Below are 71,126 nucleotides of genomic sequence, written 5' to 3'. Positions count from 1 at the left end.
AATGACCCTTTTTGCTCATCTAACTAAGAGCCACTCTTCACTTTCTTTTGAATCATGTTTGTGGACGTAAAGTATCTTCTCCATTGTTTTGCTGGGAGAAATTAGTGTTTTTTTAGGCATCATTGTCTTTCTATCTAGTCAGTCATTATGTTCTTTTTCCATCGTTGGTTATTAGTGAAGTATTTGTGTATTAGCATTAGGATGATGAAGAAACTGCTTGTTTATGAGCTTAAAATAAGTTCTCTGATATTTTGCTTCAAGAATCTAGTGATTTTCTAGTTTATTAATTAGCATTAGGTTGATTGTTTTTTCTATTTTTTTAAACCTTAATCAACCAATTTGCAAATTAGTTTACGATATGTGTCGCATGACTATCTGTTGGTGATTTCCATATAGATCGATGGAAGGGAAATCGAGTGCGGTTCAAGCGGCCCGGATGCTTTCCAGAGTGTGAATGAGAAGTTGCTGGCATATGTTTCGCATGACTATCTGTTGGTGATTTCCATATAAATGGAAGGGAAACCGTGTGAGGTTCGAGCGGCCTGAATGTTTTCCAGAGTTTGAATGAGAAGTTGAGAAATACAACAATAAATAAGAGTTCCTTATAGAAGCAAATTGAGAAAGACAAGTATCACAATAGTCCCAACGATCTTAAGAAATTATACATGCTTCTCAGCAAAATTCGCTTTGTAACTTTGTTATGGATTTTGTCAAAATGGAAAGATTCAATGAAGAAAACTTTCAGGATTATAACAATAATAACAATCCAGCATTTTCTTTTTAGTTGGGGTCAGTTGTATGAATCATTTTATGTTATTAAGCTTTATCTCTTATTATATCATCATCTATATTTAAATAAATTTTATTTTATTTTATTTTATTGTTGCTAATTAAGTCTTTTTTTGAAAAATTACAATAAACAAGAGTTTCTTACCTAATCGAAGAAGACAAGTACCAGAATAGTCCCAACACTATCAACTTCCCAAGTAGTTAATACAGGAGATAAGATTTCAATAGGTTTTAAGGTATTTAAGCAAATTATTGAGGATAACATGAAATTGTCTCTACTTTTAACTTGGAGAATTTTTTAAGTGCTAGGAGACTTACTAGGGGGTTGTAGGAAATTTATGCTTATTTTTATTCGATGCAGCTCCATGGGGGAGAGCTCAGGGCAGGTCAAATAATGGTAGAATCAAAGTTTTTTTTTTTTTTAATAATTTAAGTGTCTAAATTTTGTCAAATTAATTTGGAAGACAGATGATTTTTTTAATTCATCTATCTAATAAATTCAAAGTATAATTTATACATACTTAAAATCAATCTCGAGAATATTTATTACATTTGAGATTTAAATATTTATTTATTTTATTATTTCTGCAAGGATTGAAAATAAATAGGATGGAGATAAAAATAAAAATGAAGTGGTCTTGATAACTTAATACTTTGTATTGAGATAAGGGTCGGTCGATATTTTCTTTTATTCCAAAAGGAAGCATGTATATAGTGAGTGCGGTTAAATATTTATATTTTAATAATATAAAAATGGAAAATAATAATAATAAATATTTATCAATTATTTAATAGAACTCCATTTATATCGAAGTTATTTTTCTGCTGGACAAAAGCAGAAATATAGAACAGAAGCGTTGCGATGTGGCAGGCAAGCATTTGGTGTGGGGCCTGTTCTTGTGCTTCACTGATCCCTTTAATGGCGCATTCATCGTGTGCCTCAGCCTCTCATCTTCTTCTTGAGCTTGCAGGCGCCGCTTATTCTCTTTCTCCTCTCGCTGTGCTCCATATCTGCTCACTCTGAATCGAGTTCTTCAGAGGAAAGAAGTAGGCGCCGCAAAATGGAGAAAGCGCTCATGAAAGTCGCGAGCTTTTCCATTGCGAAGAAAGCTAAAGCGGAGATCTCCTCCATCGGCGACGATCTCTCTGTAAGACGAACCTTTTTATGTTTCTGATTTCTCCTATTTTTCATTCTATGTAGTTGGGTTCCCCCGATATTCCAATGGTCGAATCCTACAAGATTTGTTCGGCCTTATCCAAGAAGCGGTAAAAGAAGGCAATGTCGATCTTGTGCGGAAGAAGAGCAGTGTGCGTGTTGGAATCCAGGATAATCTGGAGCCGCATTTGGGGAAACAAAATTCCCCAAGGATCAAAACTTGTTATCCTTGCTCAGGGTTTCGATGCAAAGATGGATTTTTAGGTCATCTCGAGGACGCAGGCTAAATCTAAAAAACTTGTGTCTTTTACATTTTGGGTTTTGCCCATTTCTTCTTCATACGAGGGAAGAGGCGCATGCATGCCTGCATTTGAATTTTTATTGATGTTTTGTTGATTAATGCCTTATGATGATCATCATGCCATCAGCGTTTTTCAAGCACGGTGGAGGACAAGGCTAAGTGGCTCTTTGAGAAGCTGAAAGGTGAGGGATTCTGTATCATTGTTTTGCCGTCAATTTTCAACTTCCCTTCTTGCTTCTAGGTAACATGATCTTTCTTATCTTTCGTAATTCTGGTTCATTTCAAGATATGTTATATGGATGCTCAATCCTTCACCTCTGACGTAACTTTCTTTGTCATTTTTTTTTAATAATTGAACCTTCAATGGAAGGTAGAGTGTGGCTTTCTTTGGTTGAGATATTCTTGTACATTAAGATCCCACTTACTGATTGCTTGTTCTTGAGGCTAGTCTTCTTTTTTCTGCAAAAGTTTTTTCCTATTCCACTATTTTTTTTTTCTTTCTTTTTTATCTATCATAACCCTCTCATATGATTCTGAAGTATATCTAGTTCATATAACCGGAGTTTCTTCATACTTCTGCAATATTACCGTGTTCTAGGAGAGTACTTATTAGCGGGATTAGATCACTCAGACCAAATTAGCCTTTTTTTGCTTAGCTCAACAACATCTTTGGGAATAAACTAGACATAAAAAAAGAGATGATTTGGTAGTTTATGTTTAATATAAACGATTAACCAGAAAGCAGTCCTTCGTCTAAAAATTACAGGTTATCTGAAGAGAAATGTTATTTGATGGATTAATAAAGAGAAGTTAAACTTTATCGACTTTGATGCAAGATTTTGTTATGCAAACTGTGAAGAGCTGTCAAATGATAGAAATTAGTAAATCTCAGCTAGATTCATACAAGGAGAGTGATGAGGAATGTGATGATCTGAAAGCACGATGATGATTATGCCTCTCGAAGAGGAATACCAATTAAGCATACCATACTTGGATGCTTTTTGAAGTTTCCTAAGAATCTATTAAGTTATTGGGTGAATTATTTTTCTTATAGATTCTCAATATTCTTTTAAATTACACTTTATGGATGTATAGGTTATTCATTCAAAAGAAAACTATTCAAAAACTAGAATTTTCTTTTGTGATGTTATTGTTAATAAGTTAACAAGTTGCTTGTGAGTAGACATGCCTTTTTTATTTGATTTTGCAAACCAGTAAAATTTAAGATGATTAATTTGTCTGTGATGATTATAGTCAACCTCCATTGTATCGACTTTAACATTTTTAAGTTGGATTCTATAAAACCACAGAAAAAGGATGTATCTATTGGTAGTCATTGTGCTCTTATTTTCTTCAGGGAAACCACCAAAATCTCTACCAGATCTCCTTCGTGAGTATGGCCTCCCACAGGGCCTCTTTCCAAGGAACATCATATGCTATGAGTTTGATGAATCGACATTAAAGTTGACTGTTCACCTTCCTTCCGCCTGTGAGATCAGCTTCAAAGATTCCTCGGTGCTACGATATGCCAAGCGCATCAAGTGTACATTGTTGAGAGGGAAGTTGTCTGGAATTGAAGGCATGAAGACGAAGGTGCTGGTTTGGGTCAAAGTTACCCAAGTGAGTGTGGAAAGCTACAAGTCAGACAAAATCTGCTTCATGGCTGGCATGAAGAAACTGAGACCGAAGGATGCGTACGAGATGCCCCGTGATTCTATCAAGGTCGATGAGTTTTGAGGTTGGTACCGAATCATGTTGCCTTTCATGATTCTTTCAGTTGGAAATCATGTTTGGAATTGCAAAAGCTGCAAGATCTACATAATTGTTTTAGCTTGGTTAAACCTTAGGTGAATTATGTTCTGGGTTTTTTTTGCTAATTTAAAGCAAATGCTGCATCAGAAAATGGTTCATTTTCATTGTTCTATGTCTGCTGAATAAAACTGAAGCCAGGTCTTCATGGATTGGATGTGTAATAGAGGCCTATGGTCCTGTTCCTTCTCCTCCATGGTCCTCTGGTAACCTGCTTCCAGGTGCCCACTCTTTTCACTTCTAGCAGCGATACCCTTATGCTTCTTCACTAACAAGGGTTCGGGGTGAGAGTGATTCAGACGAGCGGAACAATGAGTGGAGGTCATGAGGTCAAGTACATTTGGTAAAAGTCAAAATCGCTCGCTTCCAACGTTCCCGCTGCACTTGATATCAGGTCATCACGAGCGAGGTAAAACACGACACTCAACTCCACAAGTCATCCGAGATGATAAATGATGATATACTTACCATATAAGATCGCGGAATCAAACCACAAGACTCTTAGGTCAAGTACATGCAACAATGGACAATGGAGGTCATAACTAATTGCTAATATTTGTATGCACTCGTCATTATTTTCAGAATTTTAATGGATGCAATTTTTATATGATTTTTTATTCATTCGATAAAAAATTAATTTGCTCTGTTTTTTTTATTAAAAAATATTTTAGGTATTCAAGAGGATAATTTTTAAAATGATCCTGAGGTTAGATTTTTTTAGAATATCTTTTAAGATTTTATTAATATCAAAATACCTTTATTTTTATTTTATCAAAATGCCATTCTTCTTTAACCAATGAATACTATAAGTGGTAATTTATATGGACAGAGACATTTTAGTAGCAAAATAAAAATTTAAAAGAGCATTTGAATACTAATAAAATCTTAGTGGACACTTCAGAAAATTAAACATTAGAAATATTTTAAAAAATTGCCCTACATAAAAACTCCACCAATAAAATAAAATAAAATAAAATAAATGAATAAAATTTCCATTTAAACTCAAGAATTTGTTAACAAAAGAGATCACTAGAATAAAAAAATGTTATTATTTTCTCTTTAGTCATGGAAAAGGATAATACTATAAAGAAAGAACAATACTGAATATGATATACATTTAAGTTGTTTTGTCTCATGAAAAATATTTGTAAACTTTTATTATATGATGTGATAAAAATTATGATTTATAAATTTTTATCAATGGAAATATATAGATTATTTGAGAAAAAATAGTTTATATAAATTAAAATAAACTAATCTTACTATTCATCTGGCTCATCAAACTAACGGCTTGTGATCAATTCAAGCAAATCCCTTCCAATTTATGATTAGATGAGGAATGGTTGCGATCACTTCTCCACACGAGAGTCTCTATCGGCAGGGGACTCACGTGCTATCCGCTATTATTTTTATTTTTTTTATTATTATTATTTTATTTTTATTATTATTATTTTTGATGAAAGCTATCCGCTGGAGAGAGAACAAAGAGAGAGAGGGGGAGAGGATAGGGATGGAGTTCTTGTGTTCGTTTCGCCTGCTTTTCTCCGAAGTCTCGAAGTCAGCTCTCCTTTTGCTGCGACAGCCCCGACGGTCGTTTTATGGGCAATTGATCCAGGTAAACTTCTTATCTGTAATCTGGAGTAGAAGGGGGTTTCTTCTTAGATCTCTTTTGGCACGATCAGGTGCTTTGGAACCCCATTCCCTTCGATAGGAAGAAGTAGCTCTTGTGCCCAAAGTTGTGATCTTTGTCGGACTTTGATTTTCTCGTGCGATGAATCATGTATGATTGTTCAAAGGATGCGATTGTTGCTGCTGGAAGTTTTGATTTCCCGAGTGCTCGCCGTGTCTTTGGTTGGTTGGCTGTTTGATTAGGGTTTCTTTTTTGCGGAGGAAATGAGATGCTGTCAGATGCTAAAGATGATACCTTGGTCACTACTAAATCGCTTTCGCACGTTGTTTTGGGTGTGAAATCTGGATTCTTGTGCTATTGTATCAATCGAACTAGGTTGTCTTTAGAAGGTCAGCATTGTAGAGCTTTTTCTTTTATTAGCAGTGCAAGGGTACTGATACGCTACAGTACTTTGAGTTGATGATTGGAAATATTTGTATCTCTAGGTTATATTTTGCTAAATGGAACTTAAGCTCAAAGAGCTATTCTATTCTGGTCATGGTATGGATGGAACATAGGAGAAAGTTCTTAAGACTAAAAAAAATGATTACAGTGGAGTGGTTGGGAAGAATGACTATATTAATTATGCAACCTGCTACCAGATAAGAGAATGTTATATATATCTTAAGACTCTAACCTATTCACAGATCATACTTCTTATTATTATTTTTCTTTATTAACACAGAAACAGCAGTATTTACCATTAATTGCAGCCGCAGCAGTATAGTTATTGATCCTTTTTTGTTTTACTCACATTACGTTGATTGCAATGTTCCTATAAGTGAAATCGGCTAGAGATAAAAGAAGCATTCCTGTGGCTTTCTGCTAAAAACACTTTTATTTTGTTACATTTTTTTTATTAATATATGTTTCTGTTTAGTTCAGAATCTGATTCTTATTGAAAGTGTACATCCCTTAGTTGCTCTGCTAAAAACCTTATATTGTTTGCATTACTGACTCTTATACACCATGGTATTTTCTCAAAAACAAAATACTTAATTTAGTTTAATTAGTCATAATTTTCTTATTCCCTTTAGTTGTTGATTCCAATGTTTATACGGGTTAGTTTGGCAATACTGTGATTTTCTATTATGATTGTTGATTTGTTAATATGACTTGTGATTCAGCTAATATGGTTTAATCTGTCTATAGGCAATTCACTGTCCACAGCATCATAGGGATGCTGGCATAATTTAATGTTGTTTAAGTTGTGTGATAAGTATTTACATTTGTTCTACACTATGTTCATTGTAAAAAAGGTTCTATTTTATATTGGAAATGCATCAAAAATACCAATAGACAACTGAGTTTGTCACTTTATAGAACATCCCCACTCTGACACAACACTGGTTTTTTTGACTAATTTGTTCCAATATTCTAATTATCTAAGGAGCTTATATTTTCCTTTTTTTAACATTAAAAAAAGGCAACCTAGTGCACGAAGCTCCCACCATGCAAGGTCCCGGAGAAGGATCCATTGTACACAACCTTACGGCTATTTTCAGAATTCGAACCCGTGAGCTTTAGGTCACAAAACAACAACTTTACCCAAGGCTTCCCTTCTTTCCTGTTTTTTAACGTATTATCTTTTAATGTTTAAGTGTGACATTGCTGCTATGATGAGTATATCATACAGATTGTTGCAAGTATTTCTTGACTAATGTACTGCTATCTAGACTTCATACTATGCACTAGTGCACTTTATAGATTCTTTGACAATTGTTCCCTGCTTTTAGTTCTTTGTCCATCTCATTTTCTATTAATATCCATATCTAGGAAGCTTAAATGGCTTATGAAGATAAAACAATGGCCAATCGCTCCTCTTCTCCGAAAATTATGGCACCAGATATCTCAAATCCAAACAATGTGGTTTACATAAATTCAGAACTAGACCCAGCTAACACACATAATCTGCAAACAGGGTCCTTGCATGAACCTGTGTCAATCCTTTGGGATATTGAGAACTGTCCAGTCCCTAATGATGTTTGCCCTGAAGATGTTGCTGGGAACATTCGAATGGCATTACGGCTGCACCCTGTCATTAGAGGAGCTGTCACAATGTTTTCTGCTTATGGGGATTTCAATGCCTTCCCTCGAAGGCTAAGAGAAGGTTGCCAAAGAACTGGGGTTAAACTAGTAGATGTTCCAAGTGGGCGAAAAGATGCTGCTGACAAAGCTATCTTAGTTGACATGTTTCTTTTTGCACTTGACAATCGGCCGCCATCTTCGATCATGCTAATCTCTGGGGATGTAGATTTTTCTCCAGCTTTGCATATACTTGGTCAGCGTGGTTACACTGTAATCCTTGTAATTCCTTCTGGAGTTGGTGTTTCGTCAGCTCTCATCAATGCTGGGCAATTTGTTTGGAACTGGCCTAGCATAGCACGAGGTGAAGGTTTTGTTCCTGCGAACTCTTTTATGGCTGGTGTTTCTGATCTCGCTCCATGTCTTAGTAGTTGTGGCATAGAAGTGACACAAAATATTCAGAATGATGAGGAGGCCATTGTCTACAAAGGAATTTCTCAACATGAATATGTCACTGAATCAAACATTGGCCGTGACCTTTGCCACAACTCTGCCTATACATCTGGAGGAGTTGGTAAAACTTCATATTCATTCAATGAATACAGCAGCAGCAACTTCACAGGGCCTTATTTTTCATCAAAATCTCAAGGATTCCCATCATGCCTAAATAAAGGTGCAGGAGTAGATAACAATGTAACTGAACAAGCATGGTGGGTTCAGCCAGGAGACCTTCAGGGTCTGAAAGGTCAAATAGTCAAGCTGCTTGAGATGTCTGGCGGGAGTATGCCTCTTCCTCGTGTTCCTTCAGAGTATCTAAAGTTCTTTGGCCGGCCACTTTATATGGCAGAGTATGGAGTATGCAAGTTGGTGCCCCTCATTAAGAAAATGGGCGATGATACATTATTTGTGGTTGGAAAGGGACATAAGAAGCTGGTGTGCCTACGCAACAGTGATACGAGTTTTCCTGGTAGACCAACAACCGTGAAGATTGATAAGGGAAAGCAAGTTCTGGAGGAAAACACGGAGATAATTGCCTCTGCTCATTCAGGATACTCATCTGATGGGTTCTCGGATGATGAGAAGAATGATGATCCTCTCTTAGGTTCTGGTGAGTTTGGGGATCAACTTCAATGTATTAGACAAGAAGTACAAGAGCTTCTCATTTGTTACTCTTGCCCTGTTCCCCTTAGTTCATTTCAAGCTTTATACAAGCAGCGATACAAGAAAGACATCAACCTGAGAAACTTTGGAGTGGATAGTCTGGAAGAACTGATGGAGAAGATAAAAGATGTTGTGGCATTGGTTATGGATCAGGCAAGCAATAAGTTGTTTCTCGTATTGAGCTTTGCAAGCAGATGAACTCAGATGCCATTATGAAGGATTATCATATCATCAGTCATTAGGCTTTGTTTGGCTCTCTGTCAGCTGGTTGTCTTTTTCTTTCTTTTTCCAACAAACACTCAGGTTAGGCACTTGTGCTTCCTCACCTATATGGCACCTTTTCTTTTGGTGTCTGTAAAGTCTATGTGAAGGTGTGGAAGCTACATTTGGTGCATGTATTAGTTGAAGAAGCTCTATATTTTTCATGAGCTCTAGTCCTTTTATTGGTACTGTCTCATTTGTTGTGCTCTAAGCAATGTGAAGGGGAATGAGCCAATTAGATTTGTTATGGTCCAGCTCTTTAACTCTCAAGTTGTATATCGTTGTCCCTTGCTTTTCAAGCAATATGAATCAGTATTGTCGATACTTTTCCAAATGCACTTGAAAAACTAGGTCAAACTCTGCATCATGGGTATTTTCTTCACCATAATTGGTTGATATGATGTTCATCTCAAGATTATGAGCTGTGTCTATAAAAATGTACTTGTTTCCTACCTTCTGTTTGTGTATATGCTATGCATTTATTTGTCAATTCTTGTTTGATCGATCCGTCATAATGACATCAATTTGGGGTGGTATCCTTTATAACATTTGTTGTTTGTGTTCTTGTTTATAGACTCAAGTCACACACAAGCTGCAAATGGTGGACAAGGCCCTTTCTGTATCCTTTCTCCGCCTCATTTGACTTTTAAGCTCCGCTCATTTATCTCATAAATACTCCATTAATTCATCCAGTGCCATTGCCACACTACTTACAGTGCATTCTTCTCGAGCATATTTTTTTGGAAGCAGAGGGCGATCTGTTTTGTCCACCATTTTGCTGCAAAACGTTGCGGCTTTAATTGCAGATCTAGCATAAAATTTAAGGCAGAGGGAAGCATATAATGCAGCCGAGCCAGGCTGCGGCAGGTGTTCTGGAACTACCGAGGCAGGGGATGGAGACGGCGGCAGGGTTCCAGAACCAGCAGCTGTCGCTGGCACGGATCAAGAAGATCATGAAGGCGGACGAGGACGTGCGGACAGGGGCAGAGCTAATGTAGGCCCAGTGTGGCAGTTGCCCACACTTGCCAGAAAAAAAATGATTATTCTATGGGGCTTTGCTTGAGCCTACCACATTGAACAATCTTGCTCTGTTGTTTGAGCCCTTAAATGATGTCCCTTATAATGTTGGGAGCTCATCATCTGCTAGTCACTAGATTGTCCCGTCCTCGAAGAAGATACCAAACACCAACTAGTCCACAACACTTCCATTTACCTGGCTTTCGCCTTTGATGATTTCAGGGGCTAAATACTCATGAGTGTCAACAAAGGACATCAATCATTAGTTGGCTCGACCACAAATTCCGGCAGTGTGACAACCTGCTGCTCCGGTGTCTCTGCCCAAGATTTTCTTGTTATTTTCTTGTTCTTGTGGGGAAAGAGTCTTGGTATAAAGCAGCTGAAGTAGGCTCAATGCATGCTGATTGGACAAAAATGCACCATTATATGTTTGGAAAGATTTGAGTCAAGTGATGATTTTATCAGAGTAGGGGAAACAATACATCTCAAAGAGAGATCAAAATCAGATAGCATTATGTGCCCATCGTCATGAACAGGTACATTTTCCGGTTTCAAATCTCTGTATACGATTCAGGAGCATAAAATCTATTCGAATTTTATTTGAAGTTTGAAAATATAAATAATTTTGACGAGGTCTGTTGAATATAATTATCTTTATTAGGTGGATTTATTTATAAGTTGTATATGTGAATATGATCTGAACCTTTCAAAATGGTTTCAGATAATTAGATGTGGGTTGAATATGTAAAATCCTTTAGTTCGATCCGTTATCATTTATGAGATGATAATAGATTGATTACTTATATTGTTGGAGTGTATACTGAAAGCCTAAACTTTTGTAAACATTTATGTTAAATAAAGAATCACATTTGGTCAATTTATCTACATTTGTTTGTAGTTGTTCAATTAATTTATATTGTAGATAACATAGTATGTGGTGTCACATATAGAAGATGATGTTATCAGTACCTTATCAATTATAAATAGTAGTTCACGACCAAAATGGAAAGGAACAAACCATTGGAAGGTCGTAGTGTAATTAGGAATTAGTTTACCTTGACTATATAATTACACTAGTACACTTAGAGTGTATTGAGTAGGACCATTTGAGGTCGTTTCTTTTATACTGACTTTATAAAGAAACAAAGACCTCGGTTATTATGGAAGTGTCTGCTCTTAATCCTAATATAATAACAAGCACATATATTTGATATTTATTTCTTTAATTTATCAATGGGTGAGATTTAGTTCGATGAATCAATAAGCCTGATAAGTTGGGGAATGGTATCACTTATAGTGTGTGTTGTTGATTATAGAAGGAAACTGTGTCCTAGAGATACTAGGTTAATAATGTCCTCAAGAGGAGCTCATAAGGATTGTCATGTTAAACCCTGCAGGTGGACTTAGTCCGACATGATGATAAGGTTGAGTGGTACTACTCTTGGACTAAGATATTAATTAAATGAGTTGTCAGTAACTCAATTAGTGGACATTCGATATCTTAAACACAGGGAGACTAACACACTCATAATAAGAAGGAGCCCAAAAATGTAATTTGGGATTGGTGCGGTAATTCAATAATAGTTCTCTAGTGGAATGAATTATTATTGATAAAATTAAGTTGTGTGTTCGGGGCGAACACGGGATGCTTAATTTTATCGGGAGACCAAAACCAATTCCTTCTCTCGGTCCCTATCGTAGCCTCTTATTTATAGAGTACTATACCCACCTATACCCACCTACCTATGAGAAAGGGGCCGGCCAAGCTAGCTTGTGGTTCAAGCTAGGGCCGGCCCTAACTTGAACCCAAGCTTAGGTGGCCGACCCCCATTAAATTAAAAAGAATTTTAATTTTAATTTTTATTATGTGGAAGATATAATTTATTACAGAGAATTAAAATTAAAATATCTCTCTTTAAAAAGATCTACAAAAAGATTAAAAGAAAGAGATTAGATCTCTTTCCTTATTTGTAGATTGGAAAGATATTTTATTTTTTCTCTCTGAAAAATTATTCACATGTTGAAAATTAAAATTATAGAAATTTCTTTTTATCAACCATGAAGGGATTTTAAAAGGAAATTTTATTTTTTTTAAAAATTTCCAAAGACAAAAAAGGAAGTTTTAATTGTTGATTAAAATTATCTTATTTGCTCTACATGAGGTGGCCGGCCACATACAATTAATTAGGAAAATTTATTTAATTTTTTCTTAATTAATTGTTGTCAAGGATAGTTAAGAAAATTTTATTATAAATAAATTTCCTTATTTGACAAAGCCAAGGAATATAAAAGAAGGGGTAGGGGTGCCTTCATGGTGAACAACCTCTATTATTTCTCTCTCTCTTTTGTTCCTTGGTGTGGCCGGCCATCATCATCATCCTCTCCCTCTCTTCCTCTTGTGGTGGCCGAACCTCTTTCTCCCCCTTGGAGCTCTTGTGGTGGCCGGATACTACTTGGAGAAGAAGAAGAAAAAGGAGAGAAAGCTAGCATCTCTTGGAGCTTGGTTGGTGTTTTGATTTTCTTCCTTGGTGAAGCTTCCTTATTGTGGCCGAACCTAGCTTGGAGGAGAAGAAGGTGGTTGGTGGTTTTCTCATCTCGGAAGATCGTTGCCCACACAACGTCCGAGGTTAGAAGAGGAATACGGTAGAAGATCAAGAGGTCTTTCTAGAAGGTATAACTAGTAGTTTTTCCTTTTCCGCATCATACTAGTTATTTATGGAAATAATACTAAATACAAGAGGCTTACGTTCTAGTATTTCGAATATGTTTTTCGAAGTTGTGTTCTTTTGTTTTATTTTTCCTTGTGATTTGATTGTTTTTTTCGGTTAACCTAAAGTTATTTTAGGAAATTAAATATTATATTTCTATAAAAGGTTTTGTCTAGTCGGTGGTGGTTGCTCCCATATCCAAGAAGGCCATGTGCCTCGCCACGTCAGTACTGGGAACCAATTATGGAAATTAATATTTAATGGAATTAATAACTTAAGGTGATTTGCGTCGAACGTGTTAAGTTCCGCAGGAGATCCAAGTCAAAACCTAAAAGAACAAATAGATTAAGTTTTGGATCAAACGTGTTAAGTTCCACAGGCGATCCAAAATTTAATTTAAAAGAACACATGGTAGCTAGGAAAAGGTTCAGATCTTTGTACAAAATTTTTGTACAGTGGAACCTCTAGGCTTTCCGAGTAGCAACCAACATATATAAGGGGAGGTTTCCAAGAATTTAGGGTATCATTTTGACTTAGTTTCTTGTTCTCCATTGACAAGAAACTTTTCAGCGCCATTATCCCCTAAGTCCCTTGGAAGATACTCTCTGTTTGCTTCCGCTTCTTCTTCCTCAGGATCTTATAGATGATACTAAAGGACAAAGACATGACTTTTCAATCAAATTATTTGTTACTATGTTTATGTATTTATTTTCTTATGTCATGTTTTCGATGAAAACGAAGATTCATGCTCATATGTTTTTGTACTTTCTATATATGAATTCTTATACGGTTTATAGAATTCATATGACTTAGATTTTACAAGAACTATCAATTGGTATCAGAGTCAAATTGTTTGGTTTCATCGTTTTTATTGGTAATAAAGTTTAATTTTTCATCGATTTATTGTTTGTATGCTATATCAAGTTTTTCCTAATTAATATAAATTTTTTGATCGTCAAAAATTATATAAGAGAAAACTAGGATAAACTTGTTTTTCGAATTTTTCGTGATTCTGGAATGACGAAAATTATCACTGTTTAATCTAATTTTAAGTAAAATCGTGATGATTCAATCAATTATTTTAGTTGAGTAATCGATTGTCGAGTCTTAAATTTTGAATAGAAATAATAAAAAAATTTAATCGATAAATAATTTTAAATTCGTGACTACGTTAATTATTAATCAATTAGAATTATTTTTAATCAATTGAGATTAAAACAAATAAGGGAAGGATCTATTTTGGTGAAATTGAAATGAATGAAAAACGTAAAAGAAAGAAAAAACAATAAACATATTTAGTGTTTCATGCCTAAAAAAACTTATGTATTAAATATTTTATTTTATTTTTTACATGAATAATTAAGGAATTAATAGTATTAAATAATACCTTTTAATTATAGAATTTAAAGGAAGTTTAGCTTCTTAAGGAAGGATTCTATATATGGTCATTAGTCATATATAGTAGATTTTCAAATTAACTATGATAATCGATTGGATAAAACTGATCTCATATGATATCAATCGATTGATAAATCTAATTTGGAGTTATCAAGGTTGATTAAGTAATCTGTTTGGTTAAAGTTCTTAAAATTTTATTGAGTCTATCTACCCAACGTGCTACTAAGTTGAACTAATATGTCGGCCCAAAGAAAGACACCTTAGGTAGGTTTAGTGCATTTTGTTTTGGTAGACGTATATCTATGTTAAGAGTAATCGACCCAAAGGAATGTTACTTTTATGCCAGATATATACTCAAGGTAGTCTACAACTATAGAACAGAATTTATTCTGTTCAGATCATGTACAAAATATGTTGGCCCAAAGGAAGACATATTGCATGATAGATTAAAGTTGTTGTAAGCTATAAACCATTTTATAACTCATATAAAGTGTCATATTATACGTACAATGGGTCGGCCTAAAAGAAGACACATTGTGTGACCAATTAAAATTTGAGTTATATCAGAAAGTATCGCTAACAAATAATGTGTCGACCCAAAGGAAAACATATTATGTTGTACTTGATATCTCATAAAGAGCACATTCACTACAACAAAAACTGCAAACGACAACGGATATTATCCGTTGTCGTAGGGTCAAAAAACCGTTGTAACTGAGGGTGTTGTAGAATGTATTGCCCTACGACAACGGTTTTGAATCCGTTGTCTTTGTAGACATTTGACAACGGTTTTTATCCGTTGTTATTTATATGCCCAAAATTTGGCTACGAAGGATACGACAACGTTTTAAAACCGTTGTGGTAGATAATTTCAACAACAGAAATAAACCGTTGTTGTAGACATTTTTTACAACAGATATAAACTGTTGTGGTAGATAATATTTGACACGTTTTGTTTTTTTTACAACAGTTTTAATATATTTTACAACGGATAAAACCGTTGTCTTTTATCACTTTTTACAAAAAAATTTCGTTGTGGTTTACCTAGTTTTTACAACATTTTTAACTGTTGTATTTAATGTTCATTAATACCAAACAACCAATCTTATTTTATTATAAGCAAACCACCAATACAAAACTAAATATTTACTACATTAAATCCAAAATAAACATCCATATATAATTCATCTTGTAGCCACATATACAAAAATATACAAAATGAGTTGTTACTCATCAAAATACACATGTTTTCCATTACTCTCCATATACATTAAATCACATGTTTTCCATTTGCTGTTCTCCATATGGCTTTTAATTTACAAATTAGCAAGGCAAGCTACATCCTAACAAAGCTCACTTTTTGCATCAAAAAAATTCAAGCCTCACGAATTGCCCGACCTGCAAGAGAAAATTTAACAAAACTTATCAAATTCCAGAATTCCAAAAGGAGAATGTAATTAACCAATCTGTAGTGCATAGAAGGGAAAAACAAACCAAATGAAGGAAACAAAAAGAGATGTTTATTAGAGAATAACAGTACATGGAATCTACTAGGAGCAGTGATACCTAGCTTAGCATAGTTTATTAAATAATTAGCACTGCATGCAATTAACATTATTTAAGTGAACTATCATCCAAGATCAATAGAATCCATGCAAAGCGCATTACATCCATTAACATCTTGAAACAAAATATTCATGCAATTTTCTGTGCCATTTTTCAGACTGCATTACCTTTGAGACCTGGTAGGCACAATATGCTTTTCCATTTTGCAAGTAACAAGTTATGGTAGGGTGAATTGTTTGTAGAGCTAAAAAAATTCCACAAATTCCTCAAAATAGAAATCACATATGCACAACTTTAATAATTACATAGGACACCTAAAAGAACCAAAGTGTCAATCAAATAAGTGTAGATTAAGAGCTATAACATTCACTACATTCCAGCTGGAAAAATAGATTTTTCATTCCCATTTCATCAATACAAAGAGAAAATCTAACAAATTTAGCTGCAATGCACGTGCAATTCACGGGTAATTTACATTGCTCGTCCAAGCAAAAGTATATAGAGCAAACTATTAAGAAATCAAACTGCAGTATATAGATGTCAGCTACTCACACAACCCAACCATTATTAATTTTGGACCACAAAGAGAGACAATAAATAAGGGAAATGTCAGCTAATTGTAGAAATGCAAGAATGAAGTATTGAGCAAAGGAGATAGCTAGCTGTGAACAAACAAATTATTAGCACTAAGGAATCAAAATCAATAAGTCATGGAGTCACAAACAAAGTGTTCAACCATCTTTTGAAGTCTAGTAATTTATACCTAGTAATGAATATAGTCTAGTACGCAATCTGCCCATTCGGATCGCACTTCCTCAATTTCTTCGTTGGAGTAAATTGTTTTCATGAACTGTTAACAAACCCAGATTATATTAGTAAAAAAAATCAGTAATGAAGAAGCAAAGTCAAATAAAAGAAATTATTTGAGAAAATTGAGAATATGTCAAATATTACCATTGAGCTAAGTGAATCCTTCTCACCGGTAGCATTTCCTTCAATAATTTCTCTCATAAATTTCATCACATAAAACCCACATTGTTTAGCATCAGGTTGTCAAGGACCCTATGTTAACAAAAAATTATCAACAAATAATACACAGTTAAATATTTTTAAATTAATCACAAGTAAACATATGTGTGTATATATAATATACAAACCTTTACGACTTCCCACATAGGCTTCTTTTTCTCTTTCCTTTGCTTGTTCGAATTGAACAATTTCAAGCTCCTTTGTACAACAAGAGTTGACGTATGATTAATAAATTAAATTAAATGCTTAATTAAAAAACAAATATGTACTCACATATCCACTACATATTTACAGTCCTCATAACGATTGTGATGATTAAATGAATCGAACAAATAAACCATCTCCACATAAGGGTCAATGACAGTCAAAATCCAATGACAACTATGCACAAAACAGAGTCAATGCATAAATTCAACAGAATTGTTGAAATAAATCTATTAAAAATGGAATTGTAATATTTATTTACCTAACATTATGAGGTGCCAAAACTAGTTGATTTTTTGTTGCACCACTCAGCCTATCAGTCAAAACACTTGCCTAGCTATTCAAGTATTCAGTCTTTTCATTTTTGTCAAGTTTGGATACATATGACATTACTGGAAGGGTTTGTGGATCCACAAATATGAACTTATCCCTAATGAACAGATTAGGGATAAGTTAACTAATAGAATACTAATAAGTTAATTAGTAAAACGTAAGAACAGTGCAATAAATATTAATAAGTAAGAGAATTACTCGATATAAGGATCAACGTCAACATCATTTTCCAAGACATAACGATGTGCTTGATGCAATGGACTATGCACCAGAGCAGTGTAACCGCTGATGAAGTGATACATTGTTTGCGGTAAAGTAAGTTTGCTAACTGGTGGAAGCACGCCAAAAGCATCACATGCCAAGAGGATGACATTCTTAGGGTGCGGACCAACACACAGTATCTTCGCATTAGGAATATACTCAATTGGATATGAAGCTCGAGTGTTCTCAGCAACATCAACAATTCCATTGAACTAGATTCCCTTTCACACAATACCAATTCACTCAAGAAGTTTGTTTCATCTTGTTAATCACCTGTAATAGAGTTATCAGAGTAGTCTACTTCCCTAGTGTGTTCATCGAAAACGATGTTTTCCAACACTGCAAGAAATTTGCAAACATTAGGACAAAAAAATATGAATGGTTCCAGTTCAAAGTGCATGTCGAGTTTGATAGGGCACTTGCCGGTTCCAAATTTGATGGCATTCCAAATGTCAGGTTCCTTCTCCTTTGTTAGGCTGATATATTTTGCATAGCAACCTCCTTCAATGTTTGAAATACCATTTTCACTCCAGCAATGCTCATCATCGCCAATAAGAAGCTTGTTGTGGTCTGTAGACAGAGTAGTTTTCCCTGTGCCTAAAACAACAAAGCAAAAGTCATAAGAACAAAGAAGCCATATGGCGAAAACACTGCAGTGTAACATAATTCTACACATTTACACATGGAATGCTTCTAGTTAAATTGCAAAGGGCAGTATAGTAACCATGCAATGGGCAGGTGATGCACCAGAATCTCGTCCGACCAACACTTACCTGATAGTCCAAAGAAAAGGGCAACATCACCATCTTTGCCCATATTGTTGCTAGAGTGCAGGGAGAGAATGTTTCTTTTAGGCATTAGATAGTGCATCACGTCGAACAAACCCTTCTTCATCTCCCCGGCATACTGTGTGCCAAGGATGACCATTTCTTTCCTATCAAGATGAAGATCAATGCTGGTGGAGGTAGTCATGTAGTGTGTGTATCGATTAAATGAAAACTGGCCAGCATTGTAAATTGTGAAGTCCGGAGTACTGAAATCCTCCAGTTCTTCAGGCGTAGTACGGATGCACCTGCGATCCTTCCAATTATTTCATGCAAAAGAGAGTTTTTCTTCTTCTAGTTTACATGTTTTGGATATCTGAATCCTCTAGATATGTAGAATTATGCCAAGTGCAGAAGTTGATCTACGAATTGTATTTATGTAAAATACCGGAAAATAGGCGAATATTAATAAGGGAATTTTCCAGAATTTTTGGAAATTTTTCGGGAATTTTTCGGAGCTCGTACGGACGAGTTGACGGGGATAAAAACGGGGTCCGGAAAAGCTTGTTTAGGCTACCCCATTTAAGTGAGGAAAAGTTTATATATATTAATTCTTTTTCTTTTTCCTTATTTTTATTCCCGTTTTCTTTTCCTTCCCTCGACGCCGAACCGTGCCATTTCTTTCCCCTCCCGCGCGTGCCGAAGCCGATGCCGAGCCCTAATCGTCGGCCGGCGGTTTCTTCCTCGCCGAAGTTTTAAACCCCTCGGCACTTCTTCATCCCTTCTTCTCTCCCCTCGCGTGCTTGCCGAGCCTCACCCGACGACTCCACAGCCGACGGCTGTGCCCTAATCGCCGACGCACCCCTCGGTGCCCTAGCCAGCCCCGGCCGACCGGCGATTTCTTCTTCCTTTCTCTGGTCCGACGAGTTGCCGCCGGCTGCTTGACCTCAGCAGCACAGCACCCCGAATTCTTCTGCCCTGGGTTCTGCCGAGCCTCATTTTCCTCTACCTTCTGCCCAACGTCCATTGCTGACGCCAAGGTCCAGCAACCATCTGCTGTGCTTCAGACTCCACCGGCGGGTCTTCCTTCTTCGCCACCAGTCGCCGGCAGAGAGGAAACAAGGGGGGTATTGAGTAGGTAAGGCATGTTAGGTATTTGGATTGTTGATTTGGGATCCTATGTTGGATTTGTTGGCTGATTACAGTGGTATTTGTCACTGATTTCTCACAGCAGCTTCTTCGGATCTCGGCATTAAGTTCTCTAGGATTTGAGCAGTGTTGAGGCATCGGAAAATTTGGGTAAGGTTTGTGTTAAGTTAACTACTGCATAAGGTGAGGTGTAGGTGTTGATATATTTGGTAATTTGATTTCTAAACTGTATTAGCAATAGTTGTTAACCTAGATCTCAGTGAAAGGTAAGATTTTTGGGTTTAACGTTGTGGATTTAGGTCTTGATGTGGATAAGTTAATTGATTATCAGTTAAGGTTGATCAATAATTAGGGTTTTTCCTAATTGAGTGAGTAGTTTGATTTAGTTATTTAATATATGTTGAGTAACTAAATTATATGTGTTAAATTAGGTAGGTTGATGATTATGACTCAGGGTTTTGCCCTAAATTGTGTTGAGAATTTTATTTAGCAATTCATTTGAATTTTAGCTAAATAAAATATCTGTATATCGGTATTTCAGGACTTTGACGCGAGACGAGTATCTCGGAGTCAGGATTTGGACCATTTTATCGGAGGCGGGTACTTTTGACTTTTTGTCTTTGATATGCCTAGTAATGAAATTAACATATTGCATCAATTGTGTTTCTTATCTGTTTCGGTTAATCACTACCCAAATCTTGGTACGTGCTTGATTGATTGATTGATTTGCATCTCATGTATATTTTACCTGTTTATACATGCTTATAGGGGGTAGTGATATACCATGCTTCACCATGTTCAGGACCTAGGTTTTTATACCTTCTGTGTACCTTTGATTCGATATGATTCGTTGACCTAGGGTGCACTTTTCTATATATATGGATTAAGTCAGGATGTTTATATGGTTATTGCCATGCATCATTTGCATGATTGCATGCTGTGCGATAGTCCGCTCCATTATTGTTGAGCACATCGCCAGTTACATGGATCTGCACACACCACCACTCATGGGTTAGTGGTCGATTCAGGCAGAGTGTGTTGCAGCAGGGACTCTGTTAGGCACCGTTGGTCCGCTCATGGGTAGTGTGACACAACGTGTTATCCGGCAGGGATTCCTCCCCGTCACTGTGTACCGGGAGTTGAGAGCATTGCGCTCCCCCATTTATGATTTGGAGTAGGAGGATAGGTGTACTCCGACAGCATCCCGTCCACTCGGTCACTCATCAGGAGTAGTGACGACAGAGTGCACGGTTGTCACAGCCCTACCCACTCGGCCTCACTATTGTGTGCGATATGATCGACTGGCGTCAGGGGTGACCAGGATGCATCATTGGCATCATATGCATGATGCATTTATTGCTTGTGTTTGTGGTTGCTGCATTTATATGCTGCATATTGTTTGGATACCTATGTTTGACATGCATATAGGATTCCTATACCACTCGGACTGTTTGACCTTATACTCAGGACCTGGTTAGTACGGCATTCTCCTGTTTACTTCAGATGCATTTTTATCTTTCTTATCAGGAGACTGTACGCATGATTAGTGCTAGGTGTTGTTTCTTTACTTTGCATATCAATTGTACCTGCTGAGTGTTGGACTCACCCCGCCTCCATTGTTGATATTTTCAAGTTGATGCTGTCAGGAGAGAGTTCCAGTTGCTGGTCCCTGCAGACCTCGAGGATGTGATTGGGTTTTCGTTTGATTTCCTTTTCTGTTCTAGACTGTTTGCACTTGTTATGTTCTGGATTTATTTACTTATGGACATCGTATAGATTTTATTATATCAATGGATTTGGATTTTGGATTTAATCTACTACATGCCTGCCTGGACGGCATAAGAGGTGAGTTCGTCGGTTTTGAGCTTTACGAGTGTAGTTGAGTAGGGTGGATTTCGAGTCAGAGTACTATTGTTGTTTACTATTATATACTGCGTGGTTGTGACAGCCAGAGGCTGAATATATATATAAACTGCGTGGTGATTGTTATTATTTCCTGTTATTATTCCAGCCGTCTGTGGCTGAGGTATATGAGATGTAGAAAAGTTTCAGATTGTCCACCGTACAGGGGAGATGCTGTCGAAATTTTCTCGGACAGGGTCTCCTCTGGGGGCGTGACAATTTAGTGGTATCAGAGCACAGTTTTACGATATTCTATTTTTTTTGTATTTTGGATTTTCGGGATTTATCTGATTCCAATTTATTTGGTATCAGAGCGGGTTATGATACCTGCTTTTGGTGTTCTGGAGATTTATCGGATACCGGTTGTGGGTATTCTGGATATTTGGGTTAGCCAGGTTTGCGAGTCAAACTGGGCATTATCGGATTTTCGATATGGTTATGTTTCGGATTTTCGTTTCGAATTTATTTGGATTTCCGGCGATATGTTCAAATTTGGGGACTGGACAGCGACGGAACATCTCCAGACGGCAAATAGGTATGTTGTTATTTTATGTTGGTTATATTGGTATTGATATCTGTAATTTAATTTAACAGATATGAGACGATCTACTCGTATTGCTGCGAGACGTGGTGCTGGTCGACCACGTGCGAGGACCACGGGATCTCTGGATATGCCAGAGATGCCCACTGTTAGTGAGTCTGTCAGTCAGGGACAGACTCAGGATGCAGCGGGAGCATCGGGCTCTCAAATCCCGATAGCTCCTGTAGAGATACCTACTTTGGCCACACCGATGGTATCCACGCCTACCCTGTTTACAGTACCATCAGGGGTACCATTGGTGTACCCGACATCTGCTCCAGCGCAGCCTACGTCGTATTCAGTGCTACCACCACTTGGATCTACAGTGTATCCTATACCAGTGGCACCTGTACCCCCAGTGCCTACAGTAGCAGCTGCTGCACCATATCCGGTACCATTACCTACCGTACCTCCAGTTGCCACCACCTTTGTTCCCCAGACAGTACCACCGACGGCTTATGCTCCGGTGTATACAACAGCACCGGGAGTTCCTCCTCCGGTTTATTCCGCAGTACCACCTGTAGTACCAGCTCCAGTGTTTCCGCCAGTTCCTGCAGCCATCCCGACACAGCTCACTGATATTGTCGCTACACGAGCTAGGATTCCAGCACTAGCTGAGTCGATGAAGACTCGTTTCACTCTTTTCCACGGAGATCTCGATCCAAGTATGGCTCTGTCATGGATAGAGACTATGGAGCAGACTTTCTTCTATATGGCTTGCTCCGAGTGGGAGAAAGCAGAGCTGGCTGCTTACCATTTACGGGATGAAGCTAATGCCTGGTGGGTTACTCAGCGTTCTATTATTGGTGAGCGCAACGTCACATGGACCAGGTTTAGAGAGGCTTTTGAGAGTCGTTTCTTTCCACTGTCCTATCAGATGTCTCGCCGACAGGATTTTATGAGTCTGAGGCAGAATAATCGCTCAGTGACCGAGTATAATACTGAATTCCTCCGGTTGGCTCAGTTTTGTCCAGAGTTAGTTGCGGAGGACAGAACTCGCATGATGCAGTTTATACAGGGATTGGATGGTTATCTGCATGTACAGCTTGCCGGATTAGGGATTACATCTTACTCTGATGCATTGAATCGAGCTTTGATGATAGAGTTAGCTCGGCAGACAGCATATCCGGACAGGAAAAGAAAGCATACGGGTCAGACATCAGGGCAGGTCCAGCAGACTCAGGCGACAGGACAGCCTCAGAGTAGTCGCAGACGGTCAGGTCAGGGTACTTCTGGGGCATCTCGTAGGCCTCAGAAATCAGGGCGGTCTTCTTCAGGACGTTCCCGGTTTTCTCAGCAGAACCGGCAACCACCTTCCGGTGATACTCATTGTTTCAGATGTGGATCCAGAGATCACCTCACCCCAGCTTGCTCTCTGGGACAGTCAGTTTGCTTTTATTGCAAACTGCCGGGGCACCAGAGCCGAGATTGTCAGCTGAAGGCTCAGCACACGGCTTCCGGAGGGTCAGGTCAGAGGGGACAGTCTAGTCAGTCAGGGGCATATCGAGGAGGGCAGAAAGCCCAATCTTCACAGCGTCAGCGGCATGCTTGGACAGGAGTACTCCAGTGCTTCTGTAGCACCCCAGAGTTTTGCTCCAGGACCTTATTATCCGACTCAGGGGCAGTATCAGACTCAGTCCCAGCCAGCTGCACAGTATCAGTCACCATCCTCTCAGTCTTATCTGGCACATAGTCCAGCAGCGCCTCAGTGGCAGGCTTCTGCCCAGCCGCAGCAGCCGCTGGCAGCATTACCACCTCCTCCTCCGCCAGAGACTGGTCGTGTTCATGCTATTACCAGAGAGGATGCTCAGCGGGCCGACGGATCCGTTTTCCGCGGTACGATTTCCATTTATGCATTTACTGCTGATATTTTGATTGATACTGGTAGTTCGCACTCTTTTATATCCCGTACCTTTATGCGGGAGATTGGTAGATTACCTACTGTTAGGTTGCGGCGATTGACTGTCTCCCTACCGTCCGGTGATACTTTAGACGTCACCCAGGAGATCAGAGGTTGCCCGTTAGACTTTGGCAACATGATACTTACGGTAGATCTTCTAGTATTGGAGATGGTCGAGTTTGATGTCATTCTTGGCATGGATTGGCTGTCAGTGTATCATGCTACCGTTGATTGCCAGACGAGGGTGGTCACCTTCCGGCCTCCGAACCAACCCTCGTGGAGTTTCACTGGCATCAGAGACGACGACATCTCGATTATTTCGGCGATTCAGGCGCAGAAGCTGCTGTCTCACGGCTGTCATGGTTTTCTGTTATCGTTGATCAGTACTGAGGACAGTAGTAGTTCGCAGCTCTCCGACGTTCCTGTTGTCCGGGAGTACCCAGATGTATTTCCAGAGGAGCTGCCAGGTTTGCCTCCCAGAAGTCCAGTGGAGTTCGCTATTGAGCTGATTCCGGGAACCGCGCCGACATCGAAAGCTCCGTATCGTATGGCATCAAAAGAGTTGAACGAGCTGAAGGTTCAACTCCAGGAGCTTTTAGACAGAGGATTCATTCGCCCTAGTGTTTCACCATGGGGTTCTCTAGTTCTATTTGTCAAGAAGAAAGACGGCACCATGAGGTTATGTATTGACTACAGGCAGCTGAATGCAGTGACCATCAGAAATAAATATCCATTACCACGGATTGAGGATTTGTTTGATCAGCTCAGAGGTACATCAGTGTATTCTAAGATTGATCTGCGATCCGGATATCATCAGTTGAGAGTCAGAGATTCTGATATCCAGAAGATAGCTTTCCGTACCAGATACGGTCATTATGAGTTTTTGGTAATGCCATTTGGGCTTACCAATGCTCCAGCGGTGTTTATGGACTTGATGAACCGCATCTTTCTGGAGTATCTGGATCAGTTTGTTATCGTTTTCATTGATGACATATTGGTCTACTCTCGTTCCGAGGAGGAGCATGCACAGCATCTTCGCACAGTCTTGGAGATTCTCCGGCCACACCAAGCTTTAAGCAGTTCGGCCCAAGTGTGCAAGCAGTCGTGGTTTCTAGCAGAGGTATTTCAGTTGATCCTCAGAAGATCGAGGCTGTCACCGGTTGGGAGCAGCCGAAGTCAGTTCAGGAGATCCGCAGTTTTCTGGGATTGGCCGGATATTACCGACGTTTTGTCGAGGGCTTCTCGCGTATTGCTATGCCACTGACACGTCTTACCCGGAAAGGCGTGAAGTTCATATGGTCCGAGGATTGCGAGACCAGCTTCCAGGAGCTGAAGCGGAGATTAGTGTCGGCTCCAGTTTTGGTTTTACCTTCTGGAGAGGATGGATTTGTACTTTACACCGATGCGTCTCTTCAGGGTTTGGGCGCTGTTCTGATGCAGCACGGCAGAGTAGTCTCTTATGCTTCTCGTCAGCTGAAGGAGCATGAGAAGAACTACCCAGTTCATGACTTGGAGTTAGCTGCCATCATCTTTGCTCTGAAGCTTTGGCGTCATCATTTATACGGTATCACATTTGAGATTCTCACTGATCATAAGAGTCTCAAATACATTTTCACTCAGAAGGAGCTTAATCTCCGACAGAGGAGATGGATGGAGTTCCTGAAGGACTACGATTGTACCATTAGCTACCACCCGGGAAAAGCTAATGTGGTTGCCGATGCGCTCAGCAGGAAGTCCAGAGGGACTTTGGCTTGCCACCGGACTTCAGTCACGGACTTGATTCAGAGTTTCTCGGAGTTAGATCTTGAGGAGCAGGGACCGACAGAGCAGGGTATTCTTGTTACCATGGTTGCTCAGTCGTCGATCAGGACGAGGATCCGAGAGGCACAGGCCAGTGATCAGCATTTGCAGTTTATTAGCAGTCAGATAGCTTCCGGGCAGCAGACCGAGTTTACACGAGACGAGGAGGGTATTATATTCTTCCGAGGCAGATTATGCGTACCTCAGTCTCATCCGGTCTTACAGGAGCTACTTCAGGAGGCACACCGTTCTCGATTTGCGATCCATCCAGGCGGGACCCGTATGTATCGAGACTTGAGGCGTTCCTATTGGTGGAACGGCATGAAGAAAGACATCGCGGATTTCGTAGCTAGATGTCTTGTCTGTCAGCAGGTGAAGGCTGAACACTGCAGGATTACTTCAGCGGATTCCTATTCCTGAGTGGAAGTGGGATCACATTACCATGGACTTTGTGGTAGGGTTGCCGAGGACACGACGAGGCCATGACGCGATTTGGGTAATCGTTGATCGATTAACCAAATCAGCGCACTTCTTAGCGATCCGGAGGATTGATTCCCTGGATCGATTGGCAGATCTGTATTGTCGAGAGATCATCAGACTACATGGTGTTCCGTTGAGTATCATTTCGGATAGAGATCCACGGTTTACGTCTCGGTTCTGGCAGAGGCTGCAGCAGGCCTTGGGTACACAGCTCCGTTTCAGTACAGCTTTCCATCCACAGACAGATGGACAGTCAGAGCGGACCATTCAGACTTTAGAGGACCTGCTGAGGTCATGTGTTATGGATTTCGGAGGCAGTTGGGAGGATCATCAACCGTTGGTAGAGTTTACCTACAACAATAGCTTTCATTCGGCTATCCAGATGGCACCGTTTGAGGCGTTGTATGGTAGACCTTGTCGGACACCCGTCCTTTGGGATGAGGTTGGAGAGGCCCAGTTGTTGGGACCTCATAGAGTTCATCAGGATGCAGAGTTGGTCCGTACTATCAGATGGAGGATGTCAGAGGCGCAGGATCGCTAGAAGAGTTATGCTGATCGGAGACGCAGACCACTAGAGTTCTCTGTTGGCGACCATGTATTTCTACGAGTTTCACCCACGAAAGGGGTGAAGAGATTCGACCTCAGAGGTAAGCTAGCTCCGCGGTACATTGGTCCTTTCGAGATCTTGGAGAGGATCGGAGCAGTAGCTTACCGACTGGCACTACCACCGTCCCTGTCAGGCGTGCACGATGTATTTCACGTATCGATGCTGAGGAGATACGTGCCTGATCCGACACATGTGCTGGCAGATATTCCGGTTCCAGTTCAGCCTGACATTACATATGAGGAGGTTCCGGTACGGATTCTCGATCGGAAGGAGCGTCAGTTGCGGAACAAGACCATCCGGCTGGTTAAAGTCGGATGGCAGCATCATTCGGATGAGGAGGCTACTTGGGAGCTTGAGGATACGATCCGAGCTCGATATCCCCATCTTTTTACGTGAGGTATGTGATTTATTTACCGTTCAGCATTTATACTCTATATCTGTTGTTAGTACTTGCTGATGGTAGATAATGAAATTTGGGGACTAAATTTTTATTAGTGGGGGAGAATGTAAAATACTGGAAAATAGGCGAATATTAATAAGGGAATTTTTCGAAATTTTTGGAAATTTTTCGGGAATTTTTCGGAGCTCGTACGGACGAGTTGACGGGGATAAAAACGGGGTCCGGAAAATCCTGTTTAGGCTACCCCATTTAAGTGAGGAAAAGTTTATATATATTAATTCTTTTTCTTTTTCCTTATTTTTATTCCCGTTTTCTTTTCCTTCCCTCGACGCCGAACCGTGCCATTTCTTTCCCCTCCCGCGCGTGCCGAAGCCGATGCCGAGCCCTAATCGTCGGCCGGCGGTTTCTTCCTCGCCGAAGTTTTAAACCCCTCGGCACTTCTTCATCCCTTCTTCTCTCCCCGCGCGTGCCTGCCGAGCCTCACCCGACGACTCCACAGCCGACGGCTGTGCCCTAATCGCCGACGCACCCCTCGGTGCCCTAGCCAGCCCCGGCCGACCGGCGATTTCTTCTTCCTTTCTCTGGTCCGACGAGTTGCCGCCGGCTGCTTGACCTCAGCAGCACAGCACCCCGAATTCTTCTGCCCTGGGTTCTGCCGAGCCTCATTTTCCTCTACCTTCTGCCCAACGTCCATTGCTGACGCCAAGGTCCAGCAACCATCTGCTGTGCTTCAGACTCCACCGGCGGGTCTTCCTTCTTCGCCACCAGTCGCCGGCAGAGAGGAAACAAGGGGGGTATTGAGTAGGTAAGGCATGTTAGGTATTTGGATTGTTGATTTGGGATCCTATGTTGGATTTGTTGGCTGATTACAGTGGTATTTGTCACTGATTTCTCACAGCAGCTTCTTCGGATCTCGGCATTAAGTTCTCTAGGATTTGAGCAGTGTTGAGGCATCGGAAAATTTGGGTAAGGTTTGTATTAAGTTAACTACTGCATAAGGTGAGGTGTAGGTGTTGATATATTTGGTAATTTGATTTCTAAACTGTATTAGCAATAGTTGTTAACCTAGATCTCAGTGAAAGGTAAGATTTTTGGGTTTAACGTTGTGGATTTAGGTCTTGATGTGGATAAGTTAATTGATTATCAGTTAAGGTTGATCAATAATTAGGGTTTTCCTAATTGAGTGAGTAGTTTGATTTAGTTATTTAATATATGTTGAGTAACTAAATTATATGTGTTAAATTAGGTAGGTTGATGATTATGACTCAGGGTTTTGCCCTAAATTGTGTTGAGAATTTTATTTAGCAATTCATTTGAATTTTAGCTAAATAAAATATCTGTATATCGGTATTTCAGGACTTTGACGCGAGACGAGTATCTCGGAGTCAGGATTTGGACCATTTTATCGGAGGCGGGTACTTTTGACTTTTTGTCTTTGATATGCCTAGTAATGAAATTAACATATTGCATCAATTGTGTTTCTTATCTGTTTCGGTTAATCACTACCCAAATCTTGGTACGTGCTTGATTGATTGATTGATTTGCATCTCATGTATATTTTACCTGTTTATACATGCTTATAGGGGGTAGTGATATACCATGCTTCACCATGTTCAGGACCTAGGTTTTTATACCTTCTGTGTACCTTTGATTCGATATGATTCGTTGACCTAGGGTGCACTTTTCTATATATATGGATTAAGTCAGGATGTTTATATGGTTATTGCCATGCATCATTTGCATGATTGCATGCTGTGCGATAGTCCGCTCCATTATTGTTGAGCACATCGCCAGTTACATGGATCTGCACACACCACCACTCATGGGTTAGTGGTCGATTCAGGCAGAGTGTGTTGCAGCAGGGACTCTGTTAGGCACCGTTGGTCCGCTCATGGGTAGTGTGACACAACGTGTTATCCGGCAGGGATTCCTCCCCGTCATCGTCCGGGAGTTGAGAGCATTGCGCTCCCCATTTATGATTTGGGGTAGGAGGATAGGTGTACTCGACAACATCCGTCCACTCGGTCACTCATCGGGAGTAGTGACGACAGAGTGATCACCCTACCCACTCGGCCTCACTATTGTGTGTGAGATGATCGATGGCGTCGGGTGACCAGGATGCATCATTGGCATCATATGCATGATGCATTTATTGCTGTGTTTGTGCTTTGCATTTATATCTGCATATTGTTTGGATACCTATGTTTGACATGCATCCAGGATTCCTATACCACTCGGACTGTTTGACCTTATACTCGGGGGTTAGTACAGTTCTTCCTGTTTACTTCAGATGCATTTTATCTTTCTTATCGGTATGCATGATTAGTGCTAGGTGTTGTTTCTTTACTTTGCATATCAATTGTACTGAGTGTTGGACTCACCCGCCTCCATTGTTGATATTTTCAAGTTGATGCTGTCAGGAGAGAGTTCCAGTTGCTGGTCCCTGCAGACCTCGAGGATGTGATTGGGTTTTCGTTTGATTTCCTTTTCTGTTCTAGACTGTTTGCACTTGTTATGTTCTGGATTTATTTACTTATGGACATCGTATAGATTTTATTATATCGATGGATTTGGATTTTGGATTTAATCTACTACATGCCTGCCTGGACGGCATAAGAGGTGAGTTCGTCGGTTTTGAGCTTTACGAGTGTAGTTGAGTAGGGTGGATTTCGAGTCAGAGTACTATTGTTGTTTACTATTATATACTGCGTGGTTGTGACAGCCAGAGGCTGAATATATATATAAACTGCGTGGTGATTGTTATTATTTCCTGTTATTATTCCAGCCGTCTGTGGCTGAGGTATATGAGATGTAGAAAAGTTTCAGATTGTCCACCGTACAGGGGAGATGCTGCCGAAATTTTCTCGGACAGGGTCTCCTCTGGGGGCGTGACAATTTACATATGAAATTTAACAGTCATTTGGGTTCATAGAAGCCAATACTCTTGCATGGATGATTAGATATTTCAACTTATTTGGGTATCTTTTTTCCCTAGACCAGAAAATTAAGGAAACTTTATTTACATCTAAAATTCTAGCGTTTCCAACCTACTTGATTATAAATTGTTAATGAAGCCTAAATAACTAAATAAAAGCATTTTGAAAATAAAAAAAAAAGAACTCTTCACAAACAGTAGACTTATACAAGCATTTGATACAATCAGAGAATTTATAGTGTAAAACAATTGTAATAAACAAAAGAGTGTAAAGTCGGAATACCTAAAATAGAATGATCTTACCAGGTAAATCTTTCTCTAGAAGCTTCCACTCAAGTTGAATCCTTTTTGCCCAATTTTTTGAAGGCTGTCAATAAAAACAGATTAGGAAATTATCATCATTCATTGCCACATCCCTGCCCTACTGACAGGCTATACTTCTATATCAATCTCATCTCCATTATTTATGCAATCGATCATATAACACCGACCGTGGTGGGTAGATTCAGATAACCATATCAATGGAAATTATCATCCCTAAGAGAGATGACACTTACCTTAATTTCCCGACAAGACGGAACACCATCGAGATGCTCTGGGATGCTGAAATAGTGATCTGAGTGTTCTTTAACAGTATCAAATTTCTTAAATGATTTATACTTCACATCGATCTCATCTTCAACATTGATCTTCTTGTTCTTTTTTGGCTCTTCGGCAGCAGGAGGATTCTTCAAACGAGGTTCAGGTGCTTCAAGGATTCTTATTCTCACGAATTGTTTCCTTTTAGGTTTAGAAAAATCGATCCGACGGTGGCCCACCAGTATCCGGCAAGGAGTCTGGATGTTTCCCCCTTTTTTTATTATTGAGAAAGAGATGTTTGTTTGGAGATTAAATATTGACCTGATGGATTGGAGCTGGAGCTTCTGGCGCTCCTCCTCTGAGATGGTGGCGAAGGCAGCGTTGCCCTGCTGCACGCCGTCCTTGATGGGGGTGGTCGGCGCCGACCTCTTCTTCTGCAGGGAGTGCAGTTCGTCGATGGTCTTCGCCTTCACCGGCGGCGCACTGTCGTCGTGGCAGATCCCGTTCTCCGGTTTTTCCCTCCCATGCGTCTGGATCTTTGGCAACCCATTGGAGAACGCCGCCGCTCACCAGGAAACAAGAAGGAGCACAATGTCGTATGAGGAGAGGGAAAGATAAATGGCTTAGCTTTGGGAACGTGAAAACACGGCGCCGAAAAGAAAACAGCGAGGGAAAGGAAAACAGCGAAGGGGGGAAATGACCAAATTCAATTACAACGGTTTTTTCAAAACTGTTGTCGTAGCCGCTAAAAACGCGGATAAAGACAACGGTTTATAAAACCGTTGTAAAAAGTGTTGTCGTTTAAAAAAAAAGTCGCTCAATGACAACAGTTTTGCTAAAATCGTTGTCTTTTATATTTAATGGGGAGTTCAAAGACAACGGTTTTGGCAAAAATCGTTGTCTTTGAGCAAATACGCAACGCTTTCTCTTAAAACCGTTGTCGTAGGGGTGTTGTCGTTTGCAGTTTTTGTTGTAGTGATTTATGCGCATTTAAAAATTTATTTTATTTACATAATTTTATGTTACTTATATGTTCTTGGGTTTAGTTAAATCATGATCTTAAATAAATTTCTCTTTTTAAATTTCAGTGCAATTTGTAACCGCAAGTATTAATAATATCCTAACATTAACTAGTTCAAATTTTACTGAATAAAAAGAACATGTGATTGTAGTCTTAGGCTGTATGAACTTAGACTATACATTAAGGAATGATCGTCCCACACCTCTGACCAGTGCTAGCACTATAAAGCAGAGGGCTGAATTTTAGCTATTGGAGAAATCAAATCACATGTGTCTGAGTATTATGAGGATTTTCATACCGGCACCAATAAAGGACTCAATAACAGAGGGAGGAGATGCTAGGAGTTTCCTGAATCAATTGGCAGACCGATTCACCTCAAATGAAAAGGTTGAGACTACCACACTTCTTACGAAGTTGGTAACCATGCGATACAATGGTAAAGAAAATATAAGGGAGTATATTATGGAGATGTCCAATATAGTGACAAGTCTGAAAGTACTAAAACTCGATATGTCTGAGGGTATGTTAGTGCATTTCATTTTGATATCTCTGCCTGCACAGATCACTCCTTTTAAGATATTATTAATACTCTAAAGGAAAAGTAGACATTGAATGAGCTCATTGCACAATGTGTGCAAGAGAAAGGAAGACTAAAGATTGAGACATCTGAGAGCGTTCACTTAACATCTGATTCTCAAAGTGCGAGCAAGCAGCGAAAGAGGATCGATAACATAAAGGAAAAGAAAAACAAACTACAGATTTTAGAGGCAATGGCCACAAGGAGCATAAGAAGCAGAATAAGGAATCCACTTGTTTCTTTTGTAAGAAGAAAGGTCATATGAAGAAAGATTGTCTCAAGTATGCCAACTACCATATAAAGAAAGGTAAACTTCTCAACTTTGTTAGTTCATAAGTCAATTTATCTATTGTATCCACTGATACTTGGTGGGTAGATATCGGTACTACTACTCACATAAGTTTCACTATGTAGGGTTGTCTCAGGAGCCGACTTCCGCTTGATGGTGAAAGATACATCTATACAGGAAATGGAAACAATGCTAAAGTCAAGTCGATTGGTATTTTAGGCTTTGTTTAGAAACCAATATCTTTCTAGATTTAGAAAATGCATTTATTGTACTATCTTTTTGATAGAATTTAATTTAATTTATTGTTTGAAAAAATCAGGTTATATATTTTTGTTCGGACAAATCTATTCTTATTCATTTAGAAATAGAATTTTCAGTATTTTCTTTAATTCAGTGTTGGTTGGTAATGATTTCTTGGTTGATAAGCTTTATAAATTGAACTCTTTTACTCATATGATTGACAATGTAATAATGCATAGTATAAGTATAAAACATAAATTGACCGACGAAAATTCTTCCATGTTATGGCATAGACGTTTAGGACATATCCAAACAACGCCTTGAAAGGTTAATGCCACATGAAATTCTTGATTTCCTTAACATGTCAGACTTTGATATCTGCATATAGTGTGTTAAGGAGAAAACCACTAACAAAAGGAATAAGGGGGCTAGCTGTTGTAATAACATTTTAGAGCTAATACATACAGACATTTGTGGACCATTCCTTAAGGTATCTTGGAATGGACACACATATTTTATTAGTTTCACAGACAACCGTCAGATTTGACTATCTATACTTTACTCATGAGAAATCATAATCTTTGGACATGTTTAAAATTTTCAAAGACGGAGTTAAACTTCAACTAGGTAAGATAATTAAAGTCGTATGATCCGACCGTGGAGGTGAATATTATGGTCGATATGATGAATCAGGTGAACAACGTTTAGGACCTTTTATGAACTACCTTGCTGAGTGTGAGATTGTGACTTAATATACCATGCTGGTACACCTAGTCAGAATGGTTAGTTGAGCATCGCAATCGAATCCTAAAAGACATGGTAAGAAATATGATGACTTTCACTTCTCTCCTAGAGTTCTTATGGTGTGAAACAATCAAGACTGCAGTTTATCTACTCAATAAAGTACCAGTAAGGCAGTAACTAAAACCCCATTCGAGATGTGAATGGGTAGAAATCCTAACATTAGGCATTTACACGTTTGAGGTTATCTAGCTGAAGCTAGGCCTTACAGGCCTAACGAAAGAAAACTTGACTCAAGTGCAGTTAGCTATAATTTTGTAGGTTACTTTGAGAATCAAAGGGGTATAATTTTTATGATCCCTCTAAGAGATCCTTCTTAAAAATGGTGTTGGTATAATATCCCTGGGTAAAGGTTGACCAAATTGACTAAGCTTAAATTGGATCAAGCTTGAGTCTTGATGTGTGAGTTTCGATGTTTGACAATATATGGAGATTGCAGGTGCAATTGTCTGATGGGGGAGATTGTTGGTGCAATTCTCCTCTGGTTAAGGTTTGACCAGTTTGATGTGAAGAAGAGTCAAGTAGGTCAAGGATGACCGATTACTTAACTGGGAAAGTCCTAACTGGAGGTTAGGCAAAGACAAGTCCAACAGGAAGGTTGGCAGAAATAAAAATCTAAGTGGGTCAGTGTTGACTAGACACTTGGTAGTGAAAGTCCCGGTGAGTGAAGCTGGGCAGTGGGAAAATCCTAGTGAGTAAAGCCAGGTGAAAATCCTAGTGAGTGAAGCTAGGTGAAAGTCTTGGTGAGTGAAGCCAGGTAGGTGAAAGTCCTAGTGAGTGAAGCTAGGTAGTCAGAAAATCCTAGTGAGTGAGGCCAAGTGAAAATCCTAGTGAGTGAAGCTAGGTGAAAGTCCTGACGAGTGAAGCCACGTAGGTGAAAGTCCTAGTGAGTGAAGTTAAGCAGTGGGAAAATCCTGATGAGTGAAGCCAAGTGAAAATCCTAGTGAGTGAAGCAAGGTGAAAGTCCTGGTGAGTGAAGCTAGGCGGATGGAAAGTCCTAGTGAGTGAAGCTAGGCAGATGGAAAGACTTGGTGAGTGAAGTCAGACATATGGAAATCCAGGTGGGTTAAGATTCACCGGACACCTGGTGTTGGGAAGTCCAAGTAGGTCAAAGGAGTGACCGGATACTTGGCACAAGGAAATCCAGATGGGTCAAGGGTGATCAGACATCTGGTGGAAGGAAGTCCAAGTAGGTTATGGAGGACCGGAGACTTGACACGAGACGGTAAGTCCAAGTGGGTTAAGGTTGACCAGACACTTGGCACGAGGAGAAAAGTCCAAGTGGGTCAAAAGATTGACCGAACACTTGGTGAAGAAGTCTCAACAGGTCAAGGCTGACCGGATGCTAGGCATGAGGAGTTCCAATAGGTCACGGTTGATCGAATGTTGGATTTGGGGACCCTAGACTTGAGATTAGGCAAGTTAGGGTTGGTCAATTTGATCAAATGATCAAATTGGAGCAAGCCCAATCAACCAGCCGATCGATTGGGAGAGTGCTGCGATAAACTGCAACTCAATCGATTGGATGATCAATTGGGGGTCTGAATTACGAGCATAGAAGTCTCCCCAATCGATCAGTTGATCAATTGGGCACTGTCAATCGATCGGGCGATCGATTGGGGTTGGAAATCTCGTGCGACGCGAGAAAGACTGAATCAATCTGGCGATCGATTTAGGCCTTTTCCAGCAGAGCACAAAAGTGCTCTGAATCGATCAGCCGATCGATTCAAGCCTCTCTAATCGATTGACCAATCGATTGGGATATGACCGTTGCAAAGGAAGCGCACAGTAAAAAAAGCCACGGTGAGCTTTCTTCCTTAGCGATTCTCCACTTCCTCTTCTCACGATTCTTGAAGCTTCTTGGAGCAAAGTGTTGCTACATTTCCAAGGTTAAGAGACGTTCCACACAAGAAGAAGAAGCTAGCTAGGGTTTCATTTGTGTAAATCTTGCAAGATTTTCTTTGTATTCACTTCTTCTTTTCTTCTTGTTGTATTGAGAGGTTGTACAAGGCTTCTCCGCCTTTGATAGTTACCGAGAAGGAGTGTTTTTCATAGTAGAGAGCGTATCGTGTGTGGATCCTTGGATTAGTTACCTCTTCTTGAGGTAGATACTAAGTAAATCCTTGTGTTAGCGTTGTGAGTCTTGTCTCAAGTTTATTCCGTTGCATATCAACCACACCGAAGCAAGCAAATCAAGCGCGACGAGCTATTCACTCCCCCTCTAGCTACAAATCGACCCTAACAAGTGGTATCAGAGCATGGTCGCTCTTCACCAGAATCATTGCCGAAAAGGGCAACGAGCTAGATGGAGAAGAAGTTGAAGCTCAACTCAAGGGGGAGCTCTCAAGAGCAAACCCAAGGTATCATTTATTGAGCATATTCCTTTAAGTCATGATAAAAAGCATGCAAGGTCTAGTTTATATAATTTTAAGGCTATTTATCATGAAAATATGAAGTATGATAGAATTAAGGAAAATTATGTAGCTTATCATGCTAAAATCACTCAATCTAAGGCTAGAAAAATAGATAACAAATTAGGCAATAACTTTAAGGATTTTAGATATAGGCCTAAAAATATAAATGCTTAAAGGAATCAAGAAAAATCAAAATCTAAGGATTTAAGGTTGGAAAACCAAGCCTTGAGAGCAAGGCTTGAAAAATTAGAAAAGACTCTAAAAAGAATGGACAATTCCTTTAAGTGGAAAAATAAGCATAACCAAGGCTTAGAAAGACAAAAGCCATCAAATGACCGTAGAGGTCTGGGATACAAATCTAAGGCCAAGAAAAATGTGACTTTATATCATAAGGGTTTTATATAGTTATGGAGCCAACCCTAGGTCTAGGGGTCAAGTCAAAGATACAAGGGAAGCTATCCCTATAAGTATTTTTGCCAAGACCAATATGACGAAGACTTCTAAGAAGTCAAAGAGAGTCACCAAGAAGGTCACGAGGGAAGTTATCCCTAGAGTTGACCTAAGTGAGTCAAGTGTGACCAAGGCTTCTAAGAAGCCTAGGAAGGTATCTAGGGAAGTCATCCCTAGTGAATACCTAGACATCCAAAGAACACTAATAGGCTTTGGGTTCCGAGGAGCATATTCTCTACACCCTAGATGGGTTTAGAGCGTGTCAACTCTAAATGGGTGGGGTCGCTAATTCAACTTTGATAAAGTTGATACTTTGAGGCATTTTCAAAGTTTTTGTTAACCTTTGAAAATGAAAAGGATAAATAGTTTACTCTCTGGAAGAGTAAAATGTGCCAAAATTTGAGAAATTAAATTAAATTTAAAATTGGTACAAATGAGGAAAATCAAAAAGAAATGTTAAGTTGGGGTTTGACATTTTCTTAGGAAGATATAGACAAATCTAGGATCAATTTTAAGTTTAGCTAAGAATAAAGGATACTTAGATAGATTATCTAGGTATATTTTATTTATGCTAACATGCCATGATTGTTTCCCAATCATATGCCATGACAGCATATGTTGCATTCACGTTTATTATGAAAAATAAACAAAAATATCATGTCATGCCATACATGCACCATGTAGCTATAGTATGTTTTCTTTTGAAAATTACTTATTTTAATGTATGCCATAAAACCATCATGCATTAGTTTTAAATTCCTTAAGGTTGTAGGAAGCCTTATGTATGCAATGCTGTGTACGAGACCTGATATCTGTTTTGTCATGGGCATGGTTAGCAGATATCAGAGTAACCCTGGACAAGGATATTGGACTGTAGTAAAGCATATATTAAAGTACCTGAGAAGGACTAGAGATTATATGCTAGTTTACCAAGCAGACGATTTGCTCTTTGTGGGTTACACGGATTCATATTTTCAATCAGATAGGGACAATAGTAAGTCTACGTCAGGCTATGTGTTTACTCTAGGAGGTGAAGCCATTGCATGGAGGAGTGTTAAGCAGAAATGCGTCTCGGACTCAACCATGGAAGCTAAGTATGTTGCAGCCTCTGAGGCAGCAAAAGAAGCCGTATGGCTTAGGAACTTTCTAATGGACTTAGATGTGATTCCTGGTTTGCCCAAGATCATCACAATTTATTGTGATAATAGCGGTGAGTTGCAAACTCGAAGGAACCACGAGCTCATAAGGCAAGTAAACATATAGAACGCAAGTACCACCTGATACGAGACATCGTTAAGCGAGGAGAAGTTGTCGTCGCCAAGATTGCATCAGAAAAATAACCTAGCAGATCCTTTCCCAAAGGCCCTGCCGGTGAAAACTTTTCATCGGCATGTGGAGGGGATGAGAATAAGATGTAAGGCAACAGATATGGCAGCTTAGTCTTTTAGTATAAGTGGGAGATTGTTAGAGTGTATACTAAAAGCTTAGCTTTTGTAAACATTTATTTGTTAAAATAAAAGAATTACATTGGTCAATATCTGCATTTATTTATTAAATATAATTATTCAATTAATTTATATAGTAGAGAACATGGAGTGTGGTGTCACACTCAGAAGATCATATTGTCGGTTCTCTATAAATTATAAACAGTTGCTTGCGACTAAGATGGAAAGGAACAAACCATCAGAATAGTCGTAGTGTAATTAAGTAGTAGTTTATCTTGACTAATAAATTACACTGATACACTTTAAGTGTATTGAGTAGGATCATTTAGGTAAATTCTTTTTGTACTGACTTAGTAAAATAACTAAACCTTAGTTATTATGGAAGTGTGTGCTCTTAATCCTAATATAATAACAAGCACATATATTTAATATTTATTTCTTTGATTTATCAAAGGGTGAGGTTTAGCTCGATAAATCAATATGTCCAATAAGTTGGGAAATGATATTACTTATAGTGTGTGTTGTTGATTATAGAAGGAATCTGTGTCCTAGTTATCTAGGTTGAGAATGTCTCGAAGAGGAGCTCATAAGGATTGTCATGTTAAACCCTGCAGGTGGACCTAGTCCGACATGACAATAAAGTTGAGTGGTACTACTCTTGGAGCTAGATATTAATTAAGTGAGTTGTCAGTGACTTACTTAATTAGTGGACATTCGTAATCTTAAACACAGGGAGACTAACACACTCATGATAAGAAGGAGCCCATAATGTAATTTGGGATTTGTGCGGTAGTGCGGTAATAACTCTCTAGTGGAATGAGGTATTATCGATGAACTTGAGTTGTGTGTTCGGGGTGAACACGGGATACTCAAGCTCATCGGAAGGCCAAAACCAATTTCTCCTCTAGGTCACTGTCGTAGCCTCATTATAGCCTCGAGTCCATCCAAATGAAAGGCTCTTCTTGATGTCCAAGAAGTGGGCCGGTCCAATGCTTGGTGATCAAGCAAGGGCCGGCCACATCCTCTCCTATAGGGGTCGGCCCTTTGCTTGGTGACCAAGCATGAAGGGGCCGACCACAATAATTCAAAAAGGGAGGGTTGTTTTGAATTTTTAAAATCTTCTCTTTGTAGAAAACTATAAGTTTTAAAAGAGAGATTTTAATTTTTAAAACTTTCCTTATTTCAATTAGGCCATATGTTTAAATAGAGAGTTTAAAAGATTTTAAAACTTTTCTTTTTTAACCATCCTCATGGTTTAAGAAAAAAAGGAAAAGAAGTTTTAAAATTTAAATTTTCTATCACCATGTTAAAAAAGGAAATTTTATAAGAGAAGTTTTAAATTTTAAAACATGATTTTAATTTTTAGAACTTTCCTTTTTTAACTCTTACTTTAGGAAAGAGAGCTTGTAAAATTTTATATGAGTTTTGTTCTTGTAAAATTTTATAAAAAAAAATTATTATTTTTCTTTCCTAAATATGGTGGCCGACCACCTTGCTTGGTGTCCAAGTAAGGGGTCGGCCAATCCCAATCCTAAACCAAATAGGATTGATTACAACCATTGATTGGTGATTAATTCAATCAAGAGGAAAGAAAAGGAAAAAATTAAAAGGGAAAAGGAAAAACTCTTGGATGATTTTATTTTTTGTAAAAAGTTTTTCCTTATTTGCCTTGGGCAAGTAATATAAAAGAAGGGGTGAGGGGGCTTCATGAGACACAACTCTTATTCTTTTGCTTGGGTGATCTCTTGGTGGCCGGCTCCTTTTCCCTTTGCTCTCTTCTCCTTGGTGGTGGTGGTGGCCGAATTCTAGAGGAAGAGGAAGGACTCTTTTGGGTGGTGTTCATCTTGGAGGATCGTTGCCCACACGACGTCCAAGGCGAGGCGAGGAATACGGCAGAAGATCTCGAGGTCATTAGCTTACAAAGAGAAGGTATAACTAGTATTTTTCTTCCGCATCATACTAGTTATTTTTCTTTATATGAATTCTAAATACAAGAGGTAATTAGATCTAGTTTATCGAATTTATTTTTCGATTTTGTGTTTTCTTCTTTTTCGAATTTGTGATTCGATTGTTCTTTTTGGTTAACCTAGAGTTATTTAAGGAAATAAATATTAGCTTTCCTTAAAAGGCTTTGCCTAGGCGGTGGTGGTTGCTCCCATATCCAAGAAGGTCATGTGCCTCGCCATGCAGTGCTGGAAGCCAATTTTAGAAATTAATATTTATAGAATTAATAATCTAGGTAGATTAGAATCAATAGTGTTAAGTTCCGCTTGCGATTCAAATCTAAACCATTAAGAACAGATAAGTTAAATTTGGAATCAATGATGTTAAGTTCCGTCTGCGATTCCTAATTTAACTTCTAAAGAACACAATATGTTATTTAAGGAAAGGTTCGACACTTGTACAAAAATTTTTGTACAGTGGAACCGGTACGTTTTCTTAGGATTAACCAACATTCCTTCTCCTTTTTCCATATGTGCCAATTTAGACTAACATCAACACCTCAAACTTTGATACATTTTACTCTTTCTAAAAGTGACAATTTTGGATTAAGGCTTATATTTCCCTTAATTCCATGAGAAAATGTCAAATTCCCAATTTGACATTTCTTTTACTTCTCCAAGTGTGCCAATTAATTTCTAATTTCAATTCTCAATACTTGACACCTTTTTGCTCTTTAAGGCTTAATTGCACTTGATTAAGGCTTGGGTCTTCTCCTCATTTCATAAGAAAGTATCAAAATTCTAACTTGATTTTTCTTATGTCTTTCTTAAGTGTGCCAATTTAGATTAAGTTCATCTTTTCAAGTTTTGGCACATATACTACTATTTCCAAGAGTAACCCAATAATCCTTTTCATTTTAAAAGGTTAACAATAACCTTGAAAATGCTCTTAAATGTCAACTTTAACAATGTTGGGTTAACTACCCTTCCAATTGGAGTTGACACTCTCTAAACCCATATAGGGTGTAGAGAATATGCTCCTAGGAAACCAAAACCTATTGGTGCTCCTTGGGTGCTCTAGGTACTCACTAGGGATGACTTCCCTAGATACCTTCCTAAGGACCTTTCTAGGTTTCTTAGAAGCCTTGGTCACTTCTACTAGGTCACTTCTAGGGATAACTTCCCTTGTAACCTTGTTTGTGACTTTGTTTGGCATTTTTGAAGCCTTAGTCACTTTTACTATGTCAACCTTAGGGATGACCTCCCTTGTGACCTTCTTTGTGACTTTGTTAGACTTCTTAGAAGTCTTAGTCACATTTGTCTTGCCAAGGATACTTTTAGGGATTCCTTTCCTAGAGTTTTTGGCTTGACATCTAAACCTAGGGTTGGTCCCATAACTATATGGAACCCTATGAAAAGAAGTCACATCCTTCTTGACTTTAGGTTTGTATCCCAAACCTCTATAGTCATTGGATGACTCTTGTCTAGCTTTTCCTAGGTTATGCTCATTTTGACCTTTAGAAGATTTTCCATTCTTGCTAGGGTTCTTTCCAAGTTATCAAGTCTTGACCTCAAGACTTGGTTTTCCACTCTTAAAACCATATATTTGGATTTTTCTTGATTCCTATGAGCATTCCTAATTTTAGGCATGTATCTAACGTCCTTAGAGTTATTGCCTAAATTGTTACTATCTACCTTCCTAAACTTAGTTGTGGTAGTTCTAGCATGAGGAGGAATGTATTTTTCCTTAACACCATCACACTTTCTATTTTCATGATAATTTGTATTAAAAAGATGAAAGTTATTTCTAACATGCATTTTATCATGACTAGGAGGAATTACACTATTAAATGTTACCTTGGGTTTGCTTTTCAAAGCTCCCCCTTGATTTGTGCTTCCTCCTTTGACCTTGGTTGGCTTCTTCCCTTTAGGACATTGACTTCGGTAATGTCCTCTTTGATTGCATGAGAAGCACACAATGTGCTCCTTGCTCTTGCATTCCGTGGGACCAACCACCTTAGGCTTCTCTTTAGCCTTAATTGCCACTTGACCCTTCTTCTTGGCCAATTTTGGACACTTGCTCTTATAATGTTCATGCTCCCTACATTCAAAGCAAATGATATGATTTTTATTATTTATAATTGAAATTTCTATACCTTTGCTTGTAGGGATGATGCTCGATTCTCCATTTGATGTAATTTGAATTGTGGAGGTAACATCTATTTCTTCTTCTCCTCTTGAGAGCATGGATTCTTCCACCTCTTCAACCCTTGAGGATGTGGACTATTCCACTTTGTCATCTCTTGAGGATGTGGAAGATCTCTCCTCTTCCACCTCTTCCTTCTCTTCCTTTTCTTCCTTAAATGTTGACCTTGTGTCAACATCAGATTGGTTCTTCTTCTCTTGGACCAATGAGCCCTTCTCCTTGGGCTCCTCCACTCCTTGGAGTTGTGTAGGGTTCTCATGATGGGCAATGATCTTTTTCCAAAGATCAATTGCATGCACTTGTATATTCACCTACACTCACAATGACATTAGAAGGTAATAAATTTAACAATATATTTGTTACCTCCTTATTGGCCTCCGCTAGCTCCTCGGTCCAATATCGAGCTTTGAGGCGTTTACCCTTCTTATCCGTTGGAGCTTCAAATGGGGCCTCCAATACCACCCATTGGTTCCACTCCATTTGGAACCAAGCCTCCAACCTTGTCCTCCAAACATTGAAGTCTTCTTTATCATATGGAGGTGGGATTCTGATATCCCATCCAAGTGGACCTCCCAAGTCCATCTCCTTCCTCTAGCTTATTGCACTCTTGGCGGTTAGTCCGTAGAAGAGCGACCTCGCTCTGATACCAATTGTTGGGACCTTTGTGCCCGCTAGAGGGGGGTGAATAGCGTTTTGTCGCACTCCTTGCGTCGTTTGCTTCGTCTTGATAATGTGCAACGGAATATAAAGACAAAACAAAACAAAATACTCACAACGCTAACACCTAGGGTTTACTTGGTATCCACCTCAAAGAAGAGGTAACTAATCCAAGGATCCACACACACGACACAACCTCCACTATGCAAACCTCCTTCTTGGTCGCAACCGGAGGCGGAGAAGCCTCGTACAAACTCACACAACAACACAATACCACTACAAGAAGAGAATACAGAAATACAAGTGAAATAAACTTCTTCTTGCTTACTTGTTGCCTCTTGAACCTTGGAGAAACACCTCCAAGTGCCTTCAAGAACTGGCAGTGAAGATCTGAATGCTCGCGTGAAGAATCGCTGAAAAGTCGCAGATGAAGCTCGCAAAGAACTACGGAGAAAACGCTCCGCAATGGCTATATACAGTGCCTCAAATCGATCCAAAACAGCTCCAATCGATTGCCACGTCAGCTCCGCACAATCCCAACCATCCATCGCCTGCAACCTGCGCAACGGTCGAATTCCCAATCGATCGACCGATCGATTGGGACCATCTTAATCGATCGGCCGATCGATTCAGACCCATTCTGTGCTCTCTAGAAATGGCTGGATCGATCGGCCGATCGATCCAGCTATTCTCGCGACTTCTTGCGCGAGAACTCCAGGTCCCAATTGATCCATTGATCGATTGGGACTCCCAATCGATCGCCCGATCGATTGGGATGCCTACTGTGCTCGCGAGTGATGCTCCCAATCGATCAACTGATCGATTGGAGCCATTCCACACTCGCAGCACACTCCAATCGATCGACTGATCGATTGGAGCCTTGTTCAATAGATCGCCCGATCGATTGAACAACCTGGACTTCACTCAAACTCAAGTCCAAACTCTCCAACCCAACTCTCGGTCAACCGTGACCTGTTGGGTCTTCATGCCTAGCATTTGGTCACACCAGACCAATCTCGAACTAGCCTTCTAGCCTCTTCCATTAGCCTTGCGTCTCTCGGATATTTACCCATCCTTCACGCCTTGCCTTCAGGAGCTTCCTTCAGCCTCATCCTAGTTATCGAGTTCTCCTTACCAAGTCACACTAGGACTTACCTTGCCAAAATCACATGCTTGGACTTCCCAATTGCCTGGCTCCTTACCAGGGTTTTCTCCTTTGCCAAGATCACACTTGGACTTTCAACCTATGCCAAGATCACACTTGAATTTTCTAAATGCCTGGCTCCTCACCAGGACTTTCCTTTTGCCAATATCACACTTGGACTTTCCAGTTGCCTGGCTCCTCACCAGGACTTTCCCTTTGCCTAGCCATACTAGGACTTTCCAATTGCCTGATCTCACTTATTAGGACTTTTACCACCAAGTCTGATCAACACTGACCTACTTGGATTTTCACTCTTTCTAACCTTCCTGTTGGACTTACCTTTACCTAATCTCCAATTAGGACTTTCCCAGTCAAGTCTCCTGTCAACCTTGACCTACTTGACTTCTCTCTTGCCTAACCTCCAGTTATGACTTTCCCATTGCCTAAACTCCAGTTAGGACTTACCCGGTCAAGTCTCCGATCAACACTGACCCACTTGACTTGTCTTCTCATCAACCTGGTCAATCCCTTGACCATCTCCACAATCGGACAATTGCTCCAGCAATATCCATATATTGTCAAACGGACGATTGTCCTAGCAATCTCCATATATTGTCAAACATCAAAAATCAAATCCTGACTCAAGCTTGACTCAACTCAAGGTTAGTCAAACTGGTCAAACTTGACCTAGGGAAATTGCCCCAACACTGGTGACTGAAGCCAAACATATGGAAAGTCCTAGTGAGTGAAGCTAGAAAGATGGAAAGACCTGGTGAGTGAATCTAGGCACATGGAAATCCAGGTGGGTCAAGGTTGATCAGACACATGGTGTTGGGAAGTCCAAGTATGCCAAAGGAGTGATCGGATACTTAGCACAATGAAATCTAGATAGGTCAAGGGTGATCGGACATCTGGTGGAAGGAAGTTCAAGTGGGTCATGGAGGATCGGAGACTTGGCACGAGATGGTAAGTCCAAGTGGGTCAAGGTTGACCAGACATTTGGCACGAGGAGAAAAGTCCAAATGGGTCAAAAGATTGACCGAACACTTGGTGAATAAGTCCCAGCAGGTCAAGATTGACTAGATGCTAGGCATGAGGAGTTCCAACAAGTCACGATTGACCGGATGTTGGATTTGGGGACCCTAGACTTGAGATTAGGCAAGTTAGGGTTGGTCAATTTGATCAAATGATCAAATTGGACCAAGCTCAATCAATCAGTCGATCGATTGGGAGAGTACTGCGATAAACAACAACCCAATCGATCGGTCGATTGATTGGGAGCCTGAATCGTAAGAACAGAAGCCTCCCCAATCGATCAGTCGATCGATTAGGCACCGCCAATCGATCGGGTGATCGATTGGGGCTGGAAATCCGTGCGCCATGAGAAAGGCTGAATCGATCTAGAGATCGATTCAGGCCTTTTCCAGCGGAGTACAGAAGCACTCTGAATCGATCAACCAATCGATTCAAGCCTCCCCAATCGATTGGGATATGACTGTTGCGAATGAAGCGTACAGTAAAAAAAAGTCACGGTGAGCTTTCTTCCTTAGCGATTCTTCACTTCCTCTTCTCACGATTCTCTCAGGTGATCTCGCCAGTTCTTGAAGCTTCTTGGAGCAAAGTATTGCTGCACTTCCAAGGTCAAGAGGCGTTCCACATAAGAAGAAGAAGCTAGCTAGGATTTTATTTGTGTAAATCTTGTAATATTTTCTTTGTATTCGCTTCTTCTTTTCTTCTTGTTGTATCGAGAGGTTGTACAAGGCTTCTCCGCCTTTGGTAGTTACCGAGAATGAGTGTTTTTTATAGTAGAGAGTGTGTCGTGTGTGGATCATTGGATTATTCACCTCTTCTTGAGGTGGATACCAAGTAAATCCTTGTGTTAGCGTTGTGAGTCTTGTCTCAAGTTTATTTCATTGCATATCAACAACACCGAAGTAAGCAAACCAAGCACAATGAGCTATTCACCCATCTCTAGCTACAAATCGATCCTAACAAATGGGAAATGGCAAATTCATTGAGGACAGTGGGAGTAATAAAATCAGGGAAGTATATTTTGAGGAAAGCATTGGTGATCCTCCTGTGGTCACTACTAGTGCGATCAATTGTGGTATGGTTACCATACCGAATATTATGGGTATCACGCATCTAGTGAGCGTAGTGAACTAAGATATTATCACGACATCTCCAATGCAATTGGAGGGGTCTACCACTGAAATTGAAGTATTGCCTTATATTGATGAGCAAGTAACTTAACCACCTCAAAGATAAGTGTCTTTAAGGCGATCCATAAGGGAATAGAGAACCACTAATTTTCGTGATTATGTTTATTTCAAAAGCATGATTTTAACATAGGGTTGGAAAGTGATCCTACATCTTTCCAAAAAGTCAAACAATGCTCTAATCTTGAAAAGGGGATTAACATCATGCAAGAAGAGTTGAAGTCTATGGTAGACAATGACGTTTGGGAACTTGTCGAATTGCCTGAAGGTAAGAAGCCTGTTAGTTGTAAATGGATATTCAAAACTAAGCAGGATTCAAGGGGCAATGTCGAAAAGTATAAGACTCATTTTGTTGCCAAGTGATTCACTCAGAAAGAAGACATTGATTACAATGAGACTTTCTCACCTATGTCGATGAAAGACTCTCTTAGGGTAATCATGATACTTTTAGCTCATTATGATTTGTAGCTATATCAAATGGACGTAAACACTGCATTATTCAATGGAGACATAGAAGAGTCTATATATATAGTGCAACTAGAGAACTTTGAGTCTAAGGACTCAAAGCATCTAGTATATAAATTAAAGAGGCTCATTTATGGTTTAAAATAGACGTCCCGTCAGTGGTATCAAAAATTTGATCAAGTGGTTACCTTATATGATTTTAAAGAGAACCCCGTTGATCAATGCATATATGTCAAGTTTAGTAGGAGCAAGTTTGTTGTACTTGTTTTGTACGTGGATGATATATTACTTGCGAGCATTAATAAGGTTTTGTTTCTTCAAACCAAGTCATTTCTATTTGGTAATTTTGAAATAAAAGATCTTGGTGAAGCATCCTTTGTTTTAGGTATACAGATCTATCGTGATTGTTCAAGAGGCATTCTTAGACTTTCACGACAGGCTTATATTGGAAATGTGCTTATAAGGTATGGTATGCAGAACTGTACACCTAGTGACACACCTGTGTCAAGAGGTCACAAGTTCAGCGTTTAGCAGTGTCCACAGCTTGAACTTGAAATAAAGGAGATAGAACAGTTCCCATATGCATCATTAGTAGGAAGTCCCATGTATATACAAGTTTGTACTCGACCAGATATACCATTTATAGTGGATATGTTAGGCAGATATGTTAGTAACCCAGGGCAGTCACACTGGAAAGCGATAAAAAGAGTGATGCGGTATTTGTAAAGAACTAAAGGCATATGCTCAGGTATCGGAGATCAGATCACCTGGAGGTGATTGGATATTCAGACTCTAATTTTACTGGATGCTTGGATAGTAGGAGGTCCACTTCAGGCTATATCTTCATTCTTACTGGAGAAGTTATATCTTGGAAAAACGTCAAGTAGACGCTAGTAGCACTTCTACTATGGAGGTAGAGAAACATCCAATCACGGGATTTGACTACGGAACTTTATCACAACATTGCAGATCGTTGATGACATTGACATGCTACTGAGGATCTACTGTGATAATAAAGCCATAAAACTTTATGCAAAGAACAACCACAGTTTATCGAAGTCCAAGCACATCGACATCAAATTTCTAGCGGTTAAAGAAAGAGTTCAGAGTTGTCAAATCATGGTAGAGCACATCAGCACATATTCCATGTTGGCCGATCCACTCACTAAAAGCTTGGTGTCTAAGGTGTTTCATACGCATGTTGTGAATATGTGAGTTCTTATGGAAGAAGAACTCATCTAGTACGAGTCCGTCTTCATTTTATTACTTTATGTTGATTAATAAAGACAAACATTTATTTTGATTATTGTACGTACTTAAAATTTAAAATATTAATGAGAATTTATATATTTATTTGACACTTTGACTATAATATCATTATTTTTCTGCTACTGCTTAGCATTTGATGTTTGTAAATATGATATAGATTCCTTTTGGAATCATACAGTTTGGATCATGATTTACTATTGTAGTTTAGCATAAAGTATATAATTGCAAATATGATTTGACCTCGTTTGAGGTCATCTTAGGACTAGTTGGAAATTGACATGTATTGATCACATTTCATGTAATTTCTACTCTACACATCCATATCTTGATCTATATTATCAATGACATTGATATTGTGATTACTGTTGGAGCTTGTTATGATCATATACAGTAGCTATGACCTCTTTAGTCCTATACTAATGAAGTTAATGTACCAGATTGTTTACAGGGATATCTTGTACCCAAAGTTTGATATCAACTAAAGTTTTATTTGTATTTTACATACAACTCCCATATAGCCTAAGTGGGAGATTGTTGAATATAATTATCTCTATTAGGTGAACTTATTTATAAGTTGCACATGTGAATACAATTCGAACATTTTAAAGTGATCTAACTTATGTTTAATGAGTTTTGGGTAATTGAATGTGGGTTGAATGTGTAGAACCCTTTAGCTGATTCGTTATTATTTATGGGTTGATAACAGATTGATTGCCTATATAAGGGGGAGATCCCTAAGGGTTTAGGGTATCATCTTGACCTAGTTTCTTATTCCCCATCGACAAAAAGTTTTTCGACGTCGTCATCCCCTAAGTCCCTTAGAAGATTCTTCTTGTTTGCTTCCACTTCTTCTTCCTCAGGATCTTCTAGATGACGCTAAAGGGCAAAGCTATGACTCTTCAATCATGTTCTTTTTTATTATTTTTATGTATTTATTTTTTTATATCATATTTTTGATAAAAACGAAGATTCATGTTCATATGTTCTTGTATTTCCTATATACGAATTATTATACAGTTCTTAGAATCTACGTGGATTAGATTTTACAAGAACTATCAAGCTCGATTTGAGATAAAATAATCATATTTGGTTCGACTTATTCAAACCTCGATTTGAACATAATCAAATTATATGACTTAAATTTAAATTATTCATATCTTAATTTGAACATATTTAAATTAAAAATTCGGTAAAAAATAAGTTTGAGTTTAGCTAGTGAGCGAGAATAAAATATTATAAATTTAAATTTAATTTGAAAAAAATATCAAACACAGAATTTGATAATTTCAAATATGAATCAATTATTTTTTAAACTAACTCAAAATACACATAAACATGATCGATTTATTTGCACCTCCGCCCTGCAATTTATGAATAATTGAAGCAGCTATATATGACGACCATGTTGGATATACCTTTCTTAATGGTTGTATCTTCTCGGCACAAGTATTAAATTCGACTTCTTCCGCACTATGATTCCGTAGAATTCCTTCATATCCATTTCCTCCGCGGTCATTCCTTGTGGTAGCGCCCAATCAAAATGGTAAAGTAGGTTAGCAAGAGCAAGCTCCAAGACAGGGAAAGCGAAATCCATTCCCGGGCAACCTCTGCGGCCTGCACCAAAAGGTATGAATTGGAAGTTTTGTCCCCTGAAGTCAACACTAGCATCGTCCAAGAATCTCTCAGGCCAAAACTCCTCCGGCTTCTCCCATGATCTTGGATCCCTTCCGATTGCCCAAGCATTGATTAACACTCTTGTGCCTTTGGGAATGAGATAACCATGCACTCTAGTCTCTTGCATAGCCTCTCGAGGAACCAAAAGTGGAAGCGCAGGGTGCAATCGGAGGGTCTCCTTGATCACCACCTTCAAGTACTCCATCTCTTGAAGTATCTCCTCTCGAATTTCACTTTTCGATCCAGCAATTCTTCTAACCTCTTGTTGTGCCCTCTCCATCTTTGCCGGTTGCCTGATAAGCTCTGTCATCGCCCACTCGAGTGTTGAAAATGTTGTATCTATCCCTCCACCAAACACGTCCTGAATTGCAGCAAAACAATAGCTAAGCACACAAGAAGTAGTCAATCGTAAGCAATAAGTATGTATATTTCCAAACAGGAGCTACCAAAATGACGGCCTTTATGCTGTCCCTCCTGAGAACGACGCCTCCTGAGCTATCCAAAGAGAGCAAGATGTCAACAAAGTCCATGTTGTCATCGTTCCTGTTCTCTTGCTTCTTCTCGTGCGCGTTGAGGACTTCCTCCACGAACGCGTCGAGATCGAGGGCGTTTTTCCTCACCCGCTCATCCAAGCCACTGAGACAATCCACAAAACGCAGTGCAGGCATGTAGTCGCGCATCGGGAACGATCCCAGCAGTGCCATCCACTCCGACAGCAGCACGCGGAATCTACTCGCGTCGGCGCCGCCCTCCTCGTCGGTGTACTTCTTTCCGAACGCTATTCTGCAAGTTATGTTTCTCGTGAAGGTGACGATCAAATCGCTTATGTTGACGGAGCCGGAGGGGACGGCGGCGGCCACGCGGTCCACGAGGAGGGACGCCTCCTCCTCCCGAATTTGGCGGTAGGAGTTGATCCGGCGGTGGCTAAGTAGGTTGACGGTTGTGACGCGACGCATCTGCCTCCAGTAATCACCATACTTTGCGAAGGAGATGTCTCTGGAGCCATAGAACAGCTTGTGGCAGATGCTGAGGTCAGGGCGGGTGGCGAAGGCGAGATCTTGGGTCCTCATGATCTCCTCGGCCGAGGCAGCGGAGGATACCACCAGGGTGGGCACGCTGCCAAAGTGGAGGAGCATCAGGGGGCCGTGCTTTCGGGACAGAGCTCGTAGCGAGCGGTGGGGTAGCGAGCCGAGCCGGTGCAGATCGCCGATGATAGGAAGCCTCCATGGTGAAGGGAGACGGTCGGGCGGTGGTCGACGAAACAGTAGGAGGAGAATCGGGAACAAGAGGAGGATGGGAAGCGAGATGAGACAGGCGGCGGGACGCCAGGGAAGAGGCACATGCTCCAACATGATGCTCTTCTAAGTTGATCTGTTGAAAACATCTCCCCTGTTTTATAGGACAGAATTCAACTCGCAGTACAGTACCCAACGGAATCAAATCAGAAAGGGAAATTATTTGCCTTCACCGAGAAAAGGTTAATTAGTTGACACTGATTATTCTGTTTACCATCTATTAATTTTGAGATTATCGTTTTGTTCTTATCAAAAAAATTTTGTGTCATCAAGTTAAAACGAAAAATACTCGTCATGCACGGTCCATTAATCCAACGTTCTTCAATCGCTCGGAGAATGGTTAAATTGTTTTGGAAAATTACCAAAACGTTATTGAAGCTGGCAGACACTTCTCTGCATTATAAAAGTGGCAGATGAGATTCCCAGAACATGTTGTATCTGCTGGCGTTAAAGTGCCGTGCTGCTGCTGTCTACCGGAGCTGGCATGAATGCAACAGCGTTGTATCTTTTAATCGGGTAGAAAATGACATTGGTTTCTATAAATCAGAAAGATGATGTTGATTTCTATAACGAAGTGGTGTTGATCGTGCTACCAAAGTATTACCATCGTACTGATTTATAAAAAATCAATACATTAGTACTGATTATATATATAAATCTTAAATATTTTAAATCGCATACCTGCACATCTTAATATATTTTTAATTTGATTTTTTTTATTAATACTTATCACGCGGCTAAAATTTAATTTTTATTTTCTTTTCATTTTTATTTTCATATAATAATTTTTTTTCTCTTCTTTAATCACATAGAAGATGATATTGGTGTTGACACCACCGAACCAGCATCCCATCTTGATACTAATTTGTAGAAATCAACATATTGGTACTGATTTAGAGAAATTAATACCACTTACCATTACTTATAATCAAAAGAGACAGAAGACAATTGTTGCATGTAGATGATAATGTAGATGATAGAAGGAAATAAAAAAAAAATAGGAGATACCCAATTAGCGAAGTGATGATTTTTTTAAGTTTTCAGCTATGGCAATAAAATTTTGTCATTAAGATTTAAGGATTGAGTTATAGTATTAAGCACAAAAAGAAATTTCAAAACTAATTTTTTTTTAATGTTAACTAGGTGTACAAGATATTAAAAGTATATATATATATATATATATATATATATATTTAGTTTTGACTGATATCATACACACCCACTATGGGCGACCACAGTGGACAATCCTCACATGGGAAATGATCAAGGTGCTCAAAAGTAATTTGGGTGCCCCGACTTATGAGGGTCACCCACGGTGGGCGACCCTCACATGGAAAATGGTCGGGACACCTAGAACACTTCCGAGCGCCTCAACTTGTGAGTGTCGCCCAGCGTGGTCGCCTACAGTGGGTGACCCTCACTTGCAAAATGGTCGGGGCACCCGAAAGTAATTTGGGTGCCCTGACTTGTGAGGTACCCGAGTCATTCCAGGTGTCTTGAGTCGTCTTAGTTGCAGAAATACCGCGCGAACGCTAATCGGACACTCTCTCTCTCTATATATATATATACAAAACTCTAAATGGTATAACCACAAACTAAAATAAATAAATAAAAACATAAAAAAACGTCGACAAAGAGGCATGAACATAAGTCCGTAGGTTGCAGATAGGGGTGCAAACGAATCGAATCGAATCGAGCCGAATATATAGAAAAATGTAAGGCTCGAATTCGGCTCGAAATAGGTATATTCGAGTTCGAGCTCGATTCGAAGTTCGAAAAATTTAAAATGTCTGGTTCGAATTCGGGCGGTGGTCGACGAAACAGTAGGAGGAGAATCGGGAACAAGAGGAGGATGGGAAGCGAGATGAGACAGGCGGCGGGACGCCAGGGAAGAGGCACATGCTCCAACATGATGCTCTTCTAAGTTGATCTGTTGAAAACATCTCCCCTGTTTTATAGGACAGAATTCAACTCGCAGTACAGTAACAGTATGCAACGGAATCAAATCAGAAAGGTTAATTATTTGCCTTCACCGAGAAAAGGTTAATTAGTTGACACTGATTATTCTGTTTACCATCTATTAATTTTGAGATTATCGTTTTGTTCTTATCAAAAAAAATTTGTGCCATCAAGTTAAAACGAAATATACTCGTCATGCACGGTCCATTAATCCAACGTTCATCAATCGCTCGGAGAATGGTTAAATTGTTTTGGAAAATTACCAAAACATTATTGAAGCTGGCAGACACTTCTCTGCATTATGGAAGTGGCAGATGAGATTCCCAAAACATGTTGTATCTGCTGACGTTAAAGTGCCGTGCTACTGCTGTCTACCGGAGCTGGCATGAATGCAACAGCGTTATATATATATATATATATATATATATATATCTTTTAATCGGGTAGAAAATGACATTGGTTTCTATAAATCAGAAAGATGACGTTGATTTCTATAACGAAGTAGAAAATGACATTGGTTTCTATAAATCAGAAAGATGACGTTGATTTCTATAACGAAGTGGTGTTGATCGTGCTACCCCTCTCTGTCCCTCTCTATATCTCTCTCTCTCTCTATATATTAATCGGGTAGAAAATGACATTTGTTTCTATAAATCAGAAAGATGATGTTGATTTCTATAACGAAGTGGTTTTGATCTTGCTACCAAAGTATTACCATCGTACTGGTTTATAAAAAATCAATACATTAGTACTGATTATATATATATATATAATCTTAAATATTTTAAATCGCATACCTGCACATCTTAATATATTTTTAATTTGATTTTTTTTATTAATACTTATCACGCGGCTAAAATTTAATTTTTTATTTTCTTTTCATTTTTATTTTCATATAATAATTTTTTTTTTCTCTCCTTTAATCACATAGAAGATGATATTGGTGTTGACACCACCAAACCAGCATCCCATCTTGATACTAATTTGTAGAAATCAACATATTGGTACTGATTTAGAGAAATTAATACCACTTACCATTACTTACAATCAAAAGAGACAGAAGACAATTGTTACATGTAGATGATAGAAGGAAATTTAAAAAAAAAAAAGATTTTGGCCTTATTAGATTGTCGACAGTGAATATCGCTCACATCCGCTCACGTAAAGACATGCAAGGTATCATTCTTTTGTGTGTGTCTATCTATATATATGAAGATATCCCGGACGACAACCGTGGGAGACACACAATTAGCGAAATGATGATTTTTTAAAGTTTCCAGTTATGACAATAAAATTTTGTCATTAAGATTTAAGGGTTGAGTTATAGTATTAAGCACAAAAAGAAATTTCAAAACGATTTTTTTTTTGAATGTTACCGAGTGTGCAGGATATCAAAACTATATATATATATATATAGTTTTGACTGATATCATGCACACTCACTATGGGCGACCACAGTGGACGACCCTCACATGGAAAATGGTCAAGGTACTCAAAAGTAATTTGGGTGCCCCGACTTATGAGGGTCGCCCACGGTGGGCGACCCTCACATGGAAAATGGTCGGGACACCTAGAATACTTCCAAGCGCCTCAACTTGTGAGCGTCACCCAGCGTGGTCGCCCACAGTGGGTGACCCTCACTTGCAAAATGGTCGGGGCACCCGGAAGTAATTTGGGTGCCCTGACTTGTGAGGTACCCGAGTCATTCCAGGTGTCCTGAGTGGCCTTAGTTGCAAAAATACTGCGCAATGCTAATCGGACACTCTCTCTATATATATATATATATATATACAAAACTCTAAATGGTATAACCACAAACTAAAATAAATAAATAAAAACATAAAAAAACGCCGACAAAGAGGCACGAACATAAGTCCGTAGGTTGCAATCCTCTTATATATAGCTCTGTTACTCTGTACACCTTACCCAACATACCTCATCCACACCTAAAATTTTTTTCATTTAATTTTTTTTTGTGCTTAATACTATAATACAACTCCTAAATCCTAAAGGCAAAAACTGATTGACATAATCGGGAGCTTAAAAAAATAAAGAAAAATAATGTTTTACATACTGTGAGAGCGGCCACGGTGGTCGCTCATCATGGGCACCTAGGATAACGGTAGCATATATATTATGATGCACACCTTATGCCGCGTGACTATGCGCGTGACATAACTTTTTTTTTTTAATTTTTTTTGATGATTTTTCAAGCTCCCGGTTATGCCAATAAAATTTTATCTTTAGGGTTTAGGGGTAGGATTATAATATTAAACACACACAAAATTTCAAATCGAATTTTTTTTGAGGTGCACATGGGGTGTTCGACATAAGGTATATATATACATACATACACACGGGCATTATCCTGGGCGGTAACAATGGGCGACACTCATAATCAACGAAAAATTGATTTTTTTTATTTTTATTTTATTTTTAACCTTTCGATTCAATAAAATTTTGCTTTTAGAGTTTAGAGGTTGGGTTATAATATTAAGTATAAAAAAAATTAAATTTAAAAAATATTAGATGCTCACGAGGTGTGCAAGATATCATTTCTATGTAAAGGTTTGTAATTAGCTATTCTATAATTTTCGCTCAAGCATGGTTTGCCATGTTCTAAGCTTTCTGTATATTGTAATAAAAGATTTCCTTACGAAGAACTAACTTCTTATATTAGGTCATAGAAGGCTCTACATTGTTTCTCTTTTATAAAATTTAATCTTATAAAACTTTCTTAGTCTTTGTCTAAGTACCTTATGGGAACAATAACCATATAAGGAATAAGCAGACTTCTAGGTAGATAAGTTTTGTGCATGCTAAGTAAGGAAGACATTCAACCTGAAGACCCTAAAAATAGCCAAGGCAACGATTAGTTTACGATCGATTAATTTTGAGATTATCGATCTAAAATTATGAAAGTATTTTTATTAGTCGTCATCAAGTTAAAACGAAAAGCACTCATAACAAATGGTCCATTAATTTAACGTTCTTATATCAACTGCACTGCTAGTAAAATGGTTAAATTGTTTTGGAAATATTCCTAATATATATATATATATATATATATACGCGACAGAGGAGCGTACAATGGGATCCATGTGGGGCCGCCTCCTCTATCATATAAGCACACACAAGAGGCACCCAACATATCTTATATATATAGGATTTTGATATCCTTCTCGATGTGCATCCATGACTAAGTGGTCGGAGGTGTTTGGAAGTGAATTCACTCGGAGGGCTTGGTGTTACATAACATATATCTTCATCAACATGAGTATGCAAATTAAGTTTCTTATTTTACATATTCCTTAATGCCCAAGGTTTTGAACTAAATGATTTTCACTATGATATTTAAAAGTAAAACATACCTTGGCTCATGATGACAGTCAAGTATGAAGAAACTTGAACCCCTTAGATAATTCTGTTTCTTTTTCTTGACCTTTCTTCTTACTTAGCTTCTTTGATAGAGCAAAGACCTATATATTGGGTAGAGAGAGGACCATTTTGTTACCTTTCATTTACACATTCCATCAATGTGTACATTTAATTATCTCTTAATATAATATGTTAATTCTCATATTACATGAATATGAGAATGATCTTTTATTTTTTCTTTAAATTCATTTGCATGAATATAAAGAGAATTGTCTCTTCACTTACCAATATAAATATAGATATTAATAATAATTATGGCTATTTAATCATAATCAAATCAAGACATATGAGTAATTGAATAGAGAAATAAATCATACATATAGACATTAATTATAAATAAAGAATTATTTCTAATATTTTCCGACTTGACCGTATGACTTTGTTCACTTCAAAAATAATACACAATATGTAAACTAAATCCTTTATTAAATTGGTCAATTATAAATCATCATTAAGCAAAAACTAATAAGGATCATGTCAGTTGTACATCATTAGTTCGACATATTTCCTTTCATGTATCACAATATTAGTGTTGGTGCAGCGAGGCCGACAAGAGGGGGGGAGGTGAATTACCTATAAGAAAAAAATTACCTCTTCTCGTTCTTTTGATTTGATTAGTAGCACAACAAATAACAATAATAAAAGAAATAATTGTTGGTCCCTTTGGAGGCCGGCAAGAGGGGAGGGGTAAATTGCCTTACAAAAATTAAACAACCCTTTCTCGGATTTTCAACTTAATTAATAGCACTTGTAATTTAAAACAGAAAGAGACTAAAAGAAATAGACACAAAAGAATTACTTGGTTTGCAATTAGAGGATTGCTAATCCAAGGAAAGTGTAGTGCACCATCTGACGATCTCCTTCGGACGGAGTAGCCTCTTTACAGCGTTGACAGCACAAACAAAAATGTAGAAATGAAAGAACTGGATTACAAGTGAGTTGAATAAACTGTGTAGAACAGTGCTATATTTATAGTACTGTTCGGATCGCCCCGAAGGGTCCGAGCACCCTGGGGGGATAAAATTTTATCCCCCAACATTTAGATCGAATCAAAACTCGATCTGGTCAAAAGTTGGGTCCGGGCGCTCGGAAGCATCCCGGGCGCCCGGAATGGTTCCGGGCGCTCGGACCAAGAAAGTCAACAGAATTGACTTTTCTCGGTCCAAGACCTCTGCTCCGGTTTAGCTCGTCTCGGTCTGGGTCTTTCGCTCCGGCGCCACTAGCTTGGGTGATCTCGGCCATCCGGAATAGGACTCACCCGAACCCAAGTTCCGGCCTTCTCCTCGAGCAGCCTTCCTCCCCGGTTTCTCGTCCCTCGAACGTTGCGTACGTTCTTCTCGTCCACCGGTGTACTCTTACGCGGTCACCTCGTCCCTCGGACGCACCGAGCCAGTCGGTTCTCTCTCGTGCCGTCCTTCTCGTTAGCTGCGTCTTCCGCTCGACTTCTTGTGCTCCTAAGCTCAATGGTGTAGCCAGGTTGAACAACTACCTTGGGCTAAAAATATTGAGCCTAGTAAAACTCAGCCCAGCATAGCAAGGTTAAGGCCTAAAATTGTTGGATATTGCTCACTGGGTGAGGCCTAAAATTGCTGGGCATTGCTAGGCTGCACTAGGCTAGAGCCCAGTAAAGCCCAGCCCTGACTACGCCCTTGCCTAAGCTCCTGCACACTCAGACACAAGGGCTAAAACAAACAGGATCTAACTTAACTTGTTTGATCACATCAAAACACCTTGGGATTCCAACAATCTCCCCCCTTTTTGATGTGAGCAACCCAAGTTAAGTTAGGGTAAAACAAACATAAAGTAAAAACAAAATTTTGCAAATAAGTGCAAAGATTCTTCAATAAAAAAAAAATTTATACCTCCCCCTAGACTTAACATTCTTCTCCCCCTTTGATCACATAAAAAATGGGGTTCTTTTGACAAGTCTAAGGTTAACTCTAACTTAAAAAAAAAATAAGTATTAAAAAAAATCTAAGTTAGAAATTTTTAAGAATTTTCTAAAGAATTTAAATGTGCAAAAATTTCTAAGTAAACAAATTTCTATTTTTAATTTTCTTTAGAATATATATATATATATATATATATATATATATATATTATATAAATTTAGCATAGAAATTTTTTTTTTTGCGCAACAGAATAAAAAAAACTTTTTAGGTTTGAAAAATTTTTCATAAGTAAAAAGAAAGTCTAAGGCAAATTGCAACTTAAAAAAAAAAATTTAATATTTTTTCAGTTAGTCAATTAAATTCTTATTTCGATACTTGGCTTCCAGGCAATGGCGAGACACTAGACCTTCTTGGTTATTGGAGCAACAACCACTTTCTTAGACAAAGTCGCATAAAGAAATTAAATGTTTAATTTTCTTACTGAAAATGCTAAGTCTAATTTTAATTTTTAAATTAAACAAGTTTTTGGAACCCAATAGAGGTTCCTTTCTACAGGGTTAATCAAGTATTTTCTAGGCACATAGGCTTTTAATATTTTTTCTGATTTGATTTTGGTGAAACCTATAATACCAGTTTAATCCTCTATAATTTTTAAAAGCATAAATATTTAAATAGGTATACTTTTTCAAATTTTCTCTTTCTTCTTGTAATTTATCATTTTTAAATTTTATTTTATCAAAGTCTTCTATAAGACAAGATTTTGCCAAAACTTTTTTTATTTCTAACATTTCATTTTTTAATTTGATATTTTTATTTTCTAATTTGTACATGGATTTTTCCATAGCCTTAATAGCAAAATAAAGCTGATCAGGAGGTAAGAGGCATACCTCACTTACCATATTAGACTTGAAGCCTGACTCTCCCCCTGCTTCGCTGCATTCGTCTGAAGTTGCTCCCCCTTCATCGATGCAGGGTTCCGATGTACTTTGCCCTTCATAGCTCGTCATCAGTGCTAGTCTAACATATTATTGTACTTCAGATTCAGATGATGAAGTATCATCCCAAGTGACTTTTAGAATCTTGTGCTTCTTGAGTATCTTGACTTTGTCCTTCTTTAATTTTGGGCAATCTTCTTTAAAGTGTCTAGGGATGTAAACGAGCCGAACCGAGCCGAACAGTATTAGGCTCGAGCTCAGCTCGTTTAAGTTATATTCGGGCTTGAGCTCGGCTCGAGCTCGAATCGAGCTTTTATCACAAGGGTCGAGCTCGGCTCGTTTTAGAATTATCAAGCTCATGAACAGTTCGAGCTCGGCTCGTTATTACCTCGATTATCAAAGTTAACGAGCCTAACTCGTTAAGCGAGCTCGGGCTCATTTTCGGGCTCGTTTAGAGTTCATTTTTGGCTCATTTTAGAGCTCATTTTTTGGCTCATTTAAAGCTCATTTTAAGGTTCGTTTTAGAGCTCGTTTTTTTGGCTCGTTTTAGAGCTCATTTTTTGACTCGGTTTAAGCCTCGTTTTAGAGCTCGTGTTTTGGCTCATTTTAGAGCTCGTTTTTTGGCTCGTTTTAAGGCTCGTTTTTTTGGCTCACGAGCCTATAAACGAACATGTTCGCGAGCTCACGAGTCGAATATCCTTAAGCTCGAGCTCGGCTCGACAAAACTATCGAGCTTGAAATCAAGCTCAAGCTTGGTTCGATAAGATAAACGAATGAACTTGAACGAGCTTTTTACCGAATCGAGCTCCGAATAGCTCGCGAACCGTTTGGTTCATTTACATCCCTAAAAGTGTCCTTCCTTTTGACACTGGTAGCAACGAACCCTTCTTCTATTTCTTGGATTTTTCTTATTTTGCATTTCTTTAAATTTATTAGATCGAAAGATTTTTTTAAAATTTGTTACCATATACGCTTCTTGATCTTCTTCTGAGTCTGACTCGGGTTCATCCTTTTTGGTTGTGTTTAGTGCCATAATATGACTTGGTTCCTTTGTTGTCCCTGCACATCTGGTTTCATGTAATTCAAGAGTAGAAAATAACTCTTCTAAGGTACTTACCTCTAGGTCCTTTGAAATATAGTAGACGTCGATGATTGACGTCCATTCTGGAGTTCTGAGAAACGCGTTGAGTGCGTAGCGTATGGTATCCCGATTGGTTACTATTTCACCGAGGTTCTCGAGATCGGTAATTAATTCCTTTACCTTCGCGTGTAGATCGGCTACCTTCTCACATTTTTCCAGACGGATGTTCGTCAGTTTGTTCCGAAGGATGTCTCTTCTTGCTAGTTTGGCTTCGGACGTGACTTCGTGAAGCTCCAAGAATTTTTCCCAGAGTTCTTTGGCCGACGAGTAGCTTCCGACGCGATTGACTTCTTGAGGCAGCAGCACACTTAGCAGGTGATACTCCGCTCGGTTGTTCGCTACAGAATCATTCTGCTCCTTCTTCATCCAGAGACTCTCTTCTTTTTCTTCTCCATGTTGATTAGTAGGAGCTACAAAACCATATTTAATAATTAGACGAATTTCGAAATCGGTTTTCAGAAATACCTCCATATGACACTTCCAGTGTGCGAAGTCCCCCTCGAATTTTGGTGGAACGATGCTTGGTCTGACCATCTCGTTGCTTCGATCGGCGGTTAGTCCTCCTGAAGTGTCATTGCTCTAATACCACTTGTTGGTCCCTTTGGAGGTCGGCAAGAGGGGAGGGGTGAATTACCCTACAAAAATTAAACAACCCTTTCTCGGATTTTCAACTTAATTAATAGCACTTGTAATTTAAAACAGAAAGAAGCTAAAAGAAACAAACACAAAAGAATTACTTGACTTGCAATTAGAAGATTGCTAATCCAAGGAAAGTGTAGCGCACTAACTGAGGATCTCCTTCGGGCGGAGTAGGCTCTTTACAGCGTTGGCAGCACAAACAAAAATATAGAAATGAAAGAACTGGATTACAAGTGAGTTGAATAAATTGTGCAGAACAGTGCTATATTTATAGTACTGTTCGAGGCGCCCCGAAGGGTCCGGGCACCCTGGGAGGATAAAATTTTATCCCCCAACGTTCAGATCGAGTCAAAACTTGATCTAGTCAAAAGTCGGGTCCGGGCGCCCGGAAGCATCCCGGGCGCTCGGAAGCATCCCGGGCGCTCGGAATGGTTCCGGGCGCTCAGAATGGTTCCGGGCGCTCGGACCAGTAAAGTCAACAGAATTGACTTTTCTCGGTCCGGGGCCTCTGTTCCGGTTCAGCTCGTCTCGGTCTGGGTCTTTCGCTCCGGCTCTACTAGCTTGGGTGATCTCGACCATCCGGAATAGAGCTCACCCGAACCCAAGTTCCGGCCTTCTCCTCGAGCAGCCTTCCTCCCTGGGTTCTCATCCCTCGAACGTCGCGTACGTTCTTCTCATCCACCGGTGTACTCTTCCACGGTCACCTCGTCCCTCGGACGCACCGAGCCCTTCGGCTCTCTCCCGTGCCATCCTTCTCGTTAGCCGTGTCTTCCGCTCGACTTCCTGTGCTCTTAAGCTCCTGCACACTTAGACACAAGGGTTAAAACAAATAGGACATAACTTAACTTGTTTGATCATATCAGAACACCTTGGGGTTCCAACAATAATAACTTAAAAAGAGTAGGTAAAAGACTTGAGTTTTACTTGGTTACAACCTAAGTGGTTGTTAATCCAAGGCATTGAAAAGCATTATAAGATCTCCTTTGTTGAAGGCGGAGAAACCTTTTACACACATTGGCAGTTCAAGAATGACTAGAAAAGTTAATACAGAAGTTGTTATATGTTTCCTAGGTCCAGGGGTATTTTTATATCCCCTGAAAAATATTATTCGAGATTGCAAGGCGCCTTCAATAGGGTGGAAGGTGCCTCCAGCATGGGAAGTTCTATCCGTACGAAGATAAAGTTTAATTTTGCAAACTGTCACTGTTTGCCTAGTTTAAGACGCCTTCAAGAGGTTGAAGGCGTCTTCCATAAAGGCGTGAAGGCGCCTTCAATGGTTGAAGGTACCTTCCTCTAGAAAGGCGCGAGGGTGCCTTTAATACCATTGAAGGAACCTTCAGCAGCTGCTACCGAGCTCCACACTCCGCTTTTGGCTCTTCCGTTGCTCCACTTTCTTGGGTGATTTCGGCCATCTAGAATAGGGCTCACCCAAAGCCATTTTAATTTTGACCTTTTCCTCGAGCAACCTTCCTCCCCGACTTCTCGTCCCTCGAATCGTTGCGCATGTTCTTCTCATCCGTCGGTGTACTCTTTTGCAGCATCTCGTCCTTCGAATGCACCGAGCCCGTCGACTCCCTTCCCGTGTCATCCTTCTTGTTAGTCGCATATTCCGCTCAACTTCCTGTGTTCCTAAGCTCCTGCACACTTAGACACAAGGATTAAATACAACATGACCTAACTGAACTTGGTTGACCACATCAAAACTAATCCGGGGTACTTACAATCTCTCCATTTTTAATGTGCATTAACACAAGTTCAAGTTAGAGTTAAAAATGCAATGAAATAGTAAAACAATGAATTTAAACAAGTTAATTGCAAGATCAAAATAAGATACAAGGATAAAAATCCTAACTCCCCATGAACATGTACCTATATCTCCCCCTTTGATCATATCAAAAAAAACTTTAGGGGAAAAAACTTTTTAGAAAATTTGAAATAATTCTCTAGGGGTACTTAAGAAAAATTATCAGTGGAAAAAGTTTTAAAGATAACTCAATGAAAGAAAATTTTGAGAACATTACATTTTTTTTTTAAAAAAAATTGATCAAAAAGTTTGACAAGAAAGTTTAACAAAAATGTTTGATTTTATCAACGAAAATAAATCAGGTAAATTAAATTTCTAGCATGCATTAATAAGATAATGAGAATTTAGGCATGCAAACAACAATTTATTTAATTATCTAAACAAGATTTAGGAACCCAGAATAAATTACGTCCTACTGGATTAACCAAATATTTGGGAGGTACATAATTTTTAGAAATTTTCTTAATTTGTCTCTAGTGATTTCTAATGTACCAGTTGATTTTGTCATAATTTTTAAATCTTGATTTTTGATAGGAATTAGAACATGCATGGTTATCTTTTAATTTCTCTATTTGTGTTTTCAATTTTTTATTTTTTAATTTCAGATTATCAAAAAATTCTAGTGGGCATGCATTAGTTAATTGTCTTTTCAAATCAAAATTTTATTTTTTCTAATTTGTACATATTTTTAGAAAGTATTTTGATAAACTCAAAAGATTACTTGGGAGATAGTGCACGTATCTCACTTATCTCGTATTCTGATGCTCCCCCTTTGTCACTACTTTCTTCAGAGGATCCTTCCCTTTCGTCGATGCTCATCTCTTAAGAACTTTCAATGTCCCTCTAGTGATCTGCCATCGGGACTAATCCGGTATATGCTTTAATCATGGACTTGGAGGACGATAATTCATCTCATGTAGCCTTTAGATTCTTGTGCTTCGATCTTGTTGATCTTTTCCCCTTGTCATTCTCCTTTTTCCTTAGTTATGGGCAGTCGTCTTTGATGTGCCCTTCTCTTTGGCAGTTATAGCATCAGACCTTTCTTTTGCTCCAAAAGTACTTCTTTACCTGCGACTTATTAAATTTATTATATTTAATAAATTTACTAAATTTTCTTACCATTAGAGTCGCTTCGTCTTCATCAATTGATGATTTGGAGTCTGGATCATCCGTTCTTACCTTTAGGAAAATGTTTTGACTAAACTCCCTTTTCATCTCTACATATTTAGATTCGTGAAAGTCAAAGGTGGAAAAAAGATTTTCTAATGAACTAACTTCAAGGTCTTTAGATATATAAAACAAATCGACTATAGAGGACCACTCGGGTGTCCTATGAAATGCATTTAAAGTACCTTAATGAATCTCAGTTCATTACCTTTTCTCCGAGATTCATGATCCAATGATGAGTTCTTTGATCCTCGAGTGTAGATGCGCAACTGTTTTACTTTCTTCCATCTGGAGGTTTGTCAGTTGGTTCTGGAGCAGGTCCCGTCTCGCAAGCTTTGCTTCGGAAGTTCCTTTGTGAAGCTCCAAGAACTTCTCCTAAAATTCCTTTGCTGATTCGTAATCTCCGATCAGATTTACTTCCTAGGGTGGAAGTACATTGAGTAGGTGGAACTCGACTTGTCTGTTCGCTAAGAAATCTGCTTGCTCCTTCTTAGTTCATTGGTATTCTTCCTTTTTCATTTTCTTGAGTGTCTTTGGGAGCTACAAAATCATATTTAATTATCAAAAGAATTTTAAAATCAATTTTAAAAAATACCTCCATACGTTTCTTCCATAACGCGAATTCTCCCTCAAACTTCGACGAATAGATGCTCGGTTCGACCACTGTCTCGGTGCTTCAGTCGACGATTAGTCCTTCTGAGGAGTTTTGGCTCTGATACAACTTGTTGATTTAGTGGGATTGACAAGAGGGGGTGAATTTCTTACAAGAAAAATTACCCCTTCTCATTCTTTTGATTTGATTAGTAACATAAAAAATAACAATAATAAAAGAAATAACAACTTAAAAAGAGTAGGTAAAAAGACTGAGTTTTACTTGGTTACAATCTAGGTGGTTGTTAATGCAAAGTATTGAAAAGCACTAGAAGATCTCCTTCCTTGAAGGCGGAGAAGCCTTTTACACATGTTGATAGCTCAAGAATGACTAGCAAAGTTAATACAGAAGTTGTTATATATTTCCTAGGTCCAGGGGTATTTTTATATCCCTTGAAAAATCTTATCAGAGGCTAGAAGGCGCCTTCAATAGGGTGGAAGGCGCCTTAAGCGTGGCAAGTTCTATCCATGAGAAGATAAATTTTATTTTCACAAATGGTGAGTGTTTGCCTAGTATAAGGCGCCTTCAAGGGGTTGAAGGTGTCTTTCATAAAGGCGCGGAGGCGCCTTCAAAGGTTAAAGGCGCCTTCCTCCAAAAAAGTGCGAGGGCGCCTTCAATACCATTGAAGGGGCCTTCAGCAATTGCTACCGAGCTCCACACTCCTTCATTGCATCTTCCGCTGCTCCACTCACTTGGGTGATTTTAGCTATTCAGAATAGGGCTCACCCGAACCCATTTTCTAACCTTTTTCTTAAGCAGCCTTCCTCCCCCGCTTCTCGTCCCTTGGACTACTGTGCGCGTCCTTCTCGTCCGCCGATGTACTCTTCCACAACATCTCGTTCTTTGAATGGACCGAGCCCGTAGACTCCCTTCCTGTGCCATCCTTCTCACTAGTAGCATCTTCCGCTCGACATCTTGTGTTCCTAAGCTCCTCACACTTAGACACAAGGATTAAACACAACATGACCTAACTGAACTTGGTTGATCACATCAAAATAACCTTGGGTACTTACAATTGGTTATATACTTAACTTGAACTAAAATGAGATACAATATAATGGTCCATCCATGATATTTTTATTAGAGACAAATCCTATTAATATATGTATAATTCATTCATGTATATATACTAACATAGAAAAATAGGATATAATAACGTATCAGAAACAACATTCAAAGAGTTGCGAGAGTCAAATACAAATGAGCATAAACTTAATTATGTAGCCATTAACAATTTTTCATAATGCCCATTCTTATGATATATTCATTAACTGTCTTTGTTGGCAATTCTTTAGTTAATGGATCCGTAATCATAAGATTGGTGCTAATGTGCTCAATTCACAATCTTTATTTCTGAACTTCTTCTTTAACAACAAAGTATTTTATTTCCATGTGTTTAGCACCTTTTAAATACTTGTTGTTCTTAGAAAATAAGACTGCTATGACATTATCATAAAAAATTTTAACAGCTTGGCAATATTGTCAACTATTCTAAGTCCTAAAATGAAGTTCCGCAACCATAATCCATGAATGGTGACCACAAAGTAGGTCACAAAGTCAACTTCTATATTTGAAGTAGATGATTGATTGCTTTGCACTTTTCCATGAAATTACTCCTTCAGGTAAGAGGAACAAATAGCCAAATGTGGATTTTCTAGAATCCAAGCATCTAGATAAATCTGAATCAAAGTATCCTATCAACTCAAGATGATTGGATCTCCTATATGTGAGAATGTATTCTTGTCCCTTGTAAATATTGCAAAACTTTCTTTGCAGCTTTATAATGATTCAATCCTAGATTACTTTGATATCTTCCCAGCATTCCAACAGAAAAATTGATGTCTATTCTGGTACAAGTTTAATTTGGGCATACATTAAGATTCCAATGATGGTTGCATAAGAAATTTGTTCCATTTGTTTGCGTTTCAATTCATCTTTGGACATTACATAAGGATCAATTTATCACCTTTCTGAATTGGTGCAATACTTGCAGAATATTTTTCCATTCTAAATCTCTCTAGAACTTTAGTAATATATGATTTTTGAGGCAACCTTAACATTCCTTGTGATCTATCATAGAATCTTTCAATTCCTATCACATAGGATGCCTCACCCATCTCTTTCATTTCAAAGTTCTCTTAGAGAAATTTCTTGGTCTCATGTAATAAACCAAGATCATTAGCAACAAGCAAGATATCATCAACATATAGAATAAAAAAAATAAACTTACTCCCACTAACCTTTAAATATATACACTGATCTACTGTGTTTTCCTTAAATCCAAAGAAAATTGTAGTATCATTAAACTTAAGATACCATTATCGAGAAGCTTATTTAAGTCTGTATATTGACTTCTTAAGCTTACACACCATGTGTCCTTTTCTTTTAATTCAAAAACCTTTAAGTTGGTCCATATAAACCACTTCATCTAAATCTCCATTCAATAAGGTGATTTTCACATTCATTTGATGTAGCTCTAAATCATAATTTGCTACCATTGCCATAATAATTCTTAGTGAGTCATTTTTTGAGACAGGAGAAAAAGTCTCTTTGTAGTTAACACCATCTGTCTGAGTAAAACCTTTGACAACAAGTCTAGCCTTGTATCGTTTGATATTGCCATTAGAGTCATGTTTGGTCTTAAAGATCCATTTACATCCAACTGTCTTTGACCCTTCAGGCAATTCAACAAGGTCCCAAACATGATTATGGTCTATTGATTTTAACTCTTCAATCATGGCGGCAAACCACTTAGAAGAATTAACACTTTCCATGACTTATGAAAATGAAATTGGATCTTCATCAATGCTTAAGTCAAATTTTGACTCTTGTAAACAAACCACATAATCATTCGGAATAGCTGATATTCTTTCCCTTTCAGACCTTCTTAATGCTACTGCTTATGGTTCGTTAACATTAGGTTCTATGTAAATAACATCATGGAGTGTTTGGTCATTCATTTATTGTTCTTGTAGGTTGTCAAAATGTCCAACAACCATAGGAACAACAACTTGAGAAGAAGTAATGCACAAATGTATTTGAACCATAACTTCTTGAATTTCCACATTACGTGGCTTAACACTCCCACTAGTTTTCACCATTCTCAATGAACCTAACATTCCCAATTTCAACAATTTTCATAAAATGATTAAGACAATAAAATTTATACCCTTTAGACTTTTCTAGATAACCAATGAAAAATCCACTAGTTATTCTTAAATCCAGTTTCTTTTCATATGAATTATAAATTTTTACATCTATCGAGCAACCCCAAATATGTAGGTGCCTTAAACTAGGTTTCCTTCTGATCCACAGTTCAAAAGGAGTTTTTGGAACTGCCTTACTAGGAACCTTGTTTAATAAGTATATAGCGATTTCCAAAGCTTACATCCACAATGATAAGGGTAAAGGAGAATAGCTTAACATACTCCTAATCATATCCATTAGAGTACGATTATACCTTTCTGTAACACCATTTTGTTGTGGTATCTCAGGCATTGTGTATTGAGCACAAATAACATGTTGTTTTAAATATTTAGCAAATAGACCAGGACACTTCCAGAGTTTTCATACTTACATAATATTCACCACTCCTATCAGATATGATAATCTTCACATTTCTATCTAATTGTTTCTCAACCTCATTAATAAATACCTTAAGATATTTATTGATTGATATTTTTCATGCAACACATAGACATAGACATAGCCATAACATGAATAATCATTGATCAAGGTCATGAAATATGTCTCCACCAAGAGATGGAACATCAAAAGACCCATATATATCAGTGTATATAATTTTTAAATGTTGTGTGCTTCTTGTAGCTATTTTCTTAATTGTGTGCTTTTTGTAGCTATTTTCTTAATCGTGTGTTTGTATGTTTTCCCTAAATATAATCCACACAAATATCAAGATCAGCAAAATCCAAATCATGAAGGATTTCATTCTTTACTAATCTTTGTAATTATTTTTTTTGGATATATGATCTAAACATTTATGCCACGAGTAAGTTGAACTTTCATCCATTAAAACCATGTTTTATTCCAACATTATGATGCTAAGTTAATAGAGTCTCAGCAAACAAATTATTAAGCTTTAATTTATATAAGCCATTACAAAGAACACTAAAACCAATAGAGTACTGATTATTCTTAAACAAACTAAAATATCCATTTTCAAACTTAAATGAGTATCCAATTGTATCAAGTTTTAATAAAGAAATTAAATTTCTACTAACAGAAGACACATAAAGAGTTTAAAAAAGATCTAAATGATATTCAGTGTCTAAAATTAAACGCTAAATTCCAATAGCTTTAACCAAAGCCTTGACTCAATTTCCTATATAGACGAACTTTTCATTTGGCTTTATGGTTTGGATCATAAGAAATCCCTGCATTGTATTTAAAACAAGAGCAGTATAACCAGAATCAATCCACTATGTATTATAAGGAACTTCATCCAAATTTGATTCAAAATATACAAAAGTATTAGGCTTACCTTTCTTTTCGAACCAAGCATTTTATTTTTGGCAATCTTTCTGAAAGTGTCTAGACTTGTAACAAAAATGACACTTATCATTCTTTTGTCTCTTCTTTTGGTTTTGAACAGATGATACATATAACTTTGAGTATCCATTATTGTCCTTTGAATTTTTCTTTTTTGGTTTCTTTCTCGCATTCAAATGACTAATGAGATTAATTTAGTAAACTTCTTGTTTCTTAAACCTTGCTTCCTTTTAAATAAGCATACTTTGTAATTCTGTTACATTCCATTTATCCTTTATAATATTATAGTTAATTTGACATAGATCATACTTAGGAGACAAAAAGTTTATAATAAATTGTACAAGGAAGCTTTCACTCAATTTCATTCCCATGGAAATCAAGTTTGCTGCAATATTCATCATTTGAGTGATATGCTTATGCATGGTACGAGAACCATCAAACTTCATGGTGGTCAATATACCCATTTATGTCCCACAAAGTGACTTATCAATAGACTCAGATTAAGATAGATGTTCTACAAACTTCATAAATTCCTTAGCGCCATCTATTTCAGGGATTGTTGGCTTAATGATATTTGCTATGGTCATTCGCATAAACATCAAACTAAATTTGTTTGATCTTTCCCAAACCTTATGGAAAGATACTTGTTCAGTGCTACTAGTATCAATAAGTGCAGTAGGTTTATCTGTAAGAAGTGGCAAATCAAGATCCAAAACACCTAAATGGAACTGGATTTGTTCACTCCATTCAGAAAAATTAAGCTTATTGAACTTTGTAATAGACGAAGCTTGTGAATGAAAATAAATGATACAAAATACATAGAATACTCATACTTCAATGCTTTGATTCATAAATTATAATAAAAAATTTAGATAATATTCATATGAATTTTAAATGCATATTGAAGTTCTCCTTTGGATGATACTACAATATACACACATAATTAAGACTCAAATAAAATTTCATATAATACACAATTAAATATGCTTTAATTAAACATGTTTGTTATCTTTAGATATACTAAACATATCTAACAAAGCATATAAATTAACCACAATTATATTCATCATCATAAAATAAAGTAATCAACCTTTGAGTGATTTTTAATTATTTTATAATCAATAAATTTTAAATTATTCATGATAAGAGTTAAGTATATTCGTATATTCATCATATCATCTCATAGCATCACATAATCATGAATAATTTAACATAATTGAATTAATGTCTAAACTTTTTAATTTGGCCACTTGCTAACTAACAAATTATGCATAATATAGACATTAAATTAAATAATAGACAATAATCATTTGAAGGATCATATGTATTTAATGTTTAACTTTATGAACCATCAAACATAAAATATGAGTAAACATAATAATCAATTAATCATGCTCATAGTGATCTAAACAGAATCATACTCAAAGTAAGAAAACATTTATAACTCATATACTAAGCAAATATGTGATGATTATAATCATTTATTTCTAATGAATGAATATATTAGAAAGTATACAAAATCTAATCAAACACAAATTAGTATAACATGCTTAAAACATTATGCCCATTAGAAAGTTGAGATGCCAATAAAAATATATATAACTTTTAATCTCAAAATTCTTTTTGCATAATTACTCAACATGTGTAATTATATAAGCTTTCTCAATTAAGTTATCATACATGTCAAGAAAATTCATAATTAAATGTTCATATTTGTACATGTAAATCACAGCGGAAGAGAACATAAAAAAAAAATATTTAACATAGAATCGATCAAGAGAGAAAAATATTCTTTAATGGAAAATCATAAGTTCTTAACAAGAGTTTTGATACCACATGTTAACGTAACATATATCTTCATCAACATGAGTATGCAAATTAAGTTTCTCATTTTGCATATTCCTTAATACCCAAAGTTTTGAACTAAATGATTTTCACTATGATACTTAAAAGTAAAACATGCTTGGGCTCATGATGACTTTCAAGTATGAAGAAACTAGAACCCCCTTAAAAAGTAGTATTTCTCCCTGTTGACCTCTCTTCTTAGCCTCTTTGATGGAGAAAAATCCTATATATTGGGTAGAGGGAGGATCATATT

General features: G+C 38.3%; 4 protein-coding genes across 4 annotated transcripts; 2 read left to right on the top strand and 2 right to left on the bottom strand.

The window, feature by feature from the left end:
• Nucleotides 1–1,656: 1,656 nt before the first annotated feature.
• On the top strand, nt 1,657–4,162 carry LOC122008272 (uncharacterized protein At5g01610-like). Its single transcript, XM_042563950.1, has 3 exons — nt 1,657–1,937; nt 2,374–2,428; nt 3,604–4,162. Exons 1-3 carry the CDS (start codon nt 1,851–1,853, stop codon nt 3,981–3,983), a joined length of 522 nt encoding a protein of 173 aa, XP_042419884.1. The 5' UTR covers nt 1,657–1,850; the 3' UTR covers nt 3,984–4,162.
• A 1,225-nt stretch (nt 4,163–5,387) lies between these two features.
• LOC122010658 lies at nt 5,388–9,505 on the top strand. Its single transcript, XM_042567168.1, has 3 exons — nt 5,388–5,422; nt 5,519–5,670; nt 7,646–9,505. The coding sequence occupies exons 1-3, from the start codon at nt 5,388–5,390 to the stop codon at nt 9,106–9,108; spliced, it is 1,650 nt and encodes a 549-aa protein (XP_042423102.1). The 3' UTR covers nt 9,109–9,505.
• Nucleotides 9,506–15,669: 6,164 nt separating this feature from the next.
• On the bottom strand, nt 15,670–19,478 carry LOC122010657 (phosphoenolpyruvate carboxykinase (ATP)-like). The gene is made up of 6 exons (XM_042567167.1): nt 19,414–19,478; nt 18,461–18,759; nt 18,111–18,284; nt 17,964–18,026; nt 17,668–17,877; nt 15,670–15,692 (listed from the first exon to the last, which is right to left on the bottom strand). The coding sequence occupies exons 1-6, from the start codon at nt 19,476–19,478 to the stop codon at nt 15,670–15,672; spliced, it is 834 nt and encodes a 277-aa protein (XP_042423101.1).
• A 29,721-nt stretch (nt 19,479–49,199) lies between these two features.
• LOC122008271 (cytochrome P450 71A1-like) lies at nt 49,200–52,866 on the bottom strand. The gene is made up of 3 exons (XM_042563949.1): nt 52,704–52,866; nt 50,044–50,849; nt 49,200–49,958 (listed from the first exon to the last, which is right to left on the bottom strand). The coding sequence occupies exons 1-3, from the start codon at nt 52,801–52,803 to the stop codon at nt 49,344–49,346; spliced, it is 1,521 nt and encodes a 506-aa protein (XP_042419883.1). The 5' UTR covers nt 52,804–52,866; the 3' UTR covers nt 49,200–49,343.
• Nucleotides 52,867–71,126: the final 18,260 nt, after the last annotated feature.

Source organism: Zingiber officinale, chromosome 8A, assembly GCF_018446385.1.
Source record: "Zingiber officinale cultivar Zhangliang chromosome 8A, Zo_v1.1, whole genome shotgun sequence".
Classification (NCBI taxonomy): Eukaryota; Viridiplantae; Streptophyta; class Magnoliopsida; order Zingiberales; family Zingiberaceae; genus Zingiber; species Zingiber officinale.
The sequence above is the reverse complement of the archived record's forward strand: the minus strand, read 5'-3'. Positions and strand labels throughout refer to the sequence as shown.

Excerpts from the sequence above, each read along its gene's own strand:
- LOC122010657 (XM_042567167.1), bottom strand. The coding sequence starts at position 19,478 with ATGGACGTTGGGCAGAAGGTAGAGGAAAATGAGGCTCGGCAGAACCCA. Across the intron at positions 18,760-19,413 it reads CCAGGGCAGAAGAATTCGGG|GTGCATCCGTACTACGCCTG; the intron begins GTGCTGTGCTGC and ends GAAGGATCGCAG. Across the intron at positions 18,285-18,460 it reads CCTTTTCTTTGGACTATCAG|GCACAGGGAAAACTACTCTG; the intron begins GTAAGTGTTGGT and ends TTGTTGTTTTAG.
- LOC122010658 (XM_042567168.1), top strand. The coding sequence starts at position 5,388 with ATGAGGAATGGTTGCGATCACTTCTCCACACGAGA. Across the intron at positions 5,423-5,518 it reads GATCACTTCTCCACACGAGA|CTATCCGCTGGAGAGAGAAC; the intron begins GTCTCTATCGGC and ends TTTTGATGAAAG. Across the intron at positions 5,671-7,645 it reads TTTATGGGCAATTGATCCAG|GGTCCTTGCATGAACCTGTG; the intron begins GTAAACTTCTTA and ends ATCTGCAAACAG.
- LOC122008271 (XM_042563949.1), bottom strand. The coding sequence starts at position 52,803 with ATGTTGGAGCATGTGCCTCTTCCCTGGCGTCCCGCCGCCTGTCTCATC. Across the intron at positions 50,850-52,703 it reads CCTCCTACTGTTTCGTCGAC|CACCGCCCGACCGTCTCCCT; the intron begins CACCGCCCGAAT and ends TGTTTCGTCGAC. Across the intron at positions 49,959-50,043 it reads GCATAAAGGCCGTCATTTTG|GACGTGTTTGGTGGAGGGAT; the intron begins GTAGCTCCTGTT and ends GCTGCAATTCAG.
- LOC122008272 (XM_042563950.1), top strand. The coding sequence starts at position 1,851 with ATGGAGAAAGCGCTCATGAAAGTCGCGAGCTTTTCCATTGCGAAGAAA. Across the intron at positions 1,938-2,373 it reads CCATCGGCGACGATCTCTCT|CGTTTTTCAAGCACGGTGGA; the intron begins GTAAGACGAACC and ends TCATGCCATCAG. Across the intron at positions 2,429-3,603 it reads GCTCTTTGAGAAGCTGAAAG|GGAAACCACCAAAATCTCTA; the intron begins GTGAGGGATTCT and ends TATTTTCTTCAG.